Raw genomic sequence first — 72,089 nt, 5'->3', positions numbered from 1 at the left:
TGTTGGAGCTTTTTGAGGAAGTAACAGAGTAGGCTGATAAGGTCAATGCTGTTGATGTGGTGTATATGGATTTTCAAAAGCTTTTTGATACAGTGCCACACAATAGACTTCTGTGCAAAATTCTAGCTCATAGAATAAAAGGGAAAATAGGCACTTGGATAAAAAATTGACTGGGTGACAGAAAACAGAGAGTAGTGATAAATGGCTGTTTTTCAGATTGGAGGTGGGCCTGTTCCCCAGGGGGTCAGTGTTAAGGCCCTTGTTCTTCTTGATATATATTAATGAGCTAGACTGTGGTGTGCAGGGCATGGTTTCAAAATTTGCAGATGATATGAAGATTGGAAGCATTGTCAACTGTGATGAGGATAGTCTTGAAATTCAAAAGGACGTAAACATATTGGTGAATTGGGCTGACAAATGACAGACGAAGTTCAATGCTGAAAAGTGTGAGGTGATTCATTTTTGGCGGGAATAATGTGGAGAGACAATAATAGAATAAAGGGAGAAACTCTAAAGTAGGTGCAGGAACAAAGGGACCTCGGTGTATATGTACATAAGTCATTGAAAGCGGAAGGTCATGTTAAGAGAGCAGTTAATAAAGCATATGGTATCCTAGGTTTTATTAATAGGGGCATTGAGTACAAAAGTAAGGAGGTCAAGTTGAACTTATATATGATATTAGTTAGATCTCATCTGGAGTACTGCTTCCAGTTCTAAGTGCCATACTTGAGGAAGGATGTGAAGGCATTGGAGAGACTACAGAGGAGAATCACAAGAATGATCCCAGGTATAAACAACTATAACTATGAGGATAGATTGGAGAGGTTAGGACTGTTTTCCTTGGAGAAAAGAAGGCTAAAAGGAGACCTAACAGAGGTATTCAAGATCCTGAGAGGTATGGACAGGATAAACCATGAGAAATTGTTCCCACTAAAGAATGCATCAAGAACTAGAGGGCACAGATTCAGAATAATGGGCAAAAGGAGTAGAAGTGATGTGAGGAGAAATTTTTTCACTGAGAGGGTGATTGGAGTCTGTAACGAACTTCCTGAAAGGGTTGTGGAGGCAAGTTCGATCAAGATATTCAAAAGGGAATTGTATTGTTATCTGAAAAGAAATAATGTGCAAGGTTGTGGGGATAAGGCAGGGGAGTGGTATTAGGTAGAATGTTCTTTCAGCGAGCCAGTGCAGACTCGATGGGCTGAATGGCCTACTTCTGCACTGTAAAGGTTCTGTGATTTTGTAACTAACTCACCTCCTGACTCCCAACAGCCTGTCCACCATCTACAACGCACAAGTCAGAAGTGTGATGGAATACTCCCCACTTGTCTAGATGAGTGCAGTTCCAACAACACTCAAGAAGCTTGACACCATCCAGGACAAAGCAGCCCACTTGATTGGCACCACATCCACAGACATTCACTCCCTCCACCACCGACGCACAGTGGCAGCAGTTTATACCATCTACAAGATGTACAGCAGGAACTTACGAATAGTCCTTAAACAACACCTTCCAAACCCACAACTAGAAGGACAAGGGCAGCAGACACATGGGAACACCACCACCTGGAAGTTCCCCTCCAAGTCACTCCCTATCCTGACTTGGAAATATATCACCATTCCTTCACTGTCGCTGGCTCAAAATCTTGGAACTCCCTTCCTAACAGCACTGCGGGTGTACCTACGCCACATGGACTGCAGCGGTTCAAGAAGGCAACTCACTACCACTTTGTCAAGGGCAATTAGGGTTGGGCAATAAATGCTGGCCTAACCAGTGTCTCCCACATCCCATTAATGAATTTTTAAAAAATCATCTTGACTTGCTGTGCTCTATACAACCTGGCACTCCAAAGGGGGGATGAATTGGCAGAGTGAGAGGTGGAGGAGCTGCACGTCTCCGCCAATGAGGGGGACATCGAGAAGGCTGAGCTCAATGAGGGCAAGGAAGCTGAGGCTCCAGTGGCAGAGGCCATAGCTCAGGCCAGACGAGGCAGGCATGCACGTGAGATGTTTATAACACCAGTTTCCAGGGGGACAAGGGTGACTAGCTCATATGAGGCTCTTTCCCCACTGCACTCCATGCTGGGTCCACCTTAGCACCCTTGTTGCAATCCTCATCACCTCAAGGAAGCATATAAATATCTGAATGAGAAGTTACACTCCTGAGTTACAATGTCCTCATCGTTGGAAGGCAAGGCAGCCTCTGGAGCATGCGGCCCTTCTGTCAAGAGATAATAACTCCAACAACGCATTTTGTGAGCAGAGTAGACATGATGCAGCCTCTTTAAGCTTCTCACCAACATTCAAATGCCTACGGCAGCCTTCAAGAGGCAGGAGCAGCACTGCAATCCTCAGTGTACTCATGGCAGTGTGCCTGCAGTAATGTAAGGTGCCTCAATCATCACTCAGTGGTTCTCACCTTGATGTCTGAGGCCTAATCGGTATCCACACTGTGGTATCTCTGCACAGGCAATCGGTCATGCAAGCCAAGTGTTCAGGCCTCATCATCATACTGAGTGCACAGAGTGAGATCGATCTTCAGGAGGCAGTCATTTTGTTTTTATATCTATAATTCTCAGTTGTGGATGCAAGCCTGCATGTCAGCTCACCATTCAGTGGACTGTGAAAGCTTCTGCTGCATCATAGTCTGATCTCTGTCAAGTACTCATGACCATGCCTTTGTTTGGAGTCTACCAAGTATCCGTACAGACCAGGCTTGGCATTTGTGGGCCTGAAAATGCTGACATTCCATTTAGGTATTGAATACTCTAATCCTTGATAACAAAAAGCACACAACAGATGTATTGGAATTTCACTCTGACCCAATTTTCATTCCACCAGTCTGATGTATTCACATGGGGCAGAATTTTACGCCTTGTGGGCGCGTGCCTGACCCGATCAGCCATAAAATAACGCGAGAAGCCATCGGGTGAGCATCCCGACATCATCCTGCATGCACAGTCTTCAGGTCGGCGGGCACATGTGGGTGTTGGAGCCCTGCCCACTCTCAATTAAAAGATCACTTAAGGCCATTAAAAACCCAATTGAACCCAATCTTATGTTGCCTGTGTGATTTCGCGCTCATCACATGGGCAAAACAGGCAGGCGAGCAGCCCACATTTTGCAAAACCTCATCCAAGGGTGGGATAAAAAGGGTCAGCAGCATTGCCATTGTGAGTAGCAAGGAGTTTAGGAGATAGTTTGCTGCTGGTTTCTTATTTGAACTTGACAGCTTCCTCTCAGTTCTGAACTTCATTCTTAGCATTTTTAGGCTTCTTTCCAGGACTCATTGGTGTCTCTAAGGCCCCTGGAGGATTTTGACTGTGTGAACCCTTCCAGGCATCAGACATCCTTCTGTAACCCCGGTAATGGGGATTGTGGTTTTCGCTGGAGGAACCTCCTCTGAGGAGGAAAAGAGGGGTGGAAGGGAGAGGAGGCCAGGTGTCCCTATACAGCTTCCAGGGGAGCGACCTGTGGAAGGGGAGGCGCAGGCACAAGGGGTGCAAGGCTAGCAGGTATTCCAAGGCAGAAGGGGCCTCAGAAGTTGCCACTATCCTGCTGCCAGGGTTTACAAGCAGAGATGCAGCTACCTCAATATGTCTGAGGTGCAATGCCCAAAGGAGGCTCCGCCTCTCCAGGGAGACAGTGACCTCCATCTGTCAGATGATTGGCCCTGAGATCACCTCCAACTATATGGGTGGACACCCCATGCCAGCGGCTCTGAAGGTCACAGTGACCCTCAACTTCTAGGCCTCCAGCTCTTTCCAGGGGCAATGATGGAATCTGTGTGGAGTCTCCCAATCAGCTGTCCACAGTTGCGTCAAGCTGGTAACTGATGCTCTGTTCAGGTGGGTAATGACATTTATTCATTTCCATACAGACAAGGCCGGCCAGGCTGAGTGAGCCAGAGGGTTTGCAGCGATTGCTGGGTTTCCCCGCATCCAGGGTACAATCGATTGCACACATGTGATCATGAAGGCATTAGCGGGTCAGCTGGGTGCCTTCGTCAACAGGAAGGGCTTCCACTCCATGAACGTGCAGATAGTTTGTGACCACAGGATGCAGATTCTCCAAGTCTGTGCAAGGTACCCTGGCAGCTCCCATGATTAAACATTCCCAGGTGCCAAGGTTATTTAATGCTGCAGCCCGACTGGATGGCTGCTGGGTGACAAGAGCTATCTGTTGAAGCGGTGGCTTATGACACCTCTCCACTGCCCAAGAACAGAGGCAGAGCAACTTTATAATAGGCATAATGTCTCCAAAAGTATGGTGATAGAGAGAACTATAGGTCTTCTGAAGATGCACTTCCGATGCCTGGACCGTTCGGGGGAGCACTACAATACCACCCAGAGTGGGTGTCACTGATCGTGGTTGCATGGGGAGGGGGTGGTGTAGTAGTATTTTCACTGGACTGATATTCTAGAGACCCAGGGTAATGCTCTGGGGACCTGGTTTTGAATCCCACCACAGCAGATGGTGAAGTTTGAACTCAATAAATAATCTGGAATTACAAGTCTGTTGATGACCATGAAACCCATTATCAATTGTCATAAAAACCCATCTGACCCTTTAGGGAAGGAAATCTGCCATCCATCCTTACCTGGTCTGGCCTACATGTGACTCCAGACCCACAGCAATGTGGCTGATTCTTAAAATGCCCTCTAAACAAGGGCAATTAGAGATGGGCAATAAATTCTCCTAGCCAGTGACAACCATATCCAATGAATGAAAAAAAAATGCTGCACTCTCCACAATCTGGCACTGGTAAGGGGGCACCAGTAGAGGGAGAAGATCTAGACGCAGCTCCACAGGCCACAGAGGATAAATCCAGTAGTGAGTCAGAAGGGGAGTACGGTGAGGAGAATGCTAAGGGTATGGAGGCAGCTCTGCCTCCTTCACGGAGGCAGGGACACCAGGGACGCCTTGATCCAACGCTCCTTCAGCTCGGCTGCCAAAGATCCATTCCCACCTCATGCTAGGGCTGCCGCCTCCATCCAGGATGTCTGAAATGACCCTTTCGTTTGAACCCAAAGTCTACTCAGTGCCTGTGCAGTAACGTTTAGAGCCACTCACGTTCAGCATTACATATTGGCGTACCCTGCAACAAAAAAATAAAAAGGTGAAGCATACTCAGGTCATTCTGACAAAAGCAAAAATTATCTCATTTTTACAATCCAACCAAATTAACACAGCCTTCTCTGATCTTCATTCCCAGACCAGTAAATATAAACAAAACATTACAGAACAGAAGATCACCCATGAACTGTCCCTCTTGTGCTCATGGTGCCTTAAACTTAGGTTTGCGAGTGCTACGTCTGGGTGCCCATGCCTCGCTGGCAGCAGCATTGGAGACAGCCTGCTGTCTCTGCTGTCTTGTTGGCCTTGATGATCTTGGCGGTCGTCCTCTGGCCAGTGGAGCCTGGGCTTGCCCCGCCTGGGAAGGAGCAGCCAGTGCTGGCATCTCCCCAGTCATTGCAGCCTCATCAGATGGCACGTTCACTGGTGGAGGGGCAGAGGAGCTGCTGCCATCATCCTGAGCACCCTGACAGGAGCCCGCAGAGATGACAAGCTGTTCGTGCACCAACGTGAGGCCATTCTGGACCTCCCTGCTCGCTTTTGATGGACGGGCATCTAGATCGGATACTGGGTGCCTCATCCATCTCCCACACTGGCACTGACCACCTGAGGTCATTGCCTGTGTGAGGGCTTGCAGGTCCGAGCGCAACCCCAGGAACCCCTGATTCTGTCCCTGGAGCTGCCTCTCCATGAGAGTCGCCACTCTCTCAATGGAGGAGGCAGTGCGCTCAGCCATGAGGGTCAACACAGTGCTTATGGTCCGCATGGACTACTCAACAACAGAGATCATGACACGGATACCTCATGGATCTCCACCAGATCCTCCCGCACATCCCGCTGGACATCCAGCATCTGCCGCCTAATGGAAACTCCTGAGCTTCATCATCGGCCTTCAACTCAGCATTGTCCTGGTCTCCAGTGGTCCTCCGACTGCCGGCTCCCTGGGCACTCTGCCTCCGCCTGCTCCTCAAGCGAGTGTGATGTGCCCTCAACACTGTGCTCCAGCATTTTAGCCGAAGATCTAACGCCCACTGAGGCACTGGCATCTGCGCTGGTGCCTGGTTCAGAGAGTGGGTGTGACGCAGGTGTAGCTGAAGCCCAGCGGTCCTCTGGCATCAGGGGTGGTTCTTCGGGGTCTTGCAAATGAGTGCGTGCTGGCGAATCTAAGGGAGAACAATGACATGTCATTAATTTAAATCATCACACTGTCACTGTGCATGTCAGGCACCCTGGTGAGACAATGGAGATCTGCATCATGGTGCCATCGTCTTTCAATGATCAATGGGGACTCCAGGTTTGAGGCTCCCATCAATGAAGAGACTACACAAGAATGTTTGCACAGTCCAAAACTCTCACCTCTGTGCACTGCACTCTTACCTTCTTCTCCACGACCGGCTGAACAAGATGCATGGCACCTCTCCAGCTCCAAGGCATCCTGCTGAAATCTCGTAAGGATTAGGAGGTTTGGGGGGCCTCTGCCTGTCTGCGACCTCTCAATGTTGTCATGGCTCGTCTTCTCCTGAAAGGACAGAGGAGCATTTATTAGTCCATTCTCTACCTGCAGTCATTGCAGCCTGGCCAACCCCATTTGAGGAACACCTTGCAGAGCACATCCAAGTTGTGGCCCTCGAGCCACAATGCGCTCAGTCCAAGCAGCCAGGGTCACCCCTTTGGCCAGCTCTGGCATCATTGACAGTTGGCACTCAGACTCTAACAACCCTGATCTTTACCTTGGGATGGCTAGCCCAAAACAATTGAACACACTGACCCATGCCAACACGGTACTCACCCTTGCCAAGTGCTGCAGGTCATTGAACCTTTTGCAGCACTGCACTCTTTAGTGCAGAAGCATAAGGGGACTAAACCAGCCTGCAGCTTCTAAACTCATGAGGCAACATTATAAGAACCTCTGAAGCAGGTCTCAGAGATGCATAGCCCAACCACCAAGTTCTTAGGAACAGAGGCTTCACTCATGTCGCTACTGCACAGAGAACAATCAGGCATGTAATGAGATGATGCGAGACACCACAGTCTGATGCACACATTGGGACTTGTATGAGGAGGGAGGGCATCTGTTACATTTGACTGACCCATGGAGCATATCATCAGATAGAAGAGACATACACTAGATGAGAAGTTGACAGTAACAAATTCTGTTTTCATATGTGCAAATTATACACAGATTGTGAACACCCAAGCCACCTTTGTGCTCTCAGTATTTCTTAATATTAACCTAAGAGCACTGTGGGCGCACCTACACCACATGCAATGCAGCGGTTCACGACGATCAAGAGTAGACTGATGGGGTGGTAATTGGCTGGGTTGGATTTGTCCTGCTTTTTGTGTTCAGGACAAACCTGGGAAATTTTCCACATTGCCGGGTAGTTGCTAGTGTTGTAACTGTTCTGGAACAGCTTGACTAGAGGCGCGGCAAGTTCTGGAGCACAAGTCTTCAGTATGATTGCCAGAATATTGTCACGGCCCATAACCTTTGCAGTATTCAATGCCTTCAGCCATTCCTTGACATCACATGGAGTGAATCAATTTGGCTGAAGACTAGCACCTATGATGCTCGGACCTCCAGAGGAGGCCAAGATGGATCATCCTCTTGGCACTTCTGGCTGAAGATTGTAGCAAATGCTTCAGCCTGATCTTTTGCACTGATGTGCTGGGCTCCTCCATCATTGAGGATGGGGATATTTTTGGAGCCTCCTCCTTAAGTGAGTTCTTTAATTGTCCACCACCATTCAGGACTGGATGTGGCAGGACGGCAGAGCTTAGATCTGTTCAGGAGGTTGTGGAATTCCTTAGCTCTGTCTATTACTTGCTGATAACGCTGTTTGGCACGCAGGTAGCTCTGTGTTGTAGTTTCACCAGGTTTACACCTCATTTTTAGGTATGCCTGGTGCTGTTCCTGGCATGACCTCCTGCACTCATCATTGAATCAGTGTTGATCCCCTGGCTTGTTGGTAATGGTAGAATAGAGGATATGCCAGGCCATGAGGTTACAGATTGTGTTCGAGTACCATTCTGCTGCTGCTGATGGCCCACAGCGCCTCATGATTGCCCAGTCTTGAGTTGCTAGATCTGTTTGAAATCTATCCCATTTAATATGATGGCAGTGCCACATAACACGATGGAGGGTATCCTCAATGTGAAGACAGGACTTCGTCTCCACAAGGACTTTGATGTGGTCATTCCTACCAATACTGTAATGGACAGATGCATCTGCAGCTGGCAGGTTGGTGAGGATGATGACAAGTGTGTTATTCCCTCTTGTTGGTTCCCTCACACCTGCCATAGACCCAGTCCAGCAGCTATGTCCTTTAGTATCGGCCAGCTTGGTCTGTAGTGATGTAGCCTAGCCACTCTTGGTGATGGATATTGAAGTCCCCACCCAAAGTGCATTCTGTGCCCTTGCCACCCTCAGTGCTTCCTCCAAGCAGTGTTCAACATGGAGGAGCACTGATTCATCAGCTGAGGGGGTGAGTTAGGGGGATGGGTGCAGTTCGTGCTAATCAGCAAGAGGTTTCCTTGCTGATGTTTGACCTAATGCCATGAGACTTACTGGGGTCCCGAGTCGACATTGAGGACTCCCATGGCAACTCCCTCCCGACTGTATGCCACTGTGCTGCCACCCCTGCTGGATCTGCCCTGCCAGTGGGATGGTGATGGTGGTCTCTGGGACTTTGTCTATAAGATTTGATTCCTTGAGTATGGCTACATCAGGCTGTTGCTTAACTAGTCTGTGAGACAGCTTTCCAAGTTTTGGTACAAGACCCCAGATGTTAGTAAAGAGGACTTTGCTGAGTTGACAGGGCTGAGTTTGCCATTGTCATTCCCGGTACATAGGTCAATGCTGGGTGGTCCAATGGTTTCATTCCTTTTTGACTTCATATCAGTTTGTTACAACCAAGTGGCTTGCTAGGTCATTTCAGAGGGCAGTTAAGAGTCAACCACATTGCTGTGGGTCTTGAATCGCATCTAGGCCAGGCCAGATTAGGTAAGGTTGGCAGACTGTCTTCCCTAAAGGGCATTAGTGAACCAGATGGGTTTTTAAGACAATCGATTCATGGTCATCATTAGATATTTAATTCCAGATTTTTATTGAATTCAGTTTCACCATCTGCCATGATGGGATTTAAAGCCAGTTCCACAGTGCATTACCCTGGGTTTCTGGATTACTAGTCCACTGACAGTATCACTACGCCACTACCTCCCCCTAGTAACAGAAACGTGAATCTTACAGCCTTTGGAAAAATAGGAAGCACCTGTAGGTGCCTAAATATTGGAACATAGAGAGTCCATGGACTGTCAATGACATCAACTTGATCCAATCATATTGGCCAGGACAAACTACAGCTTAATATGGTATGGCAAGGTTCTCTCGATGGAGGAGTCGTGAATGGTGCTGAACATTGTGCAAACATCCATGAACATCCCCACTTCTGACCTTATGCTGGAAGGAAGGTTACTGATGAAGCAGCTGAAGATGGTTGGGCCGAGGACATTACCCTGAGGAACTCCTGCAGCGATGTCACGGGACTGAGATGATTGATCTCCAACAACTACAACCATCCTCCTTTGTGCTAGGTATGACTCCAACTAGTGGAAAGTTTTCCCCCGATTCCCATTGACTTCAGTTTTGCTAGGACTCCTTGATGCCTAACTCGGTCTTACATTATGGTAAAAATTCTACACCAGAATCAAGAAATCATGGAGCTATCTTTAAGGTATATTGCATTTTTGAAAGACTCAAAATGCATATCTTAGTAATCAAAATGAAGGCTCATCAATTAACACATTTTAAAGTACAGAACATAATCACATGGGTACCAACTGCTGCCCAAGAGCAATAAATGTAGAGATATCACACTGAGAATGACATCAACATAATCCACAGCCTCCAGTAGAATTTCACTCCATCTAGCGTTGTGCCCTCACACCATAAAAAACACGCAGTCAAATCTCCATTCTCTACCCCAAGATCTCTACCCTGTCCTATGAACACAGAAAAACCTGAGGGAGTAACAAGGTTAATGGAATAACTTATTCCATACACTATGCAGCAAGTAGGCCAATTCAAGATAATACATCATACTCCATGCTGCAATCACCATTTTTCATAATCCATCTGAGACAATACTATGCTCCAAAATACACACCAGTACACATATTTATTTTAGAAGGTGGTCCTGAAAGCGTAAATGATATTACAGGGTGGTTAGTCCACATAATTTTGCTATGTATTTATTTGGTCTCTTACACAGGAGCACAAGACCCCTTCCCAGGGCATGCTGACTACCTTAGTTTTACTATTTGTCCAAATTAGGATAAAGTATAATTGGCAGGGTATTTGCATGTGACTGTGTTCCCATATCTAGTACTTCTGTTCTTCTTGATGGTAGAGATCTCAGGGACTGTTAAAGTGAACCTGGTGAGTTGCTGCAGTGTTTCCCCTGATCAGGCATTCTCACACCTTTTGCTTCAAAGGCTCCACTCCATCAAGGCATTGCTATCAATTATGCAGGACGTGGATAGTCCTAGCAAAGACATTTTACCCTCCACACAATTGGGCAATGTTATATGTAAATTTCAGTGCCAGTGTGAGACCTTACATCCTAATGATTGGCTAATCGAATCAAACAACATGTTCCTCCATCTGTTTAAAATGGACAGAGTACAGACCATATGCAACCAACCCGTGCTTGCAAAAGCAAAGCAAAATATCTACCGTTAAATGTGATTCTATGATTGGGCAGCACTTGTTGAACAAGCCTGAGTGCACAAAGAGCTACACTAACAACCAATTTAAGATAATCAGTCAAGTTGATAACATAGCTCATTTACCTTGCTAGAAACTACATACATTCATATACAGGGACCGATTCTCTGCAAGCATGAGGAATATATTCAAGCTTTTTGCCTTTTTTGAATTACCCGGAAGCACGGGGAGCTTATTGTTCTCTGTTGCCGTCTCCATCACACCACCTTGGCCAGTCAGATTCAAGTTGCCAACCAATCAACACTCCCTTTCTCCTATAGTATAAATTCTTGTGATCATTAAAATTTGGCATTTTTGCCTTTGCCCTGATGAGTTCAAGACAAAAAGCTTTGGTAACATTTCTTTCTTTTCAGCAATATTTATTGTTATTACTTTGCTTACTTAATGTGAAACTTGTTGCTGGAAATTTCTGGCTCCTGTGATGTGGTAAGAAACAGCCAACAAATTTGCAAATAGCAAGGTTGCACAAAACATGGGGTGGATCACATAATATATACAATGTGCACCTAAACTCCAGGTTCACTTCCAGGACTTGAACACGAGGCCTCAAGCCCCTAGTGGTGGTGGCAGCGGGTGGTTTGATCAGCCGTCTATGCCATGCCCAACTCTGTAAACGGCTGTGATGGAAAAGCAGCAGCTGCATAAAAAGAGGAAAAGGTGAAGTCAACCTAATATTCAAAAGCACTCTGTGACTTTTTCTCAGCCCATTATCCCACAAAATGGACATCAAACCACACTGACCTGTTGCTCCACTTAGCCGAATTAAACATGGCAGGCAAGAGAGCAGAGACACATGGCCTGCCAAGTAAAGAATCTTCTGTCAACTGTGGCTAATTGGACTGGGTGAGAAGAGAATGCAAGGTCTCCTCTCCTTCAACAGCAACAGAGGGGGCAATGGCATACTATGTTTTATTCTCTTCTGTCATCTTCTGTTTCCCTCTAAGCTGGGAATGTTCAATTTCATGCCCCATGTATATTCCAGTGAAGTGGAAGTTTTATCACATAATGGGATTTTAAAGAAGGTTTTATTCTTGAAAAATACTGATTTGACAGGTCTCTTGAAACCTTTGTCTGATGCAAACCCCTGCTCTAGATCACAGATTTTGCAGTCACAATTCACTGGTGAGGTAGGGGATGGATATTGAGTCTGGCAGCAAAGGCTCCAATTAAGCAGATTGATCTGCCCTGGATGTTGTCAAACTTCCTGAATACTGTTGCAGGTGCACCTGCAATCGCACTTCTGGCATGGACCTTGTAGATAGTGAGAAACTTCGAGGGGTCCAGATGAGGGGCATTTATTGTAGACTATCCAGCCTCTGCAATGTTCTTGTAACTATATTATTGATAGGATTGGCCCAGTTAACCTTTTAATCAATGATGGCCCTTTGAATGTTGTTGGTGTGCAGCTCTGCAATGATAGTGCCATTGAAAATCAGTGGAAGGTGATTGGATCTTTTTTCATTGGAGGTAGAAAATGCCTGACATGTATGTGACGTGAATGTTACCTGCCATTCATCAGGCCAACCCTGACCATTGCCCATGCTCTGTTATAAGCTGGCTTGTGCTGCTTCAATATAAGAACAGTTGTGAATGTAGCTTAAAAATGCAGAATCATCAGCAAACAACTCTCATCCTGACATATTAATGGGTGCCAAGTGATTGGAGAAACATCTGAAGATGGTTGGGCTATGGACACTAGCCTGAAGGACTGTTGTAGTGATGTCCTGGCACTGCAATGATTGACAGCGTACAGCCACAAACATCTTCCTTTGCATGAGGAATGACTCCAACTGCTTGAGGATTTTCCCCTCGATCACTCTGAACATTACAACAGTGACTACACGTCAAAATGTACCTAATTGGCTCTAAAGCACTTCCAGGTGTCTTAAGTTTATGAAAGGCATTACATAGGTGCATGGTCTTCTTTTAAAGAGAAAAATGACAGGTGGCTATTCACTTTGTGAAAACTCAGCTGCCCTGCCTTTCTATGCATAATCACAATGACCTTTATCCCTACCTCCTTTTCTCTTAAGAGTCAAATTAACAGACAAATTGTTTGACTGTATAAACTATATGATAAATTTGAAATATTTTGGCTAATAGGAATGAAAAGTTATGAGACTCAGTAAATAGGGGCCATGTCTTACTATTTCACTAGTGACCATTTTTTCCAGTATCTTAATAAAAGCAATGTTTTTTGGTTGAATGAACAAAATCCATTATGTCATGTTACTTTCATTCGTTGCCATAGTATTTTCCCCACCTAACATAAATATTGAATCTACTCCTGTAGCAGGCATATTGAATGTGTTAAGTTTGTTTATTTAATACGTTGGTTACACACAGAGGTCAGATTGTATCAGACACTGGGTATAATAGCCATATGCAGTGCCAGCTGTTTACTTAAGTGAAATATTCACAGAGTTTGATAGAGGAAGTTATTGATATTCTCACTGGAATTCAAGTAATCCACAAAAGCTCTTTACAGAGCAATTGCTTACTTCTACAGAGCAGTGAGAATTTTTGGTTGAGTGCAGATTCTGAAAGTGGCTAATTACAAAATCTTTATTGTAATTGCTGATACAGCTCTAAAAACTGAAAGGAACGCTTTCTCAACCGGACAAATCAGTGATGCAAATTACCATCTTATCAGCAATCTCAACTGCCACCATAAATTGTTAAATGAAAATCATTAATCATTTTTGCTTTCTTTCACAAGTCATCATTGATCTGATAAAAAAACATACATTCATATAAAGCCTTTTACCTCATAGAAAATAGCAAATACAGCACAGGAATGGGCCATATAGTGCAACCAGTTCATGCTGACAAAAAAATCCCAAAATACTTAACAGTAAATTAATTGCTGCTGATATGTAGACAAATATGGAAGCTAATTATAAGTAGCAGTAATGGAGTGAATTTGTTGCCAAACTAACAGCAAAGGAATTGTAATGGGAATCATTCTTTCATATGTACAATCTACAGAACAGAAACAGTCCAACTGATCTATGTTGGGTTATGAGCCTCCTCCCATTTTAATTATTCCTTTGCACCATTCCCCATATGCTTCTATTCCTTTAAGGATTATATTGGTCTGGGTAGGGCCCAAACATACAACTTAAAAAATTCCTGAGTGCACAATGGCCTATTGTGCTTCTTGAGCTATGCACAGCATGGAAATAGGATGAGTGGGAGTTTAGGAAAAATATGGTTGACATGCAAATCAGTTAATTAATCTCCAGTCTTAAAGCAAGAGCCTTCATACACTTGTTTGGTAGATACCAAGCACACATTGCACAGATTTACATTTAATAGCAACATAATGCACTTAAACGTACACTGTAATAGTAAATTATCTGCCTTAATTATAGACTTACAGAATGTTCCAGCCCTAAAAGAGATAATTTGACCCATCCCACAACATGGGCAGAATTTTACGCCTGGCAGGCGGACGGACACGCCTCCGACCCGATCGGGAATAAAATAGCACAAGAAAACGTCGGGTGCGTGCAATCTTCCAGCCATCAGGCACGCGCGGGTGGAAGAGCTGTGCTCGCCATCAATTAAAAGGCCATTAAAAAGCCAATTGATCCAGGTTTCACGTTGCCTGTGTGATTTCGCGCTCGTCACACAGGCAAAGGGGGCAGGTAGGCAGCCCACATGTTGCAAAACCTCATCCAAGGGTGGGATAAAAAGGGTCAGCAGCATTGCCATTGTGAGTAATGAAGAGTTGAGGAGATAGTTTGCTGCTGGATGCTCATTGAAACTTGACAGCTTCATCTCTGTTCTAAGCTTCAGTCTTAGCAGTTCCAGGCTTCATTTCAGGACTCTTTGGTCTCTCCAAGGCCCCTGAAGGATTTTGACCGTGTGGACCCATCCAGGCATCAGACATCCTTCTGTAACCCTGCTAATGGGGATTGTGCTCTCTACTGGAGGCACCTCCTCTGAGAAAGAAGTGAGGGGCAGAAGGGCCCATTGCAGCTTCCAGGGGAGCAACCTGTGGAAGGAGAGGCGCAGGCACAAGGGACACAGGGCCAGCCGGTAGTCCAGAGTGGAAGGGGCCGCAGAAGATGCCACTATCCTGCTGCCAGAGTTTACAGGCAGCGATGCAGCTACCTCAATATGTCCAAGGTGTAATGCCGAAGTAGGCTTCGCCTCTACAGGGCAACTGTGACCTCCATTTGTCAGATGATAGGCCTTGAAATCACCTCTAACTGTGTGGGTGGAAACCCCATGCCAATGGCTCTGAAGGATTTACACATTGAGGCAAGGTGCATGGCTGAGGCATTAAATGAATGCTTTGCATCTGTCTTTACCCACGAGGCAGATGCTGCCCAGGCCATGGTGATAGAGGAGGAAACGCAGTCACTAGAAGAGCTTAAAATTGATAAGGAGGAGGTATTGGATAAACTGTTGGTACTTAAAAGTTGATAAGGCACCGGGACCAAATGAGGTGCATCCAAGGATATTGAAGGAAGTGAGAGTGGAAATTGCAGAGGCACTGGCAATAAGCTTTCAATGTTCCCTGGATTCTGGGGAGGTGCCGGAGGACTGGAGAATTGCAAACATTATGCCCTTGTTCAGAAAAGGTTGTAAAGATCTGCCCTACAATTACAGACCAGTCAATTTAACTTCAGTGGTGGGGAAACTTCTAGAAACAATTATTCGGGATGGCATTAATAGTCACATGAAAAAATGTGGATTGATTCAGAAGAGTCAGCATGGATTTGTTAAAGGGAAGTCGTGTCTAACTAACTTGCTGGAGTTTTTTGAAGAGGTAACAGGGATGGTTGATGAGGGAAAGGCCATTGATGTGATGTATATGGACTTCCAAAAGGCATTTAATACAGTGCCACACAACAGACTTGTGAGGAAAGTTATAGGTCATGGAATAAAAGGGGCAGTAGCAACATGGATACAAAATTGGCTGAGGGATGGGAAACAGAGAGTAATGGTTAATGGGTATTTTTCAGGCTAGAGGAAGGTTTGTAGTGGAGCTCCCCAGGAATCAATATTGGGACCCTTGCTCTTCCTCATATATATAAATGATCTAGATCTTGGTGTGCTGAGGCCAATTTCAAAGTTTGCAGACAACACAAAACTTGGGAGAATTGTAAACTTTGAGGAGGACAGTGTAAAACTTCAAAAGGACATTGACACATTGGTGGAGTGGGCAGATAGGTGGCAAGTGAAGTTCAATGCGGAGATGTGTGAGGTGATACACTTTGGTACAAAGAACATGGAGAGACAGTATAAAATAAAGAGTACTATTCTAAAGGGTGGGCAGGAGCAGAGAGACCTAGGTGTATATGTACATAAGTCATTAAAGTTGGAAGGACTGGTAGAGAGAGCTGTTTCTAAAGCATACAGTATTCTAGACTTCATTAATAGGGGCATAGAGTACAAGAACAGAGGGGTTATGATGAACTTATGATTACACTAGTTAGACCTCAGCTGGAGTATTGTGTACAGTTCTGGGTACCACACTATAGGAAGAGTGTGGACATATTGGAGGGGGTGCAGAAGAGGTCTACGAGAATGGTTCCAGGGATGAGACACTTCAGTTATGAGGAAAGATTGGAGAAGTTGGGACTGTTTTCCTTGGAGAGGAGGAGGCTGAGAGGTGACTTGATAGAAGTTTTCAAAATCATGAGGGGTCTGGACAGAGTAGATAGGGAGAAACTGTTCCTCCTTGTAAATGGATTGAGAACTAGAGGGCACAGTTTTAAAGTGTTTTGCAAAAGACGCAAATGCGAGGTGAGAAAAAACTTTCACAAAGCGAGTAGTTAGGGTTTAGAATGCACTGCCTGGAAGTGTGGTGGAGGCAGGTTCAATTGAAGCATTCAAGAGGGCATTGGATGATTATCTAAATAGAAACAATCTGCAGGGTTACAGGGATGAGGCAGAAGATTGGCATTAAGTTAAAATGCTCAGAGAGCCGGTGCAGACATGATGGGCCAAATGGCCTCCTTCTACACTGTAACACTTCTGTGATTCTGTGAAGGTCAAAGTGGCCTTCAACCTCTATGCCTCCTGCTCTTTCCAGGGGTCAGTGGGGGATCCTTGTGGAGTGTCCCAATCAGCTGTCCACAGTTGTGTCAAACTGGTGACTGATATTCTGTTCAGGCAGGACGAGGCCAGCCAGGCTGAGTGAGCCAGAGGGTTTGCAGCGATTGCTGGGTTCCCCTGCATCCAGGGTGCAGTCGACTGCACACATGTGGCCATCAAGGCGCTAGCAGGTCAGCCGGGTGCCTTTGTCAACAATAAACGATTCCACTCGATGAACATGCAGATAGTTTGTGACCACAAGACGTAGATTCTGCAAGTCTGTGCAAGGTACCCCGGCAGCTCCCATGACACTTGTATCGTCAGATACTCCCAGGTGCCAAGATTATTCAGTGCTCCAGCCCGACTGGATGGATGGCTGCTGGGTGACAAGGGCTCTCCGTTGAAGAGGTGGCTCATGATGCCTCTGCGCCATCCAAGAACAGAGGCAGAGCAGTGTTATACTCGGAGTCATGCCTCCAAAAGGGCAGTGATAGAGAGGACCATAGGTCTTCTGAAGATGCGCTTCCTATGCCTGGAACATTCAGAGGGAGCACTACAATACCCCCCAGAGCGGATGTCACTGATAGTGGTTGGATGCTGTGCTCTCCACAATCTGGCACTGGCAGGGGGAGACCCACTGGAGGGAGAGGTTCTTGAGGCAGCTCCACAGGCCACAGAGGATGAATCCAGTAGTGAGTCAGAAGAGGATCACAGTGAGGAGAACGTTGAGGGTGTACAGACAAACATTTGTATGATCCATCGCTTCTCCAGCTAGGCTGCCAAAAATCTGCTTCTATCTCATGGCAAAGCTGCCGCTTCCATCCCAGATGTCTGAAAGGACCCTTTCATTAGAACCCAAAGTCCACTCAGTGCCTGTGCAATAAAGTTTAGAGGCACTCACATCCAGCATTACATACTGGCATACCCTACACCAAAAAAACAAAAGGGTGAAGCATACTCAAGTTATTACGACAAAAACAAAATTTATCTCATTTTGACAATCCAAACAAATTGACATAACCTTCTCTGGTCTTCATTCCCAGACCAGTAAACATAAACAAAACATTACAGAACAGAAGATCACGCCTGACCAGTCCCTCTTGTATACTCATGGTATCTTAAACATAGGTTTGCGAGTGCTACGCCATGGTGCACCCCCTCTTGCTGGCAGCAGCATTGAAGGCAGCTGCTGACTCTGGTGTCTTGTTGGCCTTGATGACCTTGGTGGTCGTCCCCTGGCCAGTGGAGCCTGTGCTGGTTCCGCCTGGGAGGGAGCAGCCAGTGTCACGGCTGGCATCTCCCCAGTCATTGCAGCTTCATCAGATGCCATGGTCACTGGCGGAGGGGCAGATGAGCTGCTGCCATCATCCAGAGCACCCTGAGAGGATCCCACAGAAATGACAGGCAGCTTGTGCACCAATGTGAGGTTGCTCTGGACTTCCCTGCTCACCATTGATGGACGGTCATCCAGCTGAGATACCGGGAGCCTCATCCATCTCCCACACAGGCACCAACTACCTGAGGTCATTGCCTGTGTGAGGGCTTGCAGGTCCGAGCGCAACCCCAGGAACCCCTGATTCTGTCCCTGGAGATGCCTTTCCATGAGAGTCGCCACTTTCTCTATGGAGGATGCAGTGCGCTCAGCCATGAGGGTCAACGCAGTGCTTACACTGCACATGGACTCCTCCACAACAGAGACCATGGCACACATGCCCTCATAGATCGCCTCCAGATCCTCCCACACATCCTACTAGACATCCCGCATCTGTTGCCTAATGAATGACTCTAGGGGCTGATCATCTCCCTTCGACTCAGCATCGTCCTGATCTCCAGTGCCAACTGCCAGTGCCCTGGGCACTCTCTGCCTCTGCCTGCACCTCAAGAAGTGTGAAATGCCCTCACCATTTTTGTGCATCCATATTCTAGCCGAAGGTCTAACGTCTGCCAAGTTGTTAGTATCTGCTCTGGTGCCTGGTTCAGAGAATGGGTGTGATGCAGGTGCAGTTGAAGCCCGGCGGTCCTCTGGCGTCAGGGTGGCTCTTCGGGGTCCTGTGAAAGAGACCCTCCTGGTGAATCTAAGGGAGAACAATGACATGTTATTAATTTCAGTCATCACACTGTCACTGTGCATGCCAGGCATCCTGGTAAGATCATTTAGATCTCCATCATGGTGCTATCGTCTTTCAATGATTAATGGGGACGCCAGTTTTGAGGCTCCCATCAATGATGAGTCTACACAAGAATGTTTGCATCATCCAAAACTCTCACCTCTGTGCACTGCACTCTTACCTTCATCTGATAGCCTCTCCATAACCAGCTGATTGAGGAGCATGATGGCTCTCCATCTCCAAGGCGTCCTGCTCAAATCTGGTCTGGATTTGGAGGTTTTGGGGGACTTCGCCTGTCTGTGACCTCTCAATGTTGTTATGGTCCCTCTTCTCCTGAAAGAACAGAGGAGCATTAATTAGTCCACTCTCTGCCTGCAGCGCCATTGCAGCCTGGCCAAACCCCAGCTGAGGAACACCGTGCAGGGCGCATCCGAGTCGTGGCCCTCAAGGTGCAAAGGCACTCAATCCAAGCAGCCAGGGCTCACCTCCTTGGCCAACTCCAGCATCATTGACACTCAGACTCTAACACCCCTGAGCGCCACAGGGGGACGGCCAGCCCTTAACATTTCACCACACTGATCCATGCCAACACGGTACTCACCCTTCCCAAGCACAGCGAGTTGTTGAATCTTTTGCGATGCTACACTTATGTCACATACCGTCATGGCTGCTAACCTGGGCTGCCACCTCCTCCCAAGCTATTTTTGTCTGGTGCAATGGCCTCCTCTTTCCATCTCTGGGGGCGAAGGTATCCCACCTGGCAGCCACCTCCTCCATGAGTACTGCGAGACACTCATCCAAAAACCTGGGGGAGGGGGCGCCGAATGGCCCACCCAACCTGCCCTCCCACCTGGCGTCTCCATCCATTGCTGAGGCCAGAGCTTCACTCTGCAGAACACTCAAGAAATGTTCTTTCCTGGCAGCCTTCAAGGAGCTGCCTGTGCCATTTTTAAACTGCCCACCAGGTCACCATTGGACCCAGTGGTCATCAGGCACCCACCCCCGCCATCACCATTCCTGGATATGTCCTGTCCCATCGCCAGGACAGACTCGGCAGAGGTACAGTGGTATACAATCAGGAGGGAGTTGCCCTGGGAGTCCTTAACATTGACTCCAGACACCATAAGCCTCATGGCATCAGGTCAAAATGGATAATGAAACTTCCTGCTGATTAACACCTAACAACCCCCCAGCTAAGCTGATGAATCAGTGCTCCTCCATGTTGACTACCGCTTGGAGGAAGCACTGAAGGTGGCAAGGGCGCAGAATGTACTCTGAGTAGTGGAATTCAATGTCTATCACCAAGAGTGGCTCAGTAGCCCCACTACTGAACGAGCTGGTCGAGTGCGAAAGGACATAGCTGCTAGACTGGGTCTGCGGCAGGTGGTGAGGGAACGCACTTGACCTCAACCTCACCAATCTGCCTGCACAGATGTAATTGTCCATATGGCAGTATGGATAGGAGTGGCCACACACAGTCCCTGTGGAGATGATGTCTCATCTTCACATTGAGGATACCCTCCATCATGTTGTGTGCACTACCACCATGATAAATGGGATAGATTTCAAACAGATCTAGCAGCAACCATGAGGTGCTGTGAGGCATCAGCAAAATTGTACTCAATCACAATCTGTAACTTCATGGTCCAGCACATTGCCCACTCTACCATTATCACCAAGCCAGGGGATCAACCCTAGGTCAATGAAGAGTGCAGGAGGGCATGCCAGGAGCAGCACCAAGCATACCTAAAATTGAGGTGTCAACCTGGTGAAGGTACAACACAGGACTACTTACGTGCCAAACAGCATAAGCAGCAAGTGATAGACAAAGCTAAGCGATTCCACAACCGACAGATCAGATCTAAGCTCTGCAGTCCTGCTACAGCCAGCCGTGAATGGTGATGGACAACTAAACAACTCACTGGAGGAGGAGGCTCCACATATTTCCCCATCGTCAATGATGTGGGAGCCCAGCACATCAGTGCAAAAGATAAGGCTGAAGTCCTTGCTACAAATTTCAGCCAGAAATGCCGAGTGGATAATCCATTTTGGCCTCCTCCATGGGTCTCCAGCCTCACAAATGCCAGTCATCAACAAATATGATTCACTCCACGTGATATCAAGAAATGGCTGAAGGCACTATGGGCCCTGACAATATACTAGCAATAGCACTGAAGACTTGTGCTCCAGAACTTGCTGCCCTCCTAGCCAAGCTATTCCAGTACACTACAACACTGGCATCTACCCACCAATGTGGAAAATTGCCCAGGTATGTCCTGTACTCGAAAAGTAGGGCAAATCCAACCCAGCCAATTATCACCCCATCAGTCTACTCTTGATCATCAGTAAAGTGATGGAAGGGGTTATCAACTGTGCTATCAAACAGCACTTGCTTAGCAATAACCTGCTCACTGGCGCTCAGTTTGCTTTCCACCAGGGCCACTCAGCTCCTGACCTCATTACAGCCTTGGTTCAAATATGGACAAAAAAGCTGAGCTCCTGTGGTGAGGTGAGAGTGACTGCCCTTGATATCAAGGCCACATTTGACCAAGTGTGGCATCAAGGAGCCCTAGTGAAACTGGAGTCAATGGGAGTCAGGGGGAAAACTCTCCGCTGGTTGGAGTCATGCCTACCACAAAGGCAAATGTTTGCGGTTTTTGGAGGTCAGTCATCTCAGCTCCAAGACATCACTGTAGGAGTTCCTCAGGGCTCATGTCCTTGGCCCAACCATCTTCAGCTGCTTCATCAGTGACCTTCCTTCCATCATAAGGTCAAAAGTGGGAATGTTCGCTGATGATTGTACGATGTTCAGCACCATTCACGACTCCTCAGATACTGAAGCAGTCCATGTCCAAATGCAGCAAGACCTGGACAATATCCAGGCTTGGGCTGACAAGTGGCAAGTAACATTCGTGCCATACAATGCCAGGCAATGACCATCTCCAACAAAAGAGAATCTAACCATCGCCTTTTGACATTCGATGGCATTACCATTGCTGAATGCTGAATCTCCCGCTATCAACTTCCGGAGGGGTGGGGGGGGTGGGGGGAGTTACCATTGGCCAGAAATTGAACTGGACTAGCCATATAAATACTATGGCTAAAACAGCAGGTCAGAGGCTAGGGATCCTGCGGTGAGTAACTCACCTCCTGACTCCCTAAAGCCTGTCCACAATCTACAAGCCACAAGTCAGGAGATGGAATACTCTCCCCTTGCCTTGATGAATGCAGCTCCAACAACACTCAAGAAGCTCAACACCACCCAGGACAAAGCAGCCCGCTTGATTGGCACCCCTTCCACAAACATTCACTCCTTCCACCACTGATGCACCATAGCAGCAGTCTGTACCATATACAAGGTGCATTGCAGGAATTCACCAAGGCTCCTTAGACAGCACCTTCCAAACCCACGGCCATTACCATCTAGAAGGAGAAGGGCAGAAAATGCATAGGAACGCCACCATCTGGAAGTTCTGCAGCAAGCCACTTACCATCCTGATCTATCCTGTCGCTGGGTCAATAATCTGGAGCTCCCTCCCTAACAGCACTGTGGGTGTACCTACACTACATGGACTCCAGCGGTTCAAGAAGGCAGCTCACCACCACCTTCTCAAGGGCAATTAGGGTTAGGCAATAAACGCTTACCTAGCCAGTGAAGCTCGCATCCCTTCAATGAGTAATAAAACAAATGTGCCACTTTACAACTAAGAAACTACCTTATGTAATTGTGGATCTGGAGAATGTCTCTGTCAGCTTTACCATACTCAACTTTTCAGTTTATTTTTAACACACAAATACAAAGCTACTACATTACTCTTGTCCATCTTATCAAGAAAGGTTGAACACTCATGCCCTCATATTATTATCCTGGAAGACAAAATGTATGAATTGTCACAGGAAGGATCATAGGAACATAGAAAGAGGCCTTTCAGTCCCTTGAACCTGTTCCACCATTCGGTTAGATCATGGTTGATCTGTAACTTAATTCAATTACCTACATTGGTGCCTTCAGCTTTAATACCTTTGCAAACCAAAAAAATAATCAAACTCAGTTTTGAAATTTTCAATTGAGCTCGTCTCAACAACTCTTTGGTAAGTAAGTTCTAGACTTCCACATATCATTGTGTGAAGATGTGCTTCCTGACATCACCTCTTTGTTCTGCACTCCTTTCAACCATAGCAAAAACCTGGGACATTTGTCCAAAAATTCAGGGTCATGTAGCGACAGTCAGACTGAGCAATTGCCACAGCCGGAGACACCACCATCACTCACGCAGAACTGTTACAGTGGAGTGTAGCTGAGGATGGAAGCTGAGGAAGAGGAACTGCATCCACCAATGGACTTGGGGAACAGTGTCTCTGGTTCAAACATGCCCACTGCGCAGAGAAAAGGAACATTTCTGGGATATGGGAAAACAATCAAACTAAGAAAATAATGAAAAATGAAAAGTGGCTGGCAGAGGTCTCAAGGATCAGGACGGCACAAATCAACTTACCGGTGGAGACGTATGAGGCACAAAAGGGGGTAGAGGGAGGGAACAAGAAACAAGGGTAGAAAAGAATAAGCACAGGTCCAGAGACCTGAGATAGGACAAAGATAGAAACAGAGACAGTGATAGAAATGGAACAAAGAACAAGAGCATCCAGTGTAACGTAGGGAGAGAGAGAAACAACTCATAATTGTTATGGACATTTGAGTCTTACTATATAATCTGTATTCTATAAATTGCAATAACCAAGCCACCATATATGATTTTCTATCTAAAAAGGGGTATAAAATAGAGGGTAATTGTTAAAGCTTGACATCAATTATAAAGACTTGAAAACTAATAAAGAATAAAGTTTGGTAATCAACTGACTAAAAAAATGCAACCTGACTCAGTTAACTAGTCAATTTATTGTTTGAAAGGAAACCTCCAAATGTTAACCTGACCCACTTAGTAACGGGAGGATAAATACAAAATTATTACACAACAAACAGTCAACCAGAAGGAATCAACTGTGAGGTTTAGTACACTGAAAAAGATTGAAAGAGCAGCTGGAACTCTGCAGCAGACAGTATATGGCAGAGTGGGTTGGCAGAGATGTATGACTGCTGTATGGGACCTCTGGAAACATGAACATGTTTGCTTAAGTTCATGTAAGTCCAACACAAAATGTATTTTCTTGGGCTGACTTTTCTGGGTCTTTCGCATGTTCATGATTATTTCAGTTGGGTAAAAGCCGCTAACTCGTTCTGTACCTCTGACATGCACCGATGCACATATGTAAATTGCGCACACTGCTGCCTAAACAGTAAAAAAGCCATTATTCTTCTGAGTATATTAGGCCTTAGTATCCTGATACACACACCCATGTTTCACACACCATTGCCCTATCTTAACAAAAATCATACTTGGGCACACTTCCATTGCGTTTCATCAATTTACCACACTTCTGCTTATATTTATTGGAAATCCACTATTTGATTATGAGTATTGCACCAGGGCATTTGATAAAACCTTCGACAAACTTGAAGTTGCAAGTCACACTACACCCTAGAAAGTATCTAAGTACCGTGATGTAACATGACATACCACCAGCATGTTGACATTCTGGTATCCTAAATCTCACTCACCAACACGGAGCATACAAAAATTACTGACAGCAAACTATCCAATGGTCCATCTAGCCTGTAAGTATCATGACACAGAAACTCTCTAACACTGATCCAAATAATCTCCTAGGAAAGGTACTAAAACATGTTTAAATTCCCAATGCAATTACGGGAAATAAAATTTGGAAAACTTTCTCTCTGATCCCTGTAAGTGATTAAAAGTAGTCCAAGAGATTACATTCACCTCGATTTATATTATAGGGAATTTACCTCTTGCATAAGATTATTTCACCGTCAGCCAAAATCAGGTCCTGATCTCATTTGATGGAATACATTGAATTAGCATTCACTGGACTCACTAACAAGCTGTTTCACAGGTCCATTATTCTCTGGAAAAAGAACCACCAATTCAGTCTAGTTCTGTCCTTATTTAACTTGTAAGTGTAACCCCCAAATCTCCATAACCTATCCAGTTAAAATGGCAAAAGGTCATCGAGCTGAAACATTAACTCTGTTTCTCTCCCCACAGAAGCTACCAGGCCTGCTGAGAACACAATCTAATCCCTCAATCCTCTTATAAACTACAATAAAATCACTTCTGACCTACCATTTTCTGAAGTATACAGACTCAGCTATTTGAGTCTAACAGGATATCTTTAATAGGAATTAATCTTCTGGCTTTCGTCGACCACCTTTCCAAAGCTTCAATATCCCCTACCATATAAGGAGACCAAGGCTGGCTGTTTTCAAATGGAGAATATCTTACAATATTCAAAAAATCTGTCATTTAATGGTTCTATTACAGAATTGACTCTAAGTTCTATGATGGAATGAGGACTGAAGCTAACTCAAGAATGAAGTGACAGCTAATTGCCTAACTTTCTGTTCCTCAATTACAGAAGATAGATATAGATTCCCTCATTGTTTTCAATGCATAGCTGTGCACAAACAGCACAGAAAAATTTCTGACATAGGAAAATTCAGAGGAAGATGTCTTCACCTGTTGTGCACCTTTAAACTACTGTCCCCAGCTTTCCTTATGCTTTTGCAGCTTCTTGTCAATCAAAACAAAAGCTCACAGTTCCATTGACAGATGTATCAATACCCATACTGAGCTGAATCTATTAATGGGGCTTGGAGTTCAGCCAAGCATTCATAATGGGATTCCAAAGCTTGGCTGTGTCGACAAAGCCTCGAATACATTAAAGATATTTGAAGTAGCAGACCAGATAATCATCTGCACAACCAGTTCAAAATATTGAACAAATGGCTGGACTGTGAATCAAGGTAAAGAAGAAAGTACAGGATCCAAATGACACATTACTTTTGAAGGCAAAAGAGAACTTTACCCACTGGATAGTGTGCTCTAATGCATCTGGACACTTTCACAATGCTAATCAATTTAATAGACACTTATATTTTAAAAGCGAAGCCCTATCATCAACCACTGCATTAAAAACAAACTTAAATTATCATACAACATCTAAGTATTACAAGTGAAGTTGGCATCAACTTTTAAACTTCCTGCTAAAGGGTTCCAGATTCTTCAACCATGAGTCACAAACCTGGTGTAGTTCACACAGGCTTCAGAAACCCACCCATTTCACTGAAAATTTCAAACTTCAGGAAATACAAAATTGAGATAGCAGCAACATGGAAATCCCGATGTCCATTTTCCTGCATGCTAGGTCACAAACTGCCACATTTTCTCATGGTGTTCTAAATGGCGGTTGGCAAGAATCAGGTGGAAATTTTGGAATTCCAATCTCCCCATCCCTGTCTCCCCCGCCCCCCCCAACTCAATGTGGACTTGCCCCACATCAGGATGGCAACACCTGGCCCATAGAGTCATGGAGTCTTATGGTACAGAAGGAGGCCTTTCAACCCACTGAGTCCATGCTGGTGCTCTGCTGAGTAATCCAATCAGTGTTTGCTCTATCACCATGGCCCTGCAAGTTTATTTCCCTCAAGTGCCCATCCAACTTCCTTTTGAAATCATTCATGGTCTCCGCTTCCATCACCTTCATAGGCAATGAGCTACGGATCATTACCACTCGCTGCATAAAAAGGTTCTTCCTCACATCACCCCTGCATCTCTTTCACAAATCCTTAAATGTGCGTCCCTTAGTCCTTGCACCATCAGCCAATGGGAGCAGCTTTTCTTTGTGTACCTTATCTAAACCTGCCATAATTTTCTACACCTCTATCAAATCTCCTCTCAATCTGCTTTGCTACAAGGAGAACCTAATCTTGCAGCTAAAATACCTCATTCTTGGAATCATTCTGGTAAATCTTCTCTGGACCCTCTCAAGGGCTCTCACATCCTTCCTAAAGTGACCTAAACTGGACGCAGTATTCTTGGTGTGGCCTAACCAGAGCTCTATGCAGGTTCAGTAAATGATTCTTGAAAATTATGGAGAAGCTGAGGGCAGGATGCCATTTTCACAAAGCTAATGGCAGATTGGCACAAATCACAATTCACAGAATACCTCGGCTTCACTTCAAGTTGTCGGGCGATTTGAGCTTTAATATAGGCATGCACAGTTAAACTCGCAATTATTTTGGCAGTAATTTCTGGCCCATTATTTACCCATTATGTACACTGTACTCATCATGTATAAGAGGTTATTTATGCATACTGTAAGGGTACAAATGTTATTTCATTTAATTGGGCAAGAGTCACGTGCCTTTTGATATAACTTTTATACAGATACTAGTTCGTATTATATTTCTTGGATTGTTTGATCACCACCGATTATAGATACCTTTAACTTTCAGAGTTGATTGTCAGAACAATTCTTTTCTTTTACCTCATCGATTTCTGCTTATCTGCTCCTTCTGTCTCATAATTAAGGTTGCTATCTTAAACTTTAATCTTATCCCTTCTCCCCTCAGCCACCAATCTTTCCATTTGTTCAGAATTGCCTGTTCTGTATGCACAACAACCTATGCAATAAAATTAAATTTAATCCCTTTTGTGTTGAGTCCTTATTCTTCCTGATAACCATGGAACATGGTCCTAAAGTCTGGAGTCGTATTTTAGGTGCTCCCTTTGTTAGCTAATAAGCAGGTTTAACACAATGTGATGTCAAGTATTTCTGATGTCATAGCTACACATCTATAATAAATGTAAAGTTTGATTCAATGGTTGTGCTTTGAGTTGAACTTGTGAATTTCCTTCTCAAACGAATTTTTGAGCATAAAATTTACAGTTTGCAAACGTTAGAAGTAATTTGTTGAAAAGAAACTGCAGCCATTATATAAATAAAATTATTTCACAGTATTGGCTTGATGAAGTTGCTTCAGTGGCTAAAATTCCAGTGAAGATGATTCTTCAGTTGTCCCTTGATGAGACAGCGACAAGTGGTGCACTAGTACGCTAACCATACTGCAGCCAGAGTTTTCCCATCCTGCCTGTGGCGGGTTTCGTGATGGGCGGGAGCAGAGAATCCAGCTGCAGGCAAAAAGTCGCAAATCCGCCATTGTAAAAACAGGTCACAATTCTCCAGGTGTTTTCATGGCAGGTCAGTTATCCTGCCGACTAGTGGCACGAATGCCATTAGCATGTCATGAATGCTCATTAAAACAGCGGCTCACTAGAAACTTGCCATGCCTTCCTATCTTCCGTCACGCCAGCGGGAAATTATGTCAGTCTCAAATCTGCTCGGAAAAGGGTGGTGTGCACAAGTCGGACCTCATTTCGCTGGTAACTTCAAGGTGAGTGGAACATACCGGCCATAGAGCTGCGCCCCTCTTGTTGCAATGAAAACCACTCTGCTGGGGCTGTAGGGTTGAACTGCTCCTTCTCTTTGCTTTCACTGTCCCAAGGAACACCACTGTGCTGTGGTACTCATTCAGGCCTCCGCTTTCAGAGACTAGCACTTCAACCAGGAGTAGGCTGTGAGGCAAGTGGCGAGTTGATGAAAAAGATGGGGATAATAGGAGGGAAGGCGGTGAAATGGCAGTGAGGGGGAAAGGCGAACACAAGGCCGACAATGGTGGAACAAGGGTGGAACAGCAGTCGGGGAAGGGTGAACATGATGGGGGAAACGGAGAGGGAAGGCGGTGGAACAGCAGTCAGGGGAGGGGCAAACTCGATGGGGGCAACGGGGAGGGAAGGCAGTGGAAGAGCAGTCAGGAGGAAGGGTGAACTCAATTGGGCAAAGGGGATGGAAGGCGGTGGAATTGCAGAAGGAAGAACAAATACGAGGGCGACAATGGGGAAGAGACCATTGTGCAATGCCAGTGTGAGGGAAGGGTGAACACAATGGGGGTCTTTCTGGGGTCACCCTCTAACTTCTTGTTGCCGCAGGAGTGAGCAGGAGTCTGCTTAGAAAGAAAGGAGACAACCTCCTTGCAATGAAAGCATTGAAAGCCAGTGGCTTCATTAGCACAGTTAAGGGACTACTCAGAGCTCAGTGGCTACACATCACAGTCACTGCATCTCAAGAGTAACACATAGGTCAGGATTTTCAGCTTGGTGTGCGGGCGTGTGCCCAACACACCAAAGCGTGAACTAGCATGCGATGATGTCGGGCAAGTATTCTGACGTCATTGCGCACTCACGTGATATTTCAGTTAGCAGGCACGCGCGAGACTTGGCAGTTAAGTGGTCTATTAAGGCCATTAATCAATTAATTAAGCCGTATTTTTCCCTGCCTGTCCAACATTATGGTTGGCAGGCAGGCTAATAGGCCAGGCGGCCTTTGCATTTTTTGCAAAATCTCATCCACGGGCGGGATGAGGTATCCAACAGTAAATAAAAAAAATAACATTTTTTTAAAATCATTTTTAACATGTTCCTCTTCATGGGACTGAGTCACATGTATGGACATGTTTATATAGTTTCTAACATCTTTATTCTTCATTTTAAAAATCTGCAGCTCCCTGAGGCAGTTCTGTGCCTTCAGGGAGTTTTCAGTGAGCGCACCCCCAAGCATGCACAGGCTTCAGCCCTCACGCTCCTCTCACCCCTACCCCAGCAGCGCTGAGGCTCTCAGTGCGTGTTTCAGGCCAGCTGGCCATTAATTGGCCAGTCAATGTGAAATCGTGATTGGGGCCCATCGCAGGCGGTGGACAATTTCGTGGCCTCTCCCGGACCTGCCCGCCCAACGAAGGGAAAATCCTGCCCATAGGAATGTGGAATTTGGGAATGTAGGCAATAGAGAGGGAGGCACAGCTGTATCACATATGACATTCCATCAATTAAGGCCTGTGACATGTTCACCAGATTTGACACTTCTAATGGGCCAAAGGGCATCCACTCATTAACCATGAGCAACTGATTTGTCATTAGTATGCCACATCAGAGATTGGAGCACAGAGCTAGGTTGGGTCAGTCATCTCAATTAAACTTCAGCATCCCACACAGGGCTCAGGATGTTACCTATCTGTGATGCCATCTTGGTCACCTTGATGTGTGCGTTAGTGTCTCAGGGACAAGGTGACATCAGACACCGTGCAAGTAGGTTAGGAAAATTATGGACCCTTACAGTTTCCAAACATGTCATCTTCTGAGCTTCACTTTCTTGCTCCTTGAATCATTAATGTTTTCAATGTTTCCTTTCAGAGAGAAGGCAAAAGCAGATATGGATCCAGGGTTCAATGCTGCCTTTATCAGGGTCCTAATGCAATGGAGGAGGTGAAGGAGGGAGAGGTGACTCCATGTGCAGCTCCAGCAGGAGGGGCATGGTCAAGTGGAGCCACAGCATGAACAGGAGGGTCAGGAGGAGAGACCCAAACAATGGGGGTGACTTGCCAGACCCAGGGTTTATTGTCCAAGAGTCTCCTATTTACAAATGAGCGAGGGGCAATGCTGTGCACGTCTGTGCTTGCCCCGAGATCTGGTACATCACATATGCCACATTCTTCGTGAAGACCTGATGCCACGTGGAGTTGGAGGGTATCCCCTGCCAATGGCTTTGAAGGTGACTGCAGCACTCAATTTCTTGGCCTCTCTCAGTCCACAACACATCAATGGATAAAGGAGGTCACAGATGCCCTTTACAGGAAGGCCCATCATTATGTCAGGTTTGCCCTGGATGAAGATAGCCAGGCTATAAGATTCACCGGCTTCGCCGCAATCTCAGACTTCCCTAGAGTGCAGGGTGCAATAGATTGCACCCAGGTGGCTATATGGGCTCCATGGCAGCAGCCCCTAATGTTTATAAACCGCAAGGGCTATCATTCCATCAATGTATAACTGATGTGTGATCACCAGAAACACGTACTGCACGTTTGTGCACAGTACCCTGGGAGTTGCCATGACTCCTACACCCTGAGTCACTCCCAGGTGCCTGAGATTTTTGAGGGGCCATTACATCTGCAAGGATGGCTGCTTGGCCATCCAAATGCTGGCTGATGACACAAGTACGTCACCCTCAGAGTCGTTTCGAGGAAAGGTACAATGCTGCTCACAGCTCCAGGCGCTCCCTCTCGAGCAGACCATAGAGCTTCTCAAGATGAGCTTCAGATGCTTGGACTGCTCAGGTAGCTCACTCCAATACACTCCCAACAGGGTTTCGCTCATCATCGCAGTGTATTGCTCCTTCACAATCTGGCTATGCAAAGAGGTGAACCCCTGCCAGAGGATGACCTGGAGGAGGATGACAGCTCATCGGAGGATGAAGAGCCAGAGGCCCAAGAACCTCATGAGGCTGCTGAGGGTCAGTATGAGCGTAATCACGCCATGGGGGAAGGAAGGCATGGGAGACATACCTGTGGTACGTTAATCACTGACAGGTTCCATGAAGAGTGAAGTTAAGTGAGGGAATATGATCACATCTCTCCTAGCCCTCAATGCCATTTTATTTCAACTCAGGGGATGTCGACCCAGTGACAGTGAGAACGAGTCCCACATTCACACTTGCCTCATGAATTGTCAGGCCATGATCTTTGCTTTGGTCCATGGGGCTCTGTGATGAGCTCACTCTGGGAACTGAGAGCCCACTTAGGAACAAGATGAATGTGAGAGAAGACTTGAAGCCTTTGTCGCCATCTATTGATGCAAACACTGCTGCGACTGAGATGTGGACATGCCTAGGGATCTCCACCTCCTGTGCATGTCTTTTCTTCTGCCACTACCACTGAGGAGACACAAATGCTGCTAGAATATCAATGCTGATGAGCTACCCTCATTCAATGATGTTCTTTGAGGAAGAAGGGTTAGAAACACTTACATCACACATTCCCAATAAAGATTTGAACACATCTCCCTGACAACACACAAGGGGTGCGGATATCTGTTCAACTGAGGTTGACATGACAGGAATGTGAATTTCATAGTGGGTCACTATCACTGAGGAGGAGGACTAAATCTCAAAATAAGAGGATTCTAAAGCACAATATCACAAAGCCTTCAGTTGACAAGAACATTCACATAGCCATCAAATGTATTAACAATAGTGTAATTTATTTACATGTCCAGCACACCCGTGACCCAAAAGTGACATCAATTTTTCTTAACTTTCCTAACTCTAGCATTACACCTGGGTGCAGCCCCGACATCCGCAGCAGAGGTGGAGGCAGCCGCTGACTGCTACGTCCTGATGTCAGTGATGACCTTGGCAGATGTCCTCTGATGCCCCAAGGCCCAGATGATCCCAGCCTGATAAGGGTCACCTGCTCAGGGGCAGAAGCAGCCTCGGTGGCCTGAGAAGCTGGAGTGGATGGGGTCACAGGCAGAGGGGGTGTGAGCGGCTGCACATCCTTGGAGTGTCCTGAGAGGAGGCTCCTGGGGTGTCCGGATGATTCTCATCCTCCCTGTGACTCCTGCAGGAGATGGTGCTCCTGGAGGGAGATCAAGGTGCCTCGCCCCCATGTTGCCTACATCTTGATGGTGCCCACCAGGGTGTGTGGCCATGGAGTGCAGGGCCGAGCACAAATCCGGCAAGACCTGCTGGACCAAGGTCTCCATGGTGGTCGCCAGCCTTCCCATGGTGACCTTGAGGCACTCGCATGTCGGAGGCAAGATATTGGACAGAACACAGGTGGGCTCCTCCATCGTTCGCTCTAGTCTGCTGAATGACTGTCGAATCTCTGCCTGATGTTCCGCCATCTGTCGTTGCATCTCCAGCATAGATTTGGCGGCTGCTTCCAGGGGCTCATCATCTGACTCAGACTGAGCAGGTGGCTGGTCTCCAGCAGCCTTCCGAGTGCCGGAGACCTGGGCTGTCATCTCTGCTGGGCTGGAGAAAGTGAAACAGGGTTTGCTGAGCAGCCTTTGGGAGAGCTGTGTGAGTTCAGGGGAATCCATGAGCCACCACTAAATTTCAGTGGGCTCTGGATTAAGTGGTTTATGAATCCCTATTATTCCCAGAAGTAGCCAGCTCCCATGTTGAGTGTTGTATTATTTAAGTCACATAAATAAACACAACAAGGCAGATTTTTCTCCAGAGTAGTATGCAGCAGGCTGGACATATTCCATAAATCCAGCCATGGTTGTCCAGCCAAGTGGCTTTGCCCATTTGAGGACCAGGCCACATTTATATTGAGCTACCAGGCTGCTTCTGCAAATCACGGAACCTGGGGCAGCCTGGACACTCCAGGTAGAAGAAAAGTTCTTGCTAGGGGAGCAGGTGAGGGTGGCAGGGGCAACCTGTACAGGATGAGAGCTGAAATACAGCAACCCATGCTCAGTTTCTGGAGACTGGTGGAGCATAACTGGTCCTCCAAGTAACAAAAACATGAAGAGGTACTCAATTGCAGGATCCTCTTCAGCCAGATCACTACCTGGCACAGGGCACAGCTCAATCCAGTAATAGCAATGGGAGGGACCCTGTGTGCCTTAGCACCTGATTAGCATTTTAAATGGGCCTACCACCTAACTCAAGGAGACATTCAGAGGCAGGCCCGGGGAACACTGATGCAGCCATAATGATGGCAGCAATGATGCAGTAGGTCACTGCTCAGTTTCTGGGGTGCTGTTGGCCATCTCTGCCATGCTGGCAAAATTCACCTCAAACAATTCAGAAAATTTAAGAATAAAACACTAGCAATTAAAAATTACACTACAGTGCAAAAACCTAAGCATAAGTTTAAGCTATAGGGTTTTATGACTACAATTCATTCATAATAATTTTAGCACAACCCAATGAAGACTTTGTCCATTATTTGTTGAATGAATTGGTTCACTGGTGATATAAAAACCAAAAACCTTGAAGATCATTGACAAAATATAAAATCATTTGTAATGGGTTTGAATGTGTCTTTGTGTTGTAACAATTGATAGCGGTATGAGATAATCAGTTAATGTACTTGTTAGATATTATTAGCAAATACAGCATGCATACAAATTAGATAGTTTAGGAAAAGACCTGAGGGTAAAGAAAGTTGTTGAGGTTGCTATCTGCATGAATTTAACAACATTTAAACTAAATCTTTTAACAATTACCAGTATCATCTAAATATGATTAATTAAGAAATTGGCTTGCACTGATGCTTCAACCTTTTATCCAGGGTGTTTTCAATATTGCCCTCTTTCAGAACTATACCCTATTGTGATTTAAATATATACAGAACAGCACTTTGACTGACATAACTGAACAATTTAGTGACTAGGTATATATTTATATGAGGCATATCTTGTTCTATCATATTGGATCAAATAACAGCTCACATCAAACACTAATTGGTTGAAGTTACACTGTACTATATATTAGTGTGAAATTTGAACAACCTTTATTTTAACACATATATTAACCAGTTACAATAAATAGGTTAATGCCTTTGGTTAAAAAAACAAAGCGGCATTGCACAGTATTACTTTGAATTACAATGCTTCCTGTAGAAGATGGCTTTACAAAAGAACTTAAATCTGTTGATGGGTTATTTCATATTGTACAGATACAGGTGTGTGTTATAAGCTGATTGGTTTATTAAAGTTTATTCTATTAATTATAGCTGGTGGTCATTGCTACAGCTTAAATCAATATGTGACTCTAAAGGAAACTATTGGCTATGTATCTTCCAGATGTTGCACAGATCCAAATAACAAACAGAAGAATAAAAACAAATTATGTTTTCACCGTTGGCTGCTCTGCTTTATTAACTTAATTCACTGACAACCAAGGTCACTTCAGCAACATCATAAATTTAATCTTGTATTGTGAAATCATAAGCTATATTACTTAATACAACCAGCAAAAGGTTCTTCTAAAATATCAATCATAGCTTCTCTTGAATCACACATTTTGAGATATTAAAACAAGTCCCACCATTCCACAATCCTTATCTTCTAAATTTCTGTCCATATAGATAGAAATCAATAAATTAATGTTTCAATTTTACTTATCATTAAAATTCAGCGCTTCAATTCTCTCAATTCTCAATTCAATTCTCTCAACTAGAACTAGGAATCACAGTTTTAAAATAAGGAGTCCCCCATTTAAGATGGAGAAGAGAAGAATTTTTTTCTTTCAGAGGGTCATGAATCTTTGGAACTCTCTTCCCCGGAGAGTGATGGAGGCAGGGTCAATGAATAGTTTTACAGCAGAGGTACATACATTTTTGACTAATAAGGAAGGCAAAGGTTATCGGGGCGGGGGTAGAAAGAGTGAAAGTTGAAGCCACAATCATATCAGCCATGACCTTGTTGAATGGCGGAGCAGACTCAAGGGGCTGAATGGCCTACTCCTGCTCTTAATTCATATGTTCGATCTGCAACAAAGCTGTTAATGCAGCTTGTGTTAAAATTAAGACCTGCATGAATCAAATCAACTGAATGAGCACTCAAAAAGCAAAGAAAAAGCTTGAAATCTCTTTTACAGACAAAATGTGTTGCTGCTCTTGAATAAATGTTGTGTAATGCAATATAAAAGTTTATTAATATTGTACGTGGTGTGCCATTCATTTAAATTGAGAACTGAAGTTGTGAATCAGCATAATGGCCATTTTGAATAAATTATTTAAAATAGCCAATGGCAAAAAGGCAAGTCATCCTTCAGACAAACCAATAAAATGTGATATGAAGTACTTCGTATTTTGAAAAGGTGCCAAATTTTCAAAATCATTTGATGTCTCTAGCTAACTGAGCACGTGGTCAAACCTGTAAGCCCAACTACATTACTAGCTGAGCTTACAAGTTTTACAAAACTGGTTGTTTAAAAGACAATCTAATATACTGGTATTAAAAATTTCCAGCATCCACAGTAGTTTATTTTCGATCTAACACATAGATACTCTTGAGGTTTACCTGGTATCATTTATTTAATTTCAGGTTAAACCACTCACTTTTTAAGAAAATGAAATCTGTTTACCTCTCCAATTGTAAAAAACAAACACATATGCAGGTGAACTCATCATCTTAATAGGCTTAAGATCGTTTCATAAAACTTATTGAAACTAAAATCTGCCTTAGATAATTATGTGTGTTTGTGTTAACTTGGAGAATGAGACAGAGGGAATAGTATTACATTCCTGAGCAAAAAAAGTGAGACTGGCAGGTCCATGAACCTTTCAAATGAGCAACTTTTTAATTTCAGACTATTGTTCAATGCCATAACTATATCTGAAATGGGAAAAGCCAATGATCAATGGTTCACAATAAATGGAATGGAGAACATCATGTATTATATTTGGTCATTTAAATTTGCCTAATCACATTAAGGTCACAGCAGCATCCTAGAATAGATCAGCTGTAATGTGGAACAGGCAAGATTATTTCTGCTGATTTGTTGATAAGCAGTGTCAGAAAGAGAAACAATTATTTGTGCTTCTAACACTACAGTACACACTAGTTAACACCAGGGGAGATGTTAGGAATACAATGACAATGTAACAAGACTTCAAAGCAATTAAAACATACTTATTTCATTTTGTCATCTTTATTTTTCAAGGTGATAAACAGATTATATTTTAACCCAAAAGGGAACATTGCTAGTGGGTCTGGAAGCATTTCTAAATCCAAGCATTCTCTGAGAAAATAGTACAAAAGATCATTTGCAAGATTTTTTTTAAATCACAAATGATTTGTATGAATTTTAATTCTATTGGAATGGCCTGTGGCACTGCCTCTGGATATTTCTAACACCACACTTATTGATGAGAATATAATTTCTGTTAGCAAAAGTGAAGAAATCACTCTGACTTCCTCCTGAAGTAAGAAGGTACAGCTCTTAAGCTGAAGGTTAGTTATCACCCTCCTCTGGCTTTCAAATTGTCGAACTCCACCAGCTTTCGCTCGCCAGAAACACCGAATAGCATAAAGCTTAAACAACCTTAAAAGTCTGTGACTGTTCCAGCATATTCCTGCCAAATTTGACTGAAAGTCCATTAGAATGGCTAGAAATGAGGCCAGGACATATATGCCCTGAGTTCAGGTCTTTGTGAAGGTTTGCTCAATGGATTGTTGGGGATGGGCCTGCACCAGTCCCAAACATTATTAGGTGAAGTTGGTGGGTGTAGGAACTCTCAATTTCAGCAGATCATCACTGCTAACCTGAGGTATGGTCAGCAGAAGCACACATGGGTACATCAGGCATACCTCCACAACCACTGGCTGTTACAAAATCTCCTAAGGGTCCAGTCAAGCACTGTGGTCCAATCAAAGGGGAAATAAAAAGGGGAATTTTTCCGTACATTTTCAAATGCAATCCCTTAACCTGGGCGGCTATGGGAAGCTGCAAATTCTTTCTGTGTAATCTCACACTCCTCCCAGCTCCCCACCCACCACCACCACCTCCCTACTCTCCAGCTCCCACCGCCCCCTCCCTCCAACACCTTTGTCAGACTTTCTGGCATATCCACAATGGTACAGATACCTGACATTGGCAGGCAAATCAGAGAACCTCCTCCTGACTCTAGAAAGCTATTGGGGTCAATGGCAGAAGTTCCCTGCGGATCAATCATTTGTCAAGTTGCATCCATTCACAGATTTTGAGAAGCAATTTCATTTTTGTGTCGTGATTTCAAAATTATTGTTATTTCATTGGGCAGAATTTTTAGGTCGGCGTGCGGGCACACGTCTGACCCGCGCCAGCGTAAAATAGCGCGTGATGATGTCAGGCGAGCATCCCGACGTCATCCTGTGCTCATGCGATATCTCAGCCGGCGGGCATGCGCAAAAGTCAGAAGCGTGCCTGCCAATAATTAAGAGGGCAATTAAGCCCATTAAAGTTCCAATTGCCCTGGTTTTTTGTGGTCCATCCAGCCTTACAGTTGGCAGATGGGCGAATCTGCCAGGCAGACTTTGCATTTTTGATTAAACCTCGTCCAAGTGCGGAATGAGGTTTCCGTTATTAAATGTAAAAAAAAATGTATGGGCAGAATTTTCATTGTTTATATGTTCAGGTGACTGATTCTGATGCATGGACGTTTTTTTCTGGATTTTAAAATCTTTATTTATTGGTTTTAAATTCTTCAGCTCCCTGAGGCATCTCTCTGCCTTCAGGGAACTTTCATTCCATGCTCCCCCGCGCCAGCGCTTACGTCAGCACCCCACCCTCCTCCCGCCCCCACCCCGGCAGCGCTGAGCGTTTCAGTGCGCGTTTCACGCTGGCTGACCGTTAATTGGCCAAGGCAGAGGTCTGTTCCCCGACCGCTCCCGCACATGCCAATCGCACCCGCACACCAACCTAAAAATCCTGCCCATTATTTCTGCCTTGCTCTTTGTATTTCTTTTTTCCTAAATTTTCTGCCAATTTCCACACTCTCTAGTCCTTTGGTAACAGAATATAATGATATATGTGTAATCAATGAATGATGATGTGACATGACAATTAAGCTTGGGTCCTGAGCAAAGTTATATAAACATATGAAAGGTGAAGGACAGGAAAAGACCAGCCAAGATTTCTGACAGCCACCACCTGCCAGCATTCACGTGTTCTCCTGGAAGAGACAAAAAAAAAGATTTAAAAATCCAAGGGAGAAACAAAATCTGCAAAATTCCTCTCCCAATTCTTTAGGCAAGCAAACTTCGTTAAAGTGAAACAAAACCAAAAAGTGCTGGAAAAACTCAGCAGGTCTGACAACATCTGTGGAGAGAAAGACACAGTATTTTGCTTTTATCTTAGTTAAAGTGAACATAGTTACTTATCATTTGCCTACCTGTTATATGCTGTGATGCATGTCCCTGGATGCAAACTGGAGCATCTCTCTTTTGAAGGAATGAAGTAAATCTGTACTCTCTATTTGAGCCACAGCTTATTCTATAGGTTGACTCTGGGAAAAGATAAGACAGCCCTCTGACATCCAATGGGGTTCTACCTTTACACAGCTTAAACACATCATCAATAATTTGCATTTACATGGCAGCTTTAATATAGTAAAAGGTCCCAAGGCAATTCAAATTAGTGTAATCAGACAAAATTTGAAACCAAGCCACATAAGTTAATATTAGGACCTCTGACCAAAAGCTTGGTCAAAGAGGTAAGTTTAAAGAATATCCTAAAGGAGAAGAGAAAGATAGAGAGGTGATTAGGTTTAGGGAGAGAATTCCAGAGATTAATGTTGAGGCAGCAGAAAGCACAGGTACCAATAGCAAAGTAATTAAAATATGGGATGCGCAAGAAGCTAGACTTGGAGCTCTGGTCCTTCCTAACTTATTAAAATTGTATTAAACTACTCTAACTATATCAACACAGACTAATCCCGTTGTTGTTTGAAACATATTTATCAGACCACCCGAAGTTTACACTTCTCTAAAGTAAACAGGTCCAGCATTATAAACCTGCCTGGGTAACTAAGATGTTTTAAGCTCAAAATCATTCTTGGGACCTTCTTCTGAACCTTTTCCAAATCCTCTATATCATTCACCATGTGACAGGACTAAAAATGGACACAGTATTCTCAGTGAGGCCTAACCAATGTCTTACACAAGAACAAAATTGTTTGTTTTGTTTTATACTGAACATCATCGTAATGTAAAGTAATATTCTAATTGCTTTAACTATAGCTACATAGAACTAGCTGAGAGAATTGTCTTGAATAGTTCCAAGATCTCATTTCTTCTCAGCAGACTTTAAGTTCTTTACCCTGTAGGGTATAAGTATATATAACATTGGTCCTGGCCATGTGCATAACACGACTTTTAGCTAAATGCCATTTAACAAACAGGGGCCCAGTTCTCCATTACTTCTCGGTCAGCTTGGAATAGTTCATTTGCATGTACAGTCCCAAAACTCACACAGATCCTTCATTCCTCTGCAAATATACAGACTGCTCCCAAAACCTACACCCAGGTCATTAGTGAAGGTAGTGCAACGCAATTCCTCTAAGAATACTCCCTTTGTCAAGAACCATCAATAACTATTCTCCAAGCAGATCTCAAACATTTCCGCCTAGGGGATTTGAGTCAGATATTAATCTATTATAATAACTTACTTCCAATTCCACAAGATTCTACATTGTAGAGTAGCCTACTATGAGATACCTTTCTGAAACTCTAAGTATATAGGGAGGCCAAATTGCCCCCACTCCCCCCAGCCAAGCCAAAAGTCAGTCCACACATCACCAACGTGCAATCTGGCTGTCCCAGAGCAATAATATGCTGGAGTGGCATTAGTTAATCAGAGTGGGACCTCTGCCCCTCAGGGGCAAAAGTCCCACCCTAGAGAGCTGCCGGCCAATCTGATTGGCCCAGAGCTCTGTAGTCCCAGAGTTCCAGAAAACAGTAGCAGCCATTGCTGGGACTACAAGCAGTCCTGAGGAAGAAGGAGGAAGATGGATGCTGGGTGAATCTGGGATTTTGGGCAGGCATGGCTGGGAGAGCCCAGTGATGGGGCAGAGGGGGGTGGGGAGATCTGGTTGGAGAGGCCGGGATGAGGGACAAAGGAGTGGGTAACATCTTGGGGGCAGAGTAGATGTCACCAATGGACACAGAGAACCCCCCAAAGAAGATACCACGCATTTCCTGCCCACCAGCAGCTTGCACAGTGAAAGCTGCCGGGCTGTTCACCATGCCCCCACCTTCCCCCACAGACCAAAAAATTGCAGCGGGGATGGAATGAGGCCCTTAAGTGGCAGCTAATTGTCCACTTAAAAGCCTCAAGTAGGCCTAAAGGTGGGCAGGCTTCCTGATGCCTTACCCAATGCCCATAATATGGAGGACAGGATAGGGATGGGCGGGAAGGTGGCAGGCTAACAACCTACTTTATGTTACATGCCCTTCCACCTTCAAATATGCCAGTGGAGGAGAGGGTGGACATTAAATTCACTCCGTAATGTCTACCAGGTTACCCTTGTCCACCATCTCACTAGCTTCACCACCTTATTGTTTCAGAGGCCATGTTGTGTGTGTCTCAGACAGTTCCTTCTCTGTCCAGATAATTATAGAGAACATCTCTTATGAGCCCCTCTAGCATCTTTCGAACGACTGTCATTAAACTATTCAGCCAATAGATCCCTGGATGTAACTTGTCACTCTTTTGAAAGTTGTCACTACATGAACATCTCTCCAACCCAAGAGAATAGTCCTTGATGCTTACAAGCTACAAAAGATATGGACAAGGGGTTTACAAAGTTCATGGTCCATCTCTTTAAGTACTCTCAGGTAGGTAACACCTGGGCCAGAGCCCTATGCATTTTGAGCTCTTAATTCAGCTTTGTAGTTACAGAGCATCAACCAGCCAGGGAAAAGCCTCAAGAGCTGCGTAATTGTAATAATGTTGAGTTAACACAGCATGGCAGTGGTATGCACTTTACTAAGTGCCCTCTTCACTTGTTGATATATGAATTAATAGGGACTGGTTCCAAAAGCTCTGGGGGCAATTATTTGCCCAGGGCCAGAAGGTATGTGTCCCAGAATACTGAAGATTACTGAGGTAGTAGCAGATGGACTAACCATGATTTTCCAAAATTCATTGAAAATAGATGTTATACTAAAGGATTGGAAAGTGGCAAATGTCACATCTCTGTTCAAAAAGGGGGTGGGATAGTTGGACAATTTAAAAAAAGTTGAACTTACATTAGTGGTAGGAAAATAACTAAAGAAGATAATTGGAAAAGCATAAACTGATCATAGTGAATGAGAAACTCATGAAGGGTATGTCATGTTTGACTAGCCTAATTGAATATTTTGAGAGAATAATTGAAAGTAAAAATGGAAGTTCAGTCACTGTCATTTTTGTGGACTTTCAGAATGTATTTGTTAAAGTGCTGTGGATATTAAAACAAAAGTGACAATATGAACAAAGAGGTGACTGAATTCAGATAGCAAAGGGCTGCAATAAATGCTCCTTAGGCTTGGAGCAGTGGCTACTAGAGCTCCTCAGTGGTTAGTATTGGGACCACTGATTTCAATCTATATATATATAGACAAAGTTGGCTGATACTACAAACTGCAGAGAGTAGCAAGCTATCAGAAACAATGGAGCAGACTATTGGAGAATATAAACAAGTAGGCCAATGGGCAGGTGAGTGGCATATCCAATTTAGTAGAGAAAAATGTGACATAATGTACTTTAGAAACTTATATAGAGAACTAAAATATAACTCAAATGGTACATTTCCGAATGTAGTGCAAGAGTGAAGGGATCCAGATGAACAAATAAAATACCCTTAAAATTGGGTGAACAAATTAAAAATAAAATCAAATGAAATTTTAGGTTTACATTGAGGCATCACAGTCTCAAGATAAGCATTGGAACAGAGACAGAAATACCTGGAAATACTCAGCAGGTTTGGCAGCATCGGCGGAGAAGAGTACAGTTGACGTTTCGAGTCCTCATGACCCTTCAACAGAACTCTTCTCCGCCGATGCTGCCAGACCTGCTGAGTTTTTCCAGGTATTTCTGTCTCTGTTTTTGTTTTGGATTTCCAGCATCTGCAGTTTTTTGTTATTATCTAAGCGTTGGAACAGTATGCTTTTAAGGTACTTTTGCATGCAAAGAGATATTGGAATGTGAAATGTATCATCAGAAGTTGTGTGTGTGTGTGTTACAGATAACTCAGGGAGTCCAAGTTGCTGAGGCCACATGTACTTTTTACATGCATGTTGTAGTTTGGAGGTATGGGTAGTGATGGTAAAGCTCCAACTTTCTTTCCATCACATGGCTGGCCAGGAATCTCTCCCACTCTTACTGCCTGCCATTGGCATGTGTTGGAAGGATTTGAAGGTTGATAATCAACCTGCTTAGCTGCATTATGTACACACCTTCCTTGGCCACGAAGTCTTGGATTGGGACTTGAATCCAGAGCTTCTGACTCAGAAAGGCTAACCACTGCACCACATGACCTCCATCAGAAGTAGTGCGCATTGCTAAATTGATTACAGCATTAAAAATCACTTGAAGAAGAATATAAAGGTATGAGGAGAAAACTAGACTTTAAAACCTAATTCCTCAAAGGGCCCAAATCCAAAACATACAGCAACAGCCAAATGGCCTTCTTGTGTACTAAAATCTCCATATTCCACCATGAAGAGGTATTACATAGGCAAAAGAAGACAATGAAACCAGGCCTGTAGAAATGCTTGATGAACCCTAGTTCTTGACTTTAGAAAGGAAACTATTATATGAAAATATAACTTTAAAAAAATTATTTTTAAAATATTGCATGTCAGATAAATTTGATTTTCTGTAAAAGAAATCCATAAATATTGCAGAGGCCATATTGGGGTGTTGCCACTATTCATTTAAAGCCAGATCTAAAGTTGTGAATCAGCATAGTAGTAAATTGGAATGTAATTGAAACATATTAGCATGCTGCCTATAAAACTTTTAGCCAATAGCAAAGAGACCAGTCAGCTTTCAGAGAAATCAACAGGTACTGATTTGAATTGCTCAATGTCTTGAAAAGATGTCACATTTTCTAAATAGTTCACTATCTCTATTGAAAATTGCAAAATGACACCTAACAAACTTTATTGAACGATCTGAGCTCAAAAAGTTTCAAAATTAGAACTTTTACTTACAGATAATCTTAAGTAAAGTCCATTCTTCCTGCATTCCCAAATTGGGAGGTGCGATGACAGGATAGTGACCAATGGGGTGGCGAACATCAGGTATATATTTGGGAACATAACACTTCTGAATCACAGCTCGATCTTAACAGCGACCCAGCTCGGATTCATCATATCCTGTCGCAGGTCAGCAGGAGATGCAACTTTTGCTTTTGATTTTTCACTAAGAAAGTGAAATCATTTTTAACAATCTAAAACATTTCCTAAATCTTTTCTCTCTCTCTCTCTTTGGAATTATTCAGACGTGTATATACGTTGCTGAACTGTATTATTTTGCTAATTCTGTGCCCCGTGTCTCCAGCAAATCTGCTCAAAGTTGAATCCCACCAGGATGGCTGCACTTTCGCTTTCCCTGCTGGTGCTGCTGGCGGCTGTCTCGAGTTGTCAGGGTCGAGGTGCCACCGGATCGAAGACTGTGAGCCCTCCACCGAAAAACGAGAGTGCAAACGTGAAGAAATGCCCTCCCAGTTTTTCCAGAGGTAAGGTAGCAGAAACTTTATACAGTACTTCGACTGCATTGCTTGACAATATTTATATCTATTCAGTTGATCTGTGTTCTCCTCTCTCTTTTTTCCTGTGATATTGTTTGCAGGATAATGTTTGTACTTTTCTTTTATCTTAGGTTGGGGAGACGAAATTAATTGGGTTCAGACCTATGAAGAAGGACTGTTCAAAGCAAGAAAGAGGTAACGCTGCTTTTCTAACCAAAAGCGCTCTCTAGTGTCTGTCGGTATTGTTCCTGCACCTGTACACCTTGGCGGACTTCAGCCGTCTCTCCATTCCTTGGATTTGTTTGTTTATACTCGTACATACAGCATTTACCAGCTAACCGGATATGTGAATGAATGGAAGAACCCCCGAGATTGACAGACAAGTGGTGCAAGCTGCAGTGCCTGATAGGGAAATCCCAGGAATGAAACTTAAACCTTACAGGGGCGGGGGGTGTTATAGAAGGAAATAACTCACTAAGATGAGGCAACGGGAAGTGAATTTTTTTTTTAATAACTGCATAAAATGTATACAAAGGAATGTTGAAGAGGCGGGGATATAGACCACTAGGTAACCATTTGAAGCGATCATAGCTAAAACCAGAAATAAAGCTTGTCCCCACCCCGCTAAAAACCAACTGAATGATTAATGAGGGGAGGAGAAAATAAATGTGCAAAGCATTCTCAGAAACGCCGCGAGATTAAGTAAAGTGTAGCGCTGTTTACTTTGATTTTTGTTTAAGTCATTGAAAGCTGCGTGGTGTGTTGGGAATGTATGTATTATGTACCACAAAGTCTAATAGGTATAGATTAACACCTATGACAGGACTCTTAGTAGAATGATGGTATATGGTGTGTGCAAGGCACTGGTTTGATAAGTTAATTAGCTTTTTCTAGTTGAGTAATTTTATTCTCTCCTGAACCCTAATTTTGTCTGCTGTCACAGGGAGCTCAATCCCTAAAATATTAAAACATAAATAGGAACTGAAGACACTTATCCCTTCAAGTCTGCTCCACCACTCAGTAAGATCATGGCTAATCTTCCATCACAACCCCTTGCACTAACCCCATATCCTTTAATTCCCTTAGTACCGAAACATCTATTGACCACTGTCTTGAATATACTTGACAACAGAGCATCCACTGCTGCCTGGGTTAGGATTCTGCCTAGATTATTAGACACTGATTCCCCTCAGGGAGTAACAGTGAAAGATACTGTGGGAAGACTCCCAGAAATAGGTACAGCTGACCTGCATCTTCAATCAAAAACTTTTCTCCTGAAATGGGAACTGATGATTCACAATGTACAAAACTAGGACGTTAGTATTGTTACAATTGCCAATGATCACAGTTTAACATTTGTTGGTTGATTAACTAAACCTTTTATTTACCAATCTGTAGATCATGTTGCACGTGCACATCTTTGTTTAAAATCAGGAAAACCTATCCACCTCGGGTTGTTTTGCCTGAGGCTCTGTGTGCAGAGCTTATGTGATATTAGGTCATCTAACAAGCTGTTGCAGTAGGATAACCCTAAATTAATGGCACCAAGGCTTGTGGCCTCAGTGCTTGCATATGCTTCTGGCCACACTAAACCCATTAGCAGCCTGAGCACAAATTATGCATTCAGCTCATTATGACCCTGACTTCAGAAAAGAAAGGGGCCTCCCTATGCTGCAGAGAAGCCACTAGGAACAATAAGCTAAAAACAAAAAACTACTGCGGATGCTGGAAATCTAAAACAAAAACAGAATTACCTGGAAAAACTCAGCAGGTCTGGCAGCATCGGTGGAGATGAAAAGAGTTGACGTTTCGGGTCCAATAAGCATTTGCTCCTGGCCGATCCCTCCCTGTTATAGAGCCAATCTTTCTTGCTGCCATTCTCTTTTCTGGGCCTCTCAATAGCCAAGTCCTAATAGGACTTGGGTCACTGCCACGTTACACAACAAAAAAGGGTAGCACTGTACAGGTTGCTGCAGTCCATCTCTGGTTATTGTGATTGACATTCTACCTTTGAGCCTGTGGCATTCCCACTGCATCATTTGTGATGTGTCTCGACCGCCACAGGTGAGATGAACTCACATTATCGTGCATGGTCAGTTTATTCTGGCACTGAGGCAGGCAGGACCTGATGACCAGCAGTCCTGTACAGGAATAGCAATATCCCCTCTAAGTACTTCTGTGGTGCTGTCAGCATGTAAGACATGGCACATTGTAAATGGGTCTTGGCCAAAGTGTTGTGTTGGACTCCAGCAACCAGTGAAGGATCTTACAACAATATCCCATCTAAATTCTCCTTGCTGTGATATGCAACCACACTTGTGCACCTTAAAGGAACATTGATTGTTCCCATCCATTTTCTTCCCTGTGCAGCATATTCCTGATTGCATGGCCACACAGCTTAGAGGCAATGTTGCTTTACAGGACTTACAGTATGATGTTGGAAATCTAATTCCCCTTTAAGAATCTGGCCTTTTAAGGCCAACGGCAAGGTAGGGCAACAAGGAAGGATGGGCTTTATAACAGGAAGAGAACCACTGGGGAACAAAACATATATTTCTTAGATAGCCTTTTCCAAAAGCATAATGAGTGATTGAAGTGATGTTTGGACCTACAAAGGTTACTCAGCTGAGGTTGACCCTGGAAAATCTACCTAGGTCAGGCCTTGACCAATTAGGCAAAGCTTGCCCAATGCAGGTAATCATCAATGTGGAAGACCATTCAGCCCATTTTAATTCACCCATCTAGATAAATCCTAACGTCACCCAGTTATATAATTGAATTGTTTCTTAAATGATTCAAGGAATTTTGCCCCCAATAATTAAACTGTGATCAACAAGTCCCAGGTTATGTGAAAAAGAATTTCCTGATATCGATCGCAAAATTACTGTTTAAGTTTGTTTATTTGTTGCATATTTAACATTGAGTTTATTGAGGCTCCTCAGCGTCTTTCAGATTCACCCTTAGTTATTTCAATAAAATTCATGGAGTCATCTCTTTTTCCTTCCTATTTGTAGCACTTTATACTTTACTGCATAATATTGCATCTACCACTTTTCTGTCCATTTAAATATTGTCCAATCCATTCTGTAATTTGAGTTGCAAATTCCACTGTTTCTTCTAATTTGGTATCATCTGCAACTTAATCTCTTCGCATTGTTTCTGAATCCACTTTATTTATGTAATTGTCGCGGAAAACGGAGTGAACACTCAGACCCAGGAGGTTTGTCTCGGAAGTCTTTATTGAATCATGATATCACGGAGAGCCTAGCAGCATACAATGGAGCTAGCCGGCACTCTGAGGAAGCATCAGAGTACACACATAGTTATAGTAAAAGCATGCGTAATTCATAACACTGAAATTTTATCTTTGGCATGCATACAATTGTTCTGTCTTAGTTTATAATTACGCAAAAACCTTAAGTAGTTACACAAAACCTTGAGTAGCCCATCTGGCGACTAGTCATCTAGACAGACAACAGATAGCATGACTAGGCCCTGTCTCATGTGCTGATAACAGACCTCTTAATTTTGTTTCAAGGACTCTTGGTAGTTTGTTTATGATACTTGTTTTTCTTCCTTTACAATAGCTGACAGCACAGGTTTGTCTGCTACTGGTGCAAGGAGACTTTGTTGTAGTATTCCACTATGGTTTAACCACTTAACCCTTTGTTATCCTGTAGATGTATTTTATTCTCCCACAGTATCATGTACTGGAACGTCCCAGTTAGTGATTTATCCTACCCTGACATAATTCTCGCATGAGCACTCATTATTTTTTATATATCCCTCAGGAAGTTTCTTATTCATTTCTAAAACCTACCCTGAAACCGCACAACTTTTGAATATAATTAATAATCTTTCATGTGGAACTTTATCAAAAGCCTTTTGGAAGTCAAGAGGGTTTTTCACAGTCCACTTGATGTCATTTCCTCAAAGCATCCTCACAAAGATATAAACCCAACCTTCCTTCTCTCTAGTGACCATAAAGGTGGATGCATTCTTCAATATAATTTTTAATTGTCCATGTGCTTACCAGTAACCCAAATGGCCCTTAACATAATATTAAATTGTTAGTTTTAGTATACTCATATGGCAAAATTCGCTTCTGTAGGAAATAAAAATATATTTGTGCATCTGAAAACACTTAGAAATTTGAAGTTAAATGAGGGAAGCAAAGCATAAGAAATTATTTAAACCTTCAATGCTGACCATGTGCAATAAAAATTGCAGTCCTTTCCCAAATTTAAACTTTTTAAATATTTGCATTTCATAGTATTTAAGCAATAAAATATTTAAGTATAGAATTCCATAACTTATTTGCTTATGTATTGACCAGTTAATCTGACATTTTGTTATTTCATATTAAATAAAAATCATATTGTATTTTTCCCATTTTAGCAATCGACCTTTAATGGTCATCCACCACTTGGAAGACTGCCCATACAGTCAAGGTAAGTGATTAGCTTGTTTGTTGAAGCAACTTCCTATATATTCCATCGTGCTTTAGAGTAAAATGCTACTGAAAATGTTTTGTTTCAGTATGGAAGATTCTCTATCACTTCACCCAGAAAGGTTAGTTGCATTGTACTTTCTTTTCCTCAAGTCTTTCCTCTGACATTTTCTCTAACAGCCCTGAAGAAAGCATTTGCTGAGAATAAGGAAATTCAGAAAATGGCAAAAGAGGACTTCGTCATGCTTAACCTTGTGGTAAGAGAGAAAATTAAATATTATAAAGCACTTTATGTAATAGCACAGATCCAGGAAACTATTATTAGGGTTATGAACATAATTATGAATTTCTGTTATTTTCTGGAATTATATAATTTTGTTTATTTATCCTGCCTTCATGGTTTAACTTAAAAATAATACTCCAGATTTTCCATGCAGTTTATCATTTTATGTATCTCCTAATAAGGTCACCTCTGACATCTTTTGGGTTTTAAAAAAATGTTTCTCCAAATTCTGTTAGTGCATACCTTTGACATTAGAGATCAGCCTTGTGGCTCTTTACAGTATCCCGGTATCCTTTTATTCTTGAAGAAGAATAATACTGGACACAGGTGCAGTTTTCATGAGTCATAGCAAGCAGAACTGAACACAGTAGTCAAGGTGTAGTCTAACCGGACATGGTATAGTTTGATCATAGACCATTTACCTTACATTTTACTGTTTTCGCCTTTGAGTTCATTTTGAGTTATTCATTAGTACTCTGCTTTGATTGAATGAATGTGTTCAGTCTGCCAAGACACCAAGCCTTTTAACTTCATATTGAACAATATCAGCACCAAGAAGTATTTATGTTGATCATTTTTCCAATGTGCAATACTTCAATAATCTGCATTAAACTTCATCTATCACAGTCCAACCTGCTCACATATTTTGTTTAGCCCATTGTTTAATAAAGAGGCAATGGAATTTGCCTGGTTTGGTATCAGAAGTAAGTGCATACACAACACTATAGGGATTAACACTTTGTTTCTGAAAGGTTGCTGGTTGGCCAGGACTTCCCAAATTAAAATTTTGTTAATTGCTGTTTTGTGCTGATAATCCTCAAGTGTATTCTAATGACTGATTCTCAATTAAGACGAGATATTTATTTGACTGCATCTGTTTTGCCACCCCTTTTGAATATAGGCATGACATTAACCAGTTTCCAATTTACAGGAAATTCCCCAGTGACCATTAACTGCATATAATTGTTAATCTCCTCTGGTTCCTTGGAAATTATTACCAAATAACCCTGGAGATTTATTTTTCTTAGACTCCTTCAGTTTGTTAGGAATCCTTTTTTCATTTAAATAAAAAATCCTTGGTCTTACTAAGCTATTTCTCAGGAGGACATGTTTTCCTGTGTGAATACTTTAATGAAAGAATCAGTTTGAATGTTTGCTATTTCATAATGGAAATATTAAGTGACAATATGAGACCAGGAAATAAGGTTTTGTATGCAGCGTGTCCAAATGTTTAGTTTGGTACATACTTGTATATATTTATAGGGTTTACATGTGAGACATTTTAAGAGTGTGGGAAAGTGTTAGGGTAGGATTTTTGGCTCGGCAAGCAGGGGCAGGGCCCACTCGCCAAGGCATAAAGTGATGCGCGGTGACATCGGGCGTGCTTCCCAATGTTACCGTGAGTTATTTAGATTTTCAGTTCGGCGGTGCGCAGCCAAGGTAGCTGTGCACCCGCTGAACTGTCAAAGGCCTATTAAGGCCATTTAAAAACCCAATAAAGCAATTAACTGAGCTGCCCATCCAACTTTAAGGTTGACGGGCAGGCGAAGAGCCCAGGCGGCCTTCGCATTTTTCATGGAACCTCATCCACAGGTTTCATGAACGTTTTTAAAAGTGTTTGAAAAATTTTCCATAAAATTAATGGCAGTTTCACATGAGGGGACATGTCATTAAAATTTTTTTAACCTTTTATTCAATGTTTTATAAATGAAAGTACTCTCCCTGAGGCACCTCTGTGCTTCAGGGAGATTTCTGCGTTCTTTCGCACGAAACAGCGCACTCCCCGACTCAACCGCCCATTCCTGCCCAACCCCCCTGACGGGGAAAAAATTCTCCCCTAGGATCCGCAGAATTATCGTAGCATATAAGTTGACCCAGTGTATAAGACAACACCATTATGTTGGCATCAAAAATCATGCTTTTGCATATACTTGGAGTATAAGTAAAGCCTCCCTCCCCCACCCCCACCACCCCTTTTCAGCTACAAAATGCTATATGTGCATTGGTGATCAGCCTCAATTTTTCACCCAGAAATGCATGTTTTACTTGTAATGTAAGTTGGCACATGGGATCAAGTAGGCGATACAAACTGTTTTGCAAAGATGTGTGAGAGTTTAAACCCACGCGTAGCATGGTAAGTGATGAACAGAAATGGGTCCTCCAGCCAGGAGTATGAAGCTGGTTTCAAGCTAAAAGTCATGACGTTTGCTAACTTGTCAAATAACTGTGCTGCAGCAAGAGAATTCGGTTTTAACAGAAAAACTGGTGCGAGAATTGACCAGAAACTGAACTGGACTAGCCAGATAAATACTGTGGCTATAAGAGCACGTCAGAAGCTAGGAATCTTGTGACGAGTAACTCACCTCCTGACTCCCCAAAGCCTGTCCACCATCTACAAGGTGCAAGTCAGGAGTGTGATGCAATGCTGCACACTTAACTGGATGAGTGCAACTCCCGCAACACTCAAGAAGCTGGACACCGTCCAGGACAAAGCAGCCCGTTTGATTGGCACCCCATCCACAAACATTCACTCCCTCCACCACCGATGCACAGTAGCAGCAGTGTGCATCATCTACATGATGCACTGCAGGAATTCACAAAGGCTCCTTCGACAGCACCTTCCAAACCCACAACCACTGCCATCTAGAAGGACAAGGGCAGCAGATAGATGGGAACACCACCACCTGGGAGTTCCCCTCCAAGTCACTCACCATCCTGACTTGGAAATATATCGCCGTTCCTTCACTGTCGCTGGGTCAAAATCCTGGAACTCCCTTCCTAACAGCACTTTGGATGTAGCTACACCACATGGACTGAAGTGGTTCAAGAAGATAGCTCATCACCACCTTCTCAAGGGCAATGAGGGATGGGCAATAAATGCTGGCCCAGCCAGCGAAGCCCACATCCCGTGAATGAATAAAAAAGAAAGAAGGAATCTGCCCTGAAGAAGATGACCAAAACAAAATGCACCAGCCAGTGGCTTGATCTTCAGAAGCGTGTATCAGAATGGGTCCTCTCAATTCAAAATGTTTACATCATCACCAGAAATGCAATACAGATATACGCTTTTAAGTGGACCAAATCAATCCTGACTCCAGCAAAGATTTCAGGCCAACATCTGATTGGTGTAGCTGCTGTATGGAACAGTCTAGTGTTGTGACAGAAGACCAAGATCGCTCAGACTACTAAGACACTGTAATGCCAAAATTACTAGTTTCCAGTGGTTCATGATACAGTAGCAAAAACACATGTGCACATTAAGTCACATCAGCAACATGGATGAAATGCCCATGAAACTCTATGTCCAGCAGCCAAGGTGGAGTGGAAAAGTTTGTAAGCCGTTCCAGTGAAAATGACACGGCATTAGAAAGCCAGATTCAGTGGTGCTAGCCCCCATGGCCAATGGAGCAAAATTAAAGGGTATGGTAATTTTCAAACAAAACCATGCCAAGCATCAAGTGCCTTGCAGGAGTTTTCGTGTATGACAATGGTTGGATGAGTGAGGATGGAATTAAATTATGGTTCAATAATGTGTGGGATAGGTGTCCTGGTGCCTGCTGGCCTATGTAAAGAATGCAGCTTATTAGTCTGGGACATGTTCAGATCCCATATAACTGAGATCAAGAGGTGCCTATGAAGAAATGACACCCACATTGCTGTTATACCAGGGGACTAATGCCTATAGTTCAACCTTTGTGTGACTCAACAAGCCAATCAAGTATTATGTTCATGATCATCCAAGGTACTATACCTTCCTGAAGTTAACTTTAGAAACCAAAGCCATGTTAACATCTTGGTTTGAAAAGGTGTAAAGTATTTTGGCAATCCCAGTCTTTTCTTTAGTGAATCTACAAGTATTAAACTGCCCCAAATGTACTTTGTGTATGATAGTGGTAGTGATGAAAAATGCAATGGGGTAAAACCAGATAAAAAGTACAATAGCCAGACTGTGTATTTTAAATAGAATTACATTCCTCTCTAAACACTGACCAGTTCACAGGCTAATGTGCAACCTGCTGACAATAGAATGTGTATTCAGAATCTCCAGTCGGACACTCATTAGAATCTCTGGGCCAAATTTTCACTCCTGAGTCAGTTGTGTAGAGTCAGGAAAATTTCTGACTCCCCAAACATGACTCGGGTGAAACATCCCTGAATGTCTGTGATTTTTTTTTTGTTCCGGGAGCGGAGGTGGGTACATATGCTAATTGGAGTCAGCGCTACTGCCACCAGAAACAGAGCTGAGGTAGGCTATCTATAAAATGCCTGAGTTGATGCTCTGCTCTGGGACTTGGTCCCAGGTGTAAGAAAATCAGTGAAACAAAAAATAGTCTACACGCCCCCCCAACACACTCACCATGCCTCATTCATGGCATCTTATGCCCCCACCCACCACCCATCTTATATCCTCCATGCCAACCCATGACCTACCACTCTTTGCCCTTACACCCTCTAAGCCATTCACCCAGTAGCCACCATGGGCAGACCTCAGGAGCCATGCTGAGATTAAATAAAGTTCTAAATATCTATTCCAAATGTCACTAAATTTAAGAAAAAACTCTCATTGATAAAAGCCCATTCATATATTTAAATCCCCTCAAGTACTTAATTCCTTATAAAAACAAACAAATGTATTCATAGCCCCACATCAAAGATAGCTAATCACTTTATAACCATTTGGGGCTGTCAATCAAACTCTGAACATACAGGCCCCTCCACTGTTATAATAGATTGTGGAAGCTGCTAAGCAGCATTAATCCTATAATAATAACCTTCAGGCTTACATAAGTAAATATCTATTGAAATTGCAAGCACCATTTTGTTTTTCTCAGTCCCAACAGGCTGTTTTTTTACCTCAAAATTTAAAGAGCAGGGGATTTAAATGCCTTGACCTTTTTGTCAATGCCACAGAGCTTATCCACTTTTTCCACACACTAATGTCCACTGTTAGCAATGCTAAAAGAGTACCTGACCTTTCCAAATAACTCAAGTAGGTTTAGAGTTTTTCCTGAAGTGTCTAAAGCCCATGAGTCATGTTTCAGAAACCTACACTTTTAAATATGCTGCTGCATCCTTGAACCATGGATGTGTGACTACTTCTGGCCTCTGTTTTCCCATTCATCCCCCACCCGCCTCACCCTCAAAAATGGTGGGTGCTGGGTTCGGGGGCAGGACTTCTGGAATCAGAATTCTGGCACTATTTTGGCTAAGGTGCGAAGCCCTTCCATCTCCATGAAAATTCAGGCCTCAGTCTCCAGTGTGCATCTATGTATGGCTTCCCTGTGAGAATGAATTTTTCAGTTAGCTAGGCCATTTGAGGAATGAAAGAACTAAGGGGAGATACCTATTCATGCTACATCTCTTGCGCATGCCCCAGCCTATTGATTTAAAGAGCAGATTTGTGTTATCTACATACAGGTCTATACATTGCATTCTTTCTTTTAAATATTTACCTTAGTATTGTTTGCATTACTGATTGGCATTGCTAGATGCAACTTTTGGTTCTATTTTATGATGGAACTACTGCTGCAACCAAATCTTCATTTTCATTACAGTTTGAGACAAATGACAAAAATTTGTGGCCTGACAACCAGTATGTTCCCAGGATAATCTTTGTAGGTAAGAATTTAAACTTTTTTTTTGAAGGATATAATTGTATTAGTTAGTATTCCCAGCATTTAATTCATGTACGTCTAAGTATTCAGCACTTGTTTTTTTCTTTGAATACAGATCCTTCCTTGACAGTGAGAGCAGATATCAGAGGGAAGTATGACAATCGTTTATACACTTATGAGGCTGGTGATGTTGAACTTTGTAAGTCCAAGTTGCTTCTATTGAACTACTATAAATATATTTGTCAGAATTCTTAATGTTTAAAAAAGCAAAGTATTGCATTTGCTGGAAATCTGAAATAAAAATCTAAAACACTGGACATAATCATCAGGTCAGGCAGCACCTGTGGAGAGAGAAACAGAGTTAATGTTTCAGGTCGATGACCTTTCACCAGAACTAGGAAAAGTTAGAAATGCAACAAGTTATAAGCAACTAAAAGGCGGCGGTAGAAAAGGGACAAAAGGGAAAGTCTGTCATAGGGTACAAGACAGGAGAGATTAAATGACGGGTTGGTGACGCAAGGCCAGAGGGAGTGGTAATGGGCAAGTAAAGAAACAAAAGATGTCTAGAGGAGGTGTGAATGGCAGAATGATGAACAGCTACTGTCTGAAAGCAGAAAGAAGAAAAAAGTAAGAGTAAAACTAAAACCTGCAAGGAAAATGGGTGACCACTTTGTGGGACCTCTTCTTCAGTCCACAAGCAGGCCCCTGAGCTTCTGATTGCCCATTGTTTAAACTCTCCACCTTAAATTCAAGCTGACCCCTCTGTCCTTAACCTCCTGTAGTGTTCCAATGAAGCTCAGGAGCAGGAATCCTGGATGAAGCTTAGCTAAAGCTCAAAGAACAGCATCTTATCTTTTGGTTAGGTGCTCTGCAGCCTTCCAGACTCAATGCTGAGACTGTTAATCTCTGCCCCCTTTTTGTTTTGGCCAGTAATGGTAAATTGTAGACCCACTCATGACCAGTCCCACCTCCACATCGAAATAAAAATTCAGACCCTGGCCTTTGCTTTCTACAACCAATTTCAGCAGGAGTAGTAATTAGGGTGCTGCAATTTTCAGATTCCTTGCATTATAGAAGGGAGAAAAAAAATTCCTGTTCCTGGTTGTTAGTCTTATTCCTATTGGAAGTGTAGATTTAGGATAATGTAGAATTGGTCTCAGTTGTAACATTTCTACAGTTGAATAATCTGCTGGCAGTGGCAGCTTTTAGTTTGCCTATGGGATCATATCCAAATGGTAGAAAAAGGACACGAAATTGTTGGGTACATACTTGTGATTTCCTGATACATGCTTCCAGCAGGCAAGACTCCAAGTCAGGAGTGCACATTAGGAACATTGATATCCTAGGTCTTCCTCATTGGTAAATTTTAAGTTTTGGACCAGGTGTGTTGCTCAGCAAATCCTCCATGCATTCTAATCATAGCTTTACTTTTTTGCTTGTAGAACTCACTGAGAAATTTGCATTATTATTTAATTAACCTTAGGAGGTCTGGGTTTTGAATAGATATTTAACATTTCAAGATATGTAAATTTCTTGGTGACAAAGCCTATGTTAAGAGTGTCCATACCTATTTAAAACTATTCAATTGTTTTATTTGAATTTTAAAAATCTGTAGTTACTTCAGTTGTTGAGATTAAAGAAACTGGGGCTATTTTCATTAGAGCAGAGAAGGTAAAAGAAGATCTGATCAATATAATCAAACTATGAAGGGCTTTGATGGGGCAAAAGGAAAGTAAATTATTTCAGCTGATCAGTAGGTCAGGAATTTGAGGTATAAATTTATCAAAAAAGCCAAGGTAGAAACTAGGGCCAGAATTTTTCGCTTGTCGGGTGGGTGCGCACTCGGATGAGTGTAAAATGATGCACGATAACATCAGGCGAGTGTCCCGACATCATCGACCCCAATATTTCGGTCAGCAGCGCGCTCGCTGACAATTAACAGGCCTATTAAGGCCATTAAAGATCTAATTTAATTAAATTTTTCACTGCCCATCTCCAACCTTACGGTTGGTGGGCAGACAAAAAGGCCAAGCGGCCTTTGGATATTTTGCATAACCTCATCCAGGGACGGAATGAGGTTTCAATCTGTCATTTTAAACTAATTTCTAACATGTCTCTGCTCATAGGACAGTCACATGAGGGGGCATGTTGTTGACATTTAAAGGGCAGAATTTTACGGCCCCGTTTCGGCAGGGACGGGGCCGTAAGATGCGGCGAGACATTGTAAACCTCATTGGCTTCGGCAGGAACGTAAAATCCCACTGCCGTAAAATTTCGCCCAAAAATGTTTTATTTTTCAAAATCTTCATCCCATTGAGGCAGCTCTGCCTCCGGGAGCTTTTCCTGCAAGCACCCACACACGTGCACGAACTTGCGTGCTTGCCCTCCTCCCCACCCCCCACACAGACAACGCTAAGCACTGCAGTACGCGTTTCACACTGGGCGGGCTTTAACTGGCTAGCCGGCGCGAAATCGTGGTCGGGCAGCGGTCGCCTTCCCGATTGCCCCTGCTGAGCCCACCTGACAAGAGCAAAATCCTGGCCTTGAAGAAGTTTGTTTTTATGCCACGTGCTTGTTAGAACGTGAAATGCACGATCAGAAACCTGGGTGCAAGGAAAATCTGTAATAGCTTTTCGAGCAAGTTCCAAATGTCAGGAAAATTAAAGGGCAAAAACATGAGATTAAGTGTAAATTTCCTGCAGCAAACCAAGAGGTGTAATAGGTTGAATGGCCATCTCCTATGCTGTAAAATTCAATGGGAAGAATTTTCCGGTCGGTGATTGGGGATGGAGCCTGCTCACCGGTGCATAAAATGATGAGGTGACATCGGGCAGGTGTCCCAACGTGACCGCACGTCATCTAGGTTTTCTGTTCGGCAGGCGCGCAGCCAACTCGGCTGTGCGCCCGCTGAACTGTCAAAGGCCTATTAAGGCCTGTTTAAAAATAATTAAAATAGTTAAATGAGCTGCCCGTCCAACCTTAAGGTTGGTGGGTAGGTGAAGAGCCCAGGCGGCCTTTGCATTTTTCTTGAAACCTCATCCACGGGCAGGATGAGGTTTCATGAAGTTTTTATAAATTAAAGTTTTCCATTAATATTCCTTGACATGTCCCAGCTCATGTGACACTGTGTCACATGAGGGTACATGTCTTATATTTTCTTTTCTGTATTTAGCTTTTAAAAACTTTAACTAAATCCCGCTGTGCCTCAGGGAGATTTCTGCGCTCTTTTGCACGCATGTACGAAACAGTGCAGGTCACAGCTCAGGGAATGCCCCACCCCCCACCCCCCCCCCCCCCCCCCCCCAACTCCCCCCGCACAGGGCGCGCTCAGCACTTCCAGGCGAGCATCACGCTGGGCGGGCCTTAATTGGCCTGCTCACGTAAAATGGCAGCACGGTCCCAATCGGGGGTGCCGATCAGGTTCACGCCCGCCCTCGCGCGCGCGCGCGCACGCGCGCGCGCGCACACACACACACACACACACACACAGCCCCTCCCCCCCCCTCCAACGGGGGGAAATTTCTGCCCTATAATTCCATGATTTGGCTTCATAATAGGTAAAGGGAAAGCCAAGAAATCTTAAACATTAGCCGCAATGCCACAACATCAGATTGTCATTTATTGAAAATGGGTTTGAAAAAAGAGCTCAACTTTTGTTCAGATTTATTACAACTATAGCTAAACTCCTAGCTAAACTATATTATAGAGCACCGCATGCTAATGGGACAATTATCCCACTATATCACATTCACCTCATCAAAGACTATACAAAGTGGGGCTGACAGAAATTTTTGATCAAAAAGCCTATGTCATAAGCCATTCCAATCAGCTGAAGTGAAACAACCAGGAAAGCAGTAAACTTATGCAGTATTTATAAACATCCGTTTCATTCATGTCAAATTTCCTCCGGTTCAGCATCACTAATCAGTCCCATAAATCCTCTTTCAAACTGGAGTGTGCCATTACCAAGCAAGTACAAAGTGGCACGAACCAAGGATTGAATAGAGAATCCTTGTCATTACATTCCAGTTTACTTTACTGGAAGAGTTTACATGCTCGACAGTAATCTCTCCCACCTCAGAATATATATTCCTCAGGTCTTCTATCAGATCAATGCTCAGAAGAACACCCTTCAGACTCACATTGATGCTGATGGCATACAAGGCTGGCATGTTGTTTACTCTGAAGCTTATAGAAATGGCAAACAGTAGCCAATTTAACTGTATGTGTTTACGTGTGTGTGAGATCACAGAGAAAGAATCCAATAAGTAATCTGCCACAGACAGTTTGCCATTGCATTTAAATTGTGCATTGTAGCTGAGTAATATACTTTCTCTTTTTCTTTAGTGACTTCAAACATGAAGGCAGCCAAAATACTGTTGAAACATGAATTATAAGAGCTTGAAGTCATCTATCTTCCATAAGCTTTATTAGTTACATTATTTCTGTTCAACACTTGTAACCATAATAAACTCATTGTGTAGAGTCATTGCATGTCACTGTCACAATACTGTGTTATGTGCAAAACAAAAAGTGTAAATAATGTTTTCTCAATATTGGACATTTTAAATTGTAAGTGATGACATTTTAATAAATCCTTTTGATACCAATGTGAGTATGTACACACAGCATAATTCTTAAGTGAACAGACTGTGTAGCAGTTTCTATTATATGGTTTTATGATCTATTTACAGTTTAAAATAGGAAAGGAAGTTACATTTATGTAGCCCTTTACACGACCTCAGGATGTCCCAAAATATTAATACAGCCAATAAAGTACTTTCGAACTGTAGTTGCTGTTTTGTCATTTGTCTCGGACTGTTGAACATTAATCCTTGATGAGTTAACAAGTAATACCTGATGACATTTGAACTTTATAATGGAGAGTACATTATAAGCTGATTGCATTCTTTACTAGTTAATTATCAAACATGGTAATGCAAATAAAAGCTTGTTTATTCTGCTCAGAATTACCTATCTCTTTTAGCAGGTACCATGCAGTTTTAATATATTGGATGTTTTTGTTTAAACCGTTTACCAAGTAGCACTTGCTAGTGTTTTTAAATCATATTTTCTTCTATTTACAAATGAATAACTGACTGAATAACAACTTGTGACACAAAAGGAATTCTAAGTTTTTTAGTTACTGATCTATCTTGATTTATTCAATCCCCTGTAAAATGGTTTGGAGAAAATGGATTTCTATAGATATGGAGGGTGATTATTAGCTGTGTCTTCCTAGTTTCACATAGTGGTATGTGAAATTAGTTTACCAGGTGTGGCAAAAGCACAGTGTTATGATCCCTGTGGAAATGGACAAACTAAAAGAAACATATTTACTAAATGACCCCATTTAAAAATAGCAACGAAAAGATTTCACCTTTTTCATAACTTTTACTTGAACAATCAAACCAGAATCAACATAAACATGAATGAACAGACAAATCATGGGTCAATATAAATTACACATTAAATAGCAGATACAACAAAGATAGACCTCACTAATTTATCAGGCAGCCCACTCTGCACATATGGCATGGTTGAATTTTAACCACAAAGTCCTTCAAGACTCTCATTCCTCAGGTGAAATTCCATCTCCTTTTCTTCAAGGACTTAGCCACAGATTCAAATACTTTAAAGGAACAGAAACAATAGCGGCAAACTTATTTTTGCCTATCCTGGCTTGTGGATCCAGTCTACCTATATGCCTTCTCCGACCATGCAATCGCTTTCATCTCCTGGGCAAACCTGGTCACATGGGCCCTTTTTCACACTGCACCCCTGGGTCACAGGATTGCAGGTTTTCATGACTCCCCCCACACACACTTCCCCCACCCCCCCCACTGTAGGCAAGCAAAGACAGGGTCTGTAAATTTTCTAAACATCGTCCTTCCGAACAAGTCCTCCAGGAGGAGTCCAAGCAACCCGCTCAGTCTTTGGTGTCAGTTTCATCAAGCCCCGCTTACCTCAGCGTGGACTGCCACTTCCCTCCTGTTCGCCCTGCTGCTCTCGCACCAGTCAACTGACTCACATCAACTCTGCACAAAAACAGCAGCATCTCCAGCCCGCCAGACACCATCACACTTACCCCCCCCCCCGCCCCCCAGAATAAAGAAAGCTTTGCGAATGTAAAGTTTTCTTTACAATATGTGCGAAATGCAGCAAGTTCTGACATCATAAACATTTTGACAAATAACTTATTACGCACTGGGCATTTAACATGTGTTTTTTTGTCATATTTCACATTTATACATTTCGGCTGGAACTTAGTCATGGATTGTGAGCTGGGCCAGAAAGGCAGCGGCAGTCTGGTGTCCAGCAGCCCACCAAACACGATCACACATTGGTGGCCAAGTAGCAGGAGTGAAGCATGCGGGACACCCAATCGCGTGCTGGGGGCAGGACTGCCACAAATCAGTTGACATGGATGCTGGCACTGATGCCATTTTTAAAAGGCATCCAAAAGCAGCGTTCCGAGTATAAAAAGGCCTGGTAACTGAAAGTGCCTGTGAATGGAAGAGGAGCTGCATTAGTAAGGACAGAAGTGTAGAAAACAAATTTTGAAAGTTCATCAAGAGCACCCCGGTAAGGAATTATAAAGAGAAACCCGCTGTTGGCTTAAATGTGTCCCGTGAAGAGATGTTGCAGAGTGCACATAGGATACCCCCAAGGTACAGCGACACTTTGCTGAGATCATCCAGACAGTGCAAGATCAGAGGGGGATTCATTTCCCATCAGTGGCTGAAGGAGGCCATCACACATGACCAAAGAGGCCTGGTCAGAGGTTGTGGTACAGCTGAACGGCCAGGGAGTTCAGCAGCGTGATTAGATGCAGTGTAGGAACAGGATGAATGACGTACTCCGAACCACAAGGGTAAGTCTGAATGAATGCAGTGCAAACTGTGGATGGAGGGTGGGAGAGGACAGAGGGGTCACTCATTTTGTAAGGAACTGGTCAGGCCATCATGTGTGCCCTATGAACCCTCACCAATTGCTTCAGGATTATTGGGTGCATGTGGATTTCATGCAGGCCCATCTCGCTCTCGTCCTCATGCACCTCACAAAAGAGTGCAGTAAGATGTAGACATGAGGGGGAGATGTAGACACATGCACCCATCATTGGACCAGGGAGAAATCCAACATTGAGGGCATTTCCTCAGCCTCACCTGGAGCCTAGCTCACTGTTCACTTGTGCTTGCAGGATGAAAGGGCTCACAACAGGAGGAAGCAGGCAAAAACTGGTGGAAGTCCCTGCAGAGATAGGAGCCCTGGAGCTGGCTGGGAAGCATGGTGGTCAAACGCTCTCAAATGCAGAGATTGTTGTGGCTGGCATGGAGAGTGAGGACCACGAGCAATTAGTGATGAGATCACACTGGAAAGGGAGAGCACTGCACCCATGGTCGATGTTTTGGAGATTATTATCTCTGGACCTAATTGTGTATCTTTCCTTGGCTGGAATGCTGCCAGAGGATGTGCAAGAGGAACCCCCAAGCTTGCCTCAAGCCATCACCTCTGATGATGAAAGTGGTGCAGTCTCAGAGTGCGCACATCACATCATCCCCCTGCTCCAACCACCAGCCTACCTCAAAGTCATCTGCAGGTGCCATGGACATGCCTCACCACAGCACTCACAAACATTTTAAGAAGGGCACCACTGTGCCACTGGGATTTCTTTACCTTTGTAAATATTATGTTATCTGTGTTGTATTAAACTTTGCTTGGTTCTTTGGTTTCAGTGTTGTGTGCTAGTCATTGAGGGTTTTCTGGTATTGGGTACGGAAAGGTTAGAAGCACTCATCAGCAGTTGAGCAACAGGCATGATGTTTTCCTGCTTCAGTGTTCGTCAGCATCAGCTCTCCAGGCATGGAAGGTTTATGTGATGTTTGCAGCTGAGGAACATTTGACTTCAATGGCCACAGAGGAAGATTTTTGTCCAGCTAGCCTTCATTGCATGCCAGGGGTTTTCTTTCACCTCCCTTGTGTTGAGCTCGACCTCTCTAGCACCTGCATGCTGTAGATACTCTGGCTCTTCTTTGTGAACTATAATAACCTCCCCATCATCCTCGACCAATGAGGCTTGTGCCTCCTCTTCATCATCCGAGTTTAAATCTTCCCCCCTTTGCATGGCCAGATTGTGCTTTTGCTTGCAGGGTGAGCTTTCTCTGAGCAGTCCATGCACCAGAAATGCACTTTGAGTAGGCAATAGTCTGCTTGATGATGGCCCTTGTGGACCCATGACTAGCATTGTATCTTTCCTCTCCATCAGTACGAGAACTCCACATGGGCTTCACGAAGCAGGTCCAGAGAGGGTATCCTCAGTCCCCAAGGATCCGTCTACTCAGATGTTGCCATGAACAGGTGTGGCACCTGTGAGTGTTGAAGTATGTAAGCATCATGGCCACTGCCTGGATACCTGGCGTATATCTGCAGAATGTGTTTTTGACAGTCACACATAATCAAAATGTTCAATGAGTAAACCCCTTTATGTTGATGAATGCAACCAGTTAGCCTGAGGGTGCTTTGATGGTTACATGTGAGCAATCAACCACATCTTGTACTCACAGAAAATCAGCCATGGCCACAAACCCCATGGACCACTCTGTCTGTCTGTCTTTGCCCATCTGGTGTTTAACGAAGTCACCAAATCTCTTGAAGAAAGCTGAAGAGAGTGCTGGTGACCCCCTGTATGCAAAGGTGAGTGGCTGCATGGATGATCCCATAGAGGTCTCTGGTTGAACCGTGGAATGAACCTTTGGCATAGAAGTTTAGTGCTGCTGTCATTTGAAGTGCCACTGATATTGGATTATCACTGTAGTTCTTTGGACACAGATCATCCTGCATTAGGGCGCACAAGTCAGTCATTGAATCCTGAGAGATTCATTGTCTCCTCTGCCAGGTCATCCTCATTTGGTTGACTCTAGAGTACGCTGTACATCTTCATCTGCCTCTCCCCTGCTGCCTGGCCTCTTGGCCTTGTGCTGCCTCCTGTGGCTGCTGTTGGGGAGGGGGTGGAGGGGCTGTTGTGGTGCCTCTGTAACACTGTCTTCAGCCTCATCGCACATAGCTTCAAATGCCAGCGGATTCAACATGATTGGATGTGTGACTCTTATTGTTAACCCAAACAGATGACTGGTTGTGTGCTGCCACTTTAAGAGGTGGATTTCTGTTCCTCCAGTGAGTGCAGCCATTTTAAGGGCCTGGCCTTCTGACTCACAAAGGACAGCTTCCTGTGAGAGGCACCAACCCTCCACATCTCAGGTCAGACCCTTCCACCTCAATATTTTCTGCCTGGATCTGCCTCAGTGCAATGGAGATAATTCTAGTGAAGGATCATCTCCAAACACCCAGCAGGACAACCAAGCTGCTTAAAAGCCACCAGATTTCAATGGGTGGGTTTCAGCATGGGCGTTGCATTTCATTGCCAAGGCACCACTCAATCAGGGTGACTTTACTTTTAAATTGGTTTAACTGCTCGATAATAAGCCTAATTACCGTTTTGCCACAAATGGGCATGTTTCACACATCGACCCCTTCCTGCCTCTCACTTGATCACAGGAGGTTTTCTCGCCACCCGGTGATTGGATGCACAGTCTCCCATGCGATTTGGTGGGCTAGCCACTATGTTGTCTGCTCTAGTGGTCTATATTCAATTCCACCCATTATATTTACAAAATCATTAGGGCATAACCAATTACAGAGCCAGACAAATACGACAGTTAGGGCTGGCAGGATTCGAACATCATAGAATTATCACAACTCAGAGCTTTCCTTCTTTCCTACATCCCTTCTTTAAACTCTTGATAAAGCTTCAGCAATTATATTGTTATTGCCTGCAACATGCACAATTTTTAGTGTAAATAATTGTAACTAAAACTCCAATAAAACAGCCCGTTGTTCTGAACTTTCATATTTGGATGTGCAGTCAGGGTTTCAGTGTTATCATGCTTTTGATTTGGAAGAGGAGTCTCTACAGCTTTGGCGTTTGTAGCCAACTTGCTAGAAGCATTCATATTCATCTTTTCAGCACCGTCGTTGTTCCCACTGTCTGCCTGGAATTGGTGGAGGCAGGGCAAGTCATATTTTCATATTTTTCGTGCAGTTTGTTGATGTTACAGATCCTTTCAGCTGCTCGCTCCTTACCCTCTTGAATATACTGTAGCGCATCATGACTCCTCTAATTTTGTCCGCAGTCCTCAACTATGGATGCCGAATTTCTTCTAATCCTTTTGTAGAGGCGAACTGCATGTATTCTCGGGATTCCAATTTTCCTGTAAACAAGTAATTGTTTGACTGTTGGTTGATTCAATTCCTTTCAGTCTTCTTACAAGATCCTCCTTTTCATTTTGCACTATTTTTATGGTTCTTTCATGTCCTTCTTTAAGATGGTGTACTTCAGTTTTGTGTTCATGAATAGTGTGCTAAAACTGCCTACACATTTTCTCCAACTTTTTCTTGAGCTGCTGACCTTCCTGTTGAAATTTCTGTGCTTGCTACCTGCATTGTTCCTCATATGGCTATGGCATTCGTGACTTAAAGTTTCCTTTTCAGAGACCGGGTCGTATTTAGTTTCTCTTCGATGTGTAAAATTTCGCAGCTTATGTTTGAGCCGAAGATCAGACAATTCAACTTCCTGAGTTATGCTTACTTTTCAATTTTGTATTCCCTGTGTTGCCTTTCAGATTCTTTTAATGCTTTCTGTAGGTCCAATTTCCCCTCCTCTTCCTGAATGGTCTGGAGGGTCTCTTCAATTATTTTTGTGCAAATCCTCTCGAGATGGTTCTTAATTTATCAACTCGTTCATTTGTAGCTTTGGAAGTTTTAGAATGATCTTCTATTCTGAAACACACAGATTCAGACTTTCCAACAAAATGTTTTGAGATCTCACTCAGAAAATGTTCAATTTCAGCTACAAGCTCAGATTCTTACTGCTGTCTTTCATGATTAATCTGATTAAATGTGCTGACCATTCTTTTTGGTTCTCCAGGAGACACTGGTTTAATTATGCCTCCTTTTGTGCAAGCTGTTCATTTTCCTGCCGGATAAAGTCCCCTTTAGCTGCTTTATGAACATCATTGAATTTATTTTGATGCTCAGCTAAGAAGGTGGGATAATCGTTTTCATTTAGCTCATGAATTCTAATGATCTCTTCTTGTTTTCCTTTTTTCACTGAGTTCAAACTTTTGCCAATTCAGCTTTAAAACTGATGATGCTGCTGCTGCTCCGCAGTTTTAACACGCCTCAGCTTTCTCAATTTCTTTCAAGGCATGTTTCTTCCATTTTTCTACATTTGCTTTGAGTACCGTTGCTATCTGCTTTGCCACATCTTGTTCATGCTTTCTCCTCCCTCACTTCTCCCCAGTTTGTAAATTAGGTCTGTATTGAGACAGGCTAGTCAATTCCTCCAACCAATGACCATTTGCTTTTGTTAATGCCATTTCAACCAGTTTTACCACATTATCTTAATGCTTTTTCTGCAATTCTACTTTAACTTGTTTTAAGGCCTCTCCTGTGGCATTATATTTCCCTCCTCAGCTTACTGCTCCAATGTCATTCTTTTTAAAATAGCAAGCTGTATTTCTGATTCTTCTGGCATTCACAAAGAGTAATCTGTTCCTTCAAATCAGCCAGTTCTTCCTTTAAATATTCAGTTTAAGCAGCCTCACCTTGCTTTCCCAAAACCACAAGAGATGGTAATACCTTATCCCCAGCCAAGTCGTTTCTTAGCAAAATAAACACACCTTCAGAATGTAAACTAGGAATGTTTACAAACACCAACAATAGAAGCACCAGTGAGTAAGTCACATTTTAAATCAACGTTATACAATGGAACAGGTAAATAATTTCCATCAATGCCCTGAATTAATGCTTTTGCATTCAGCGAACTACATAGAGGGAAATTCATGTCACCTGCCAACATCAGTGACTGTTACTCCTGTATCTCTAAGAATATCAATTTACTTGCCTGCCTCACTAGACAAACATGGTGACACTTTACCTTCAAACAGAAAACTCCTAACTTTTTCTGCAATTTGGTTCACTCAGTAACCGTGGAGAAACTACCTGCTTCTTGTGAACTCTATCCCCTAGGGCAGTATTTCCTGGGGGGAACACTATTTAACTGTACAAATGCAATGGTCTTGTTTTTCCACTTCCAACACTCCACCTTCACGTGACCAGAAATGAGAAAGATAATATATTGGTCCCCTTGGACAAACTTGTTCACTAAACTTTCTCACCTGAGGAGTGCCTATGTATTTACCTTTGCCAATTTCTTCAAAAAAGTCAGGTTTCTTTTCATGATCAAGCTTCCTATGTCTCCAATTTCTCTGAAAGTTTCCAAAATGGGGCCTATTATTAATGTTCTTGTGAGTCAATTCATAATCATCTGCCACTACTGAGGCTTCCTTTCTTTCATGTACTCTTATGTCTTCCAAGTGGGACCTGTTACAAAAGTCACCTTACCTTCTCATTGAGATCAGAGGTCAAGAATTTCAAGTCCCGACAGACCTCAAAGTTTCTGCGCATGCGCAGGTTGGGAGCAGGCTGCATGCACACAGTTCTGCATTTTAAGCTTTTTGGGCTGAGGACTGGCCCAGTGCACCTCTGCATGAAGAAAAAAAGACAAAAACCTGGGTCATGTGACCAGTACCGAACGCCATTGGAAAAAACTGTCCTAGGCAGGGAACAGGGACAGGGAGAGGTCTTAATTGGGTTTAAAAGCAGGAAGAGGGCTGCAATTAATAGACTTTAAGTGAAGAGGACTCAGGAGAAGCTCTGATAATAGAAAAGGGCTCAAGATCTAAGAAGTCAGCGCAAGGTTGGTAAGTCTGTGCTGTGGGCCACTGGGGCAAAGGTAACCCTTTGGAGCAGTAGTGCTCTGCTTGGCATGGTTGAAGAGCTGAAGTTGTGATTGTGAGTTGGTGCTTGAATGCAGACTCGTGAATCCAGGGGAATGGAATCTCTCGTGAAAGAGACAGAGTTTCAGTGAGATTGGTTGACTCACAGGCTGCGATTTTCCATGCCCACCGGTGTCGGGTATGTTCGGTGGTGTGAGCAGACAATATGGCATGATCAGCTTCACGATAGCATGAAACCAGTTCGTGACCGCCTGCTCAGCTCACCAATGGTGGGCCACGTTCTCCGCCATTTGACGTCAGGAACCTCATTGTAATACATCGGCATACTATTGTTAGGCTTGCCTGCCAGAATCGACCCCTCCCGCCCCGCTGGATTGTCCACCCACATCGACGGGGAAACATGCCAGTGTAGAACACATCTTGACAAGTGTGACATGCAGAAATCGAGTCTTACTGCTAGGGCTCTGTTCACACTGCGGATATCTGAGGAGCAGAAGATGCTGGAGCCCGACAGCAACGGAACACTGGATGAACGTCAATGGCATGCTGGGTGGGTTCTCATGGACATCGCTCTGCTGCGAAGCAGCTCACGGAAGTTGGAAAATCACCGTTGATGCTCACAATGGATGATGGAGGGTTGGAGAAGATGATCTAGGATCGGTTGAGAGAGGGAGCGGTTGGGAGGAGGGTGAGGTTGGGAGGGAGGATGAAGGTGTCCTGGGGGGGTGCGGGATGAGATGGGGTGGGGGGGAATGAAGGTGTCGAGGGGGAGTTTGGGAGGAGGGGGGAGAATGTGGGGAGGAGGGGGTAATGGGGGAGAAGACAGCAACTGGGGAGGTAGGGGTAAGGGAGGTGGAAGATGTAAGGGAAGGAGTGCGGAGGGAGGAAGGAGTGTGGAGAGGGCAGGGAGTCCAGGGGGAGGAAGGAGTGTGGAGAGGGGAGGATGTCCAGGGGGAGGAAGAGATGCAGAGGGGGAAGGAGTGCAGAGGGAGGAAGGGGTACAAGGGAGGAAGGGGTGCAGAGGGGGGATCTGCAGGACAGCATGTATGGGAGGGGTCAGATAGGTCCATGTCTGCCTCCTGGGGAGTGAACTGAGGGTGTGCATGGTATGGAGGAAGGGTGAGAATGACCCTTGAGAATGGCAGCGTGAGGTAGTAGGGTGGGAGGGTGAGGGTTTGACAGTAGCGGTAGAAGGGACGGTGAGGGTGATTGGTGCGGACCCAGAGGCAGACACGGACCCTCAGGAGGGAAGGAGGAGGTCGGGGAGATTAATGTGGATGGTGGTGGGGATTTCGAGAAGGAAGGGAATGTGTACGTCCACCTGGACATCGCCGAAGGAAAAGGATTGTAGCTGGTAGGTGACAGAGGGGAGATGGAAGGTGATGCTGGGGGGAGGTCAATTGTGATGGGGGAGGTCAATTGTGATGGGGGAGAGGAAATGGGTGACTGGGGGAGGGGAAAAGATGGGGGAACCGCACAATGCAGTGAAACAGACCATGCTGTCTAAATTGAAAGTGAAATGAGAGTCATGGTGGGCGAGGTCAGGTACTGCATGGGAGTGTGATCATTGGGTGGGTGGAGATGCAGGTCAGCTCAGATGGACAACTGAAAGTGAACCCCAGCAGGCAGCATTCAAAATACTCAGGACATTGAGATGAGTGTGATACATGAAGGATCTGCGTGTGTGGGAGAGTGCTTGCACAAGGCTCCAAAAGGCCCTGCCACAAACACACTTCTCCTTCCAGAATCCCTCGTGGGCCGACTGCTCCCTCTGCGGTGACAGAGGATGAAGTTGAGGGGGTCACTGGAAAAGGGGACTCGGAGGGAGAGGACAGCCTCTGAGATTCCTGAGTGGATGACCCAGGGGTGTCCAGTGTCGCTCCTCCTCCCTTCAGGTGCCCGGGGGCCCTGGCCTGACTCTGGGAGGGGAAGGAGCACCTGGGCAGACATCAAGGTGTCCCGTTTCCTCTCACGGTGCCACTGCAGGAACTCAACCATGGCTCCCGCGATGGGAGTGCAGGTCTGCACACATCTCTGCATTCTGCTGGACCAGGGTCTCCATGGCGTCCGTACATGGAGACCTCCATGTGCCACATGTTGGCACCACTCCATCAGAGAGCAGGCAGACGCACTCCTCTGACTCGCATGCCACTCTGTTGAGGGCTTCCAACAGCTCTACTTGATGTTCTGCTACTGACTCTCCAGGATGAGTTGGAAGGCCAAATCCAGAGATTTATCATCTGACTCGGACCTCACAGGTGCCTCTTCCCCAGCAGTCGTCCAAGTGCCGGGGAGCTCAGCTGAGCCTGCCTCCTCCTGCTGCAAACACGTTTCCAAGTGGTGACCAGCAGATTGTGAACCTGGCCCTGTTCTAGATCTAGGTCCCACCAAGGTGTGTGTCTCTGTACTGGTGCAGGGTGTGGGTAAGCACTGTGACGGGTCTTCCAGGCTGCTTATTTCCAGCTCTTCAATGGAGAATGTGCCCTCTTGGCTGCAGATGAGAACGTTGATGGAGCTGAGGGACTGTCGGTCCCTTGCCAGAGTTCCCTGTGAACCAAAGTAGAGATAAGCAGTGCATGGCAGCAGAGGCAAAAGCAGGAGAGAGAGCACTCACAGTTGCATTGAGAGAGGGATGATGTGATGCAGGATCCTCACGAGTGTGTTCGCTACTGGCCTCACTGTCACCGCAGGCACAGTCCACACCCTCACCAGTCAGCACAATGGCACACTCCTCAAAGTGAGTGAGGGACCTAATGTGGGCCACTCAATCCCCGGTTTGGGACCTCTCCCTGCTGATGTGAGCAGGCTTCCCCTGCATGAAAACGGATGGAGAGAGTGTGAGCTGGACACATGGCTCTGCATGGAAAGTTTTGTGTGGTGAGCAGAGCCATGGACAGGATGAGGATGTGAGTTACCCTGGCAGAACAGATGAGGCCATTCATCCTGTAGCGGCACTGAGTAGCTGTCCTCTTTTGCAGGGCTTTGGCACTGACCACCACTGTCACCACCTGCCATGCAGGATTGGTGATGCCGCTGCCCCTCCTGTGGCCAGAACCAGGGTAGAGTACATCACGGCGAGCCTCCACAGTGTCCAAATGGCATTCCATTGACGCGTCATTAAACCTGGCAGCCAAAGTCTTTTTGCCTTTCGTGGACATCTTACCTGCAGTAGCCATGGGCTACAAGCACTGAGATGTATGCGTGCAGCTGGACTTTAAATATGGCACCTGGCGTGATGAAGCGGCGAGGTCATGGTGTGGCGGGCGAATGACAGCCCGCCTGCCATGGAAACTGTGTGTTTCCCTGGAATGCATGAGTAATGCAGTGGGTTTGGGATGAAATGACGTGAAAACCCGCCATCAGGTAAAACGTCATTTTCCTTGCCTGCTACCGCACTTCGTGCAAATGTAGGACAATTTCACCCACAGTATTTACTGATGTCTGGGTGGGTTGTTGAGAAATCTGTAGACTCTGACTAGGTCACATTTGCTATTTAGTGTGCAATGTGGTGTGTTTGACCACAGTTTTCCTGTTAATTCACATGTACCTCATATTAACCCTGAATGTTAGAGTATAAGATAGATATTGTAAATGGGTTTATCTTTCTCACCTCATATAGTAAAGTTTATTTTTGTTTGTTCAAAACCAGTAGTTTTATTCTTGTAGTTTTATTCTATGAGCAAGTGTCTTGAATCTCAAACATTTGTGCACTTTAAACAAAACATTATCGGTCCATTACCAGATCTTACCAAAACCTTGGGGGTCTGGTCTAGGATTATAACAGACTTTATCCTCGAAGGTCCACTATTTTTGAATTCTTCCATCAGAATCACTCCCCTAAGGCTCTTAAAGTCTTGTTCAAACTTCATCAATCTATACCACCAATCGAACACCATATCCTTTTCTCTCGCAAATTCCACCCTGTTTCCTTGCCAGATTTCTGGATTTCTGTCTATAGATCTCTCATAGGCATTGAGAAGAGCAGCCTTTACTTTGTCATAATCACATGAATGCTCTTGTGAAAGAGTTGAGTACACCCCCAAAGCTTTCCTTAAGGAAACACTCTATAGGAGCATAGTCCAAAATTGCTTAAACCAATTCAGATTTGGAGCAATTTTTCTCGAATGATGAAAAGTACATGTCTACTCCTCCTCACTAAATTTATGCACCAAGTGAATATTCTTTGCTAAATCAAAACTACAAGGAGTTTGCTCTAGGTCACCTTCAGTTGCCAATTGACATTCACATAATCTGTGTCATTCTCTTTCCAATTCTCTGTCACTTTCTCACTTCTCCTTTTCTAATTTAAGCTTTCTGATTTCCCTTTCTGATTTAATTTGTTTTGCATTTCTCTTCTCTTTCCAATTTCATCCTCTCTAATTAAAATCGTTTCATTCTCCTTTCTTTTCCTAGTTCAATTCTGGCTAGTTCTACTTGAGCAGGAACAGAAATGTCCTTTTCTTTCTTCATGTAACAAGTCACTTCTTCGATGATATCTGCCAGCCTAATTTTAAGCTGACCCCCCCAGTTACTTCAAAATGTCTTCTCTCAACTATTTCATTACACTGAGAGACAAATCCTGTCTCTTCACAATGGCCTGAGCATCAAAGTTACTCATGTTGATTTCCAGTGAATACAGCAAAAGCAAATGTGAAATCTTGTTTGCTTGAATTCTGGAAAGTTCCAGTGAACCCATTTCACAGCCTAATTCGGATCAATCCTGGACAAGCCCCAAATTTGTTACGATCCCTGTGGAGATTAACAATCCAAATTTACCAAACGACCCCAATGAAAAAAAATGGACAAGATTTCACCATTTTATAACTTATACTTCAACAATTAAAACAGAATCAACATAAATTAAACATGAATTAACAGTCAA

The 72,089-nt window shown here is 44.0% G+C and overlaps 1 protein-coding gene across 1 annotated transcript; it reads left to right on the top strand.

The window, feature by feature from the left end:
• The first annotated feature begins 43,505 nt into the window (after positions 1 to 43,505).
• On the top strand, positions 43,506 to 59,142 carry LOC144678859 (anterior gradient protein 3-like). Its single transcript, XM_078538845.1, has 8 exons — positions 43,506 to 43,637; positions 43,842 to 43,990; positions 44,134 to 44,197; positions 48,401 to 48,453; positions 48,633 to 48,709; positions 54,291 to 54,354; positions 54,466 to 54,549; positions 58,698 to 59,142. Exons 2-8 carry the CDS (start codon positions 43,843 to 43,845, stop codon positions 58,745 to 58,747), a joined length of 540 nt encoding a protein of 179 aa, XP_078394971.1. The 5' UTR covers positions 43,506 to 43,637; position 43,842; the 3' UTR covers positions 58,748 to 59,142.
• Positions 59,143 to 72,089: the final 12,947 nt, after the last annotated feature.

This window comes from Cetorhinus maximus, chromosome 3 (assembly GCF_964194155.1).
Source record: "Cetorhinus maximus chromosome 3, sCetMax3.hap1.1, whole genome shotgun sequence".
Lineage (NCBI taxonomy): Eukaryota > Metazoa > Chordata > Chondrichthyes > Lamniformes > Cetorhinidae > Cetorhinus > Cetorhinus maximus.
The sequence above is the reverse complement of the archived record's forward strand: the minus strand, read 5'-3'. Positions and strand labels throughout refer to the sequence as shown.

Excerpts from the sequence above, each read along its gene's own strand:
- LOC144678859 (XM_078538845.1), top strand. The coding sequence starts at position 43,843 with ATGGCTGCACTTTCGCTTTCCCTGCTGGTGCTGCTGGCGGCTGTCTCG. Across the intron at positions 44,198-48,400 it reads CTGTTCAAAGCAAGAAAGAG|CAATCGACCTTTAATGGTCA; the intron begins GTAACGCTGCTT and ends TTCCCATTTTAG. Across the intron at positions 54,355-54,465 it reads TCCCAGGATAATCTTTGTAG|ATCCTTCCTTGACAGTGAGA; the intron begins GTAAGAATTTAA and ends CTTTGAATACAG.